Source organism: Malania oleifera, chromosome 4 (assembly GCF_029873635.1).
Source record: "Malania oleifera isolate guangnan ecotype guangnan chromosome 4, ASM2987363v1, whole genome shotgun sequence".
Classification (NCBI taxonomy): Eukaryota; Viridiplantae; Streptophyta; class Magnoliopsida; order Santalales; family Ximeniaceae; genus Malania; species Malania oleifera.
In genome coordinates this window covers 54,014,466-54,086,554 of record NC_080420.1, presented here as the reverse complement: position 1 = coordinate 54,086,554, position 72,089 = coordinate 54,014,466, and the positions used below count along the sequence as shown (strand labels likewise).

Below are 72,089 nucleotides of genomic sequence, written 5' to 3'. Positions count from 1 at the left end.
AAGGAACTTCGGAAGACTAACCCCGAAGGTTTAGTCGTCTGAACACTATTAACGATCAAATTTTTTAAATATTTTAAATATTTTAAAATGGTTTCTTGTGCTCCAAATTTTCCTAAAACTTGGGAAACACTCCAAGTAATCTTGGGTAGCATGAAACTAACATTTTTGGCCTATAAATACAAGGTTTCACAAATTGAATCAAACCAAGAATTGAAAAATCTGCTCTAAGCTCTCTTGCATTCAAAGTCACTACTTGCTAAACCACTTGCAATATGAAAGTGTTGACATTCTGAAAGTGTTGATCATCAATTCCTAAGTTCTCCATACTAATTTCTCATCTGGAGAAAAGGGGACTTGGTGAATTCTGATCTTGAGCTTTGAATTGTATTTCATCTTTGATATTTATATTCTAAAGTATATAGATTTGAATTGTACTAATCAGCTCTATGTGTGAGCACTCTTTGTACACATCTACTTGGTGTTTCTTTTGTAGTTATTGGATGATCCTAGGCTTGTTGGATCATTGACCAAATGAGGGAAAATTATTTGGAGAGGATGTCTCTAGCCTACTTGAAGGAGTGGTTGTAAAGGTGTTGTTTTTCCCGGTAAAGGAACTAAGCTAGTGGAATCCTTTGGTGGTTTACCAAAAGTGAGGTCGTAGGGTGTGGATAAGCCAAACCTCTTAAAATCTCAGTGTTCTTCTATCTTCCTTATTCTTTACTTTCTACACCATATATTTTTGTGTACGCTAAGTGCAGGTTGCCGGGCTTAAAATCCAAACTCAAAGAAGACTCTTGATTTTATAATTAACCATTTGCGAAAACCCACAAGGGAGTACGTTGGTTAATTTGTAGAAATCTTAATTAAAAGAAGTGCAATAAAATTCCATTCAAAGCAAGTTTGCAAACAACTATAGGGCTGCTACCAAAAAGCAAGAAATTCTTGAATGATTGATTGATTTTTATACTTTGGTTGGTTGGATTGTGTTTTTAATTTTTTAGTGTTTTGTGGTTTGATTTGGTTGTGATCATAAGCTATTTGATTTACTTTCTTGTTGTTGCATTAAAACAAGTAAGAAGTTGAAAAGTGGTTAAATTTGTAAATAATCCAATTCACCCCCCTCTTTGGAAAGCTCTTCTAATTTTAGGTTTAAAATGAAGGTTGGGCCTCAAGTTCAAAAAGTGAGTTGGGTATGGTTCAATTGGTCCCAGGCTCAGTGGTCCGAACCCGAGTTCAAGTTTGGGTTAGGGGCCGTGGTTCGGGTTGAGGCTTGAGTCTGGCACAGTAATTCGAACCTGAGTTTAGGTTTGGGATAGAAATCCAGGTTCTACTTTTGACTCAGGCTCGGGGGTTGTTTCTGGTTCAAACCTTAGTGTGGGTTTGAGTTGAGGTCTGGTGAGAGCTCACTTGGGTTCAGGTTAGACCCGGAAGATTGAATGTCCATACCTGCACTTACATACACACACAACACAATTTATAATTTGGAAAGATGGTAGACATTTATATATATATATATATATTTTACCTCAGACCTTCCTCTCCTCCAGTTCTCTTCTTCTTCCTTTCATATTTGTCTAGTTATATCAGCTTCTATGTTCTAAACGTGTTCTGTATTCTGAATGCTGCTCTGCTTATGCTCCTGTTCCTCAATTGCCTCGAGGGTGGACACTGCTCTCTTTTGCTAATGGTTACTCTGATTGCTTTCTATTTGAATGTTAATTTCACTACGCTACTCTTTTAATGCTCTCTCCCCTTCTCTCAATTTTTGTAGAGTTTTCTCTCTAGCTCTCTAGTTTTTCTCTTTAATGCTCTCAATTCTTGCAGAGCCTTCTTCCCTCTCTGATTGCTTGTCTTGTGCACTGAGTGAGACTCTTATTTATAGGGAGTCTGGGTGAAGCTTTGGCACCAAATTGGTTTCCCTTCTAACAAAATTCCCCTCTAACAAAATTGCCTAGCAGGGAATATCACTTTACAGCTGTCATTCTCTCCCTGCACACATGATTTTGCATTTTATTTTATTTTATATTTCAAATTTCAGTTAACGAACTGATTTTGCTGTTTTTTTTTTTTTGTGCGTAGGTGACTTTGGGAGTTGCTCTCAGCTATTCCAGCTAGTAGATTAGTGCTGCTTTGAATTTCCTTGTATTTATTATTATTTTTTGTAATTTTTTTGTGTGTATTTTCCTGTAATGGATGTTCCCCCATCTTTCTTTTCACGACAACCATTCCTTGTACGCTTGTAATATTTTGTACTTCCCTGTATTTGTGTTGCGGCATTTCCCTGTGTGAATTATGGTGTCATCCCAAGAGGGGGGTGAATTGGGTATTTTAAAAAAATAGGTCCTTTAGTTTCTAATTTTGAAAACTATTAATTTCAAACTTGCAAGCTTCTCACAGCCACCTCAATGTTTCACAATTAATTAATTTTATGTGTGTTTTTATCAAGCATACAATGTTACCCAATTACTCACACGCGTACTAAAAGTTCAACACATACATAATGAGATTACGCGGAAATTAAAGAGAGGTAAGGGTAATAAAGATCCAAACTCAATTTTTACGAGGTTCGGCGTACCCCAGCCTACGTCCTCGCCTTGAACAACCCACTCAAGGATTTCACTAAAAAATCGGCTCCTTTAACTAGGACGAAGCTTCCCTTACAACCTGCTGCTTACAAAAGGAGTAGTTTCCTCCTCAATCCCTGGTTCACAGCTCGAACCATGTATACAAAATAAAGGTTACAATTTCTACAACAACTCAAAATGCTTCTAACCAAGCTAGTGAGTACAAGATAAATTCTAGCACATAATCATATGATAAATACTTGAAAATCAGTATGTATGTAATAATATTGTTGGTCTTATAAGGCTTAATATCCTATTTTGATGCAAACAAACAAGTGGATCTTAACATGCTATGTTAAGTGATGTATTTTCAGGACTAAATAAAGAATGCAAGGTTAAAGAGTTCATGAGAGCTTGTACCTCAGATAAGGATGATTATATCAAGCTTGAAGCATGGATTAAAGATTAAAACTTGAAGATCATGAGAGCATTGATATTAAAGAAAAAGCTTCAAGAATGAAAGCCAAAGTGATCAACATGGAAAGCTCAAAGAAAGATGAAGCAAGTATAAAGGCCTCAAGGAATTCAAGAATTGAAAGAGTCTAGGAAATTTCATATAAGTACTTCAAAGAATTTCAATATGGATGCATGAAACTCTTAGGTTAATGTCTTGGACCTAGATACATTTGAACATACATGGAAAATATTTTTATAAGGTCAAAAATTGTTTTAAAAAGGTTAGAATCAGTTTTAGAATGAAAAACACTAAAAAGAGGATTTCTCAAATGCTGTCAATTTTTCTACATCTGCATTGATGTATATTTTTCTCCATCAAAAAATCCTTATTTTAAAATTTGTTAAACATAAAAGTTGTATGATTTTCTCTTAACTTTCATTTTACACCAAGATTGTAAAATTTGGAGTTATATAGAAAAAGTTATGACCAAACGACTGAAGGGCACTTGAAGCTGACAACTTGACAAACGATTGTCAAGAACTGGACAATCGACAGCCAGTGCAAAATGAAGCGTCTGCTCATGTTTGGATAGACGACTGCCACCTTTCTACCCCTTTGTTTTAACTGGATAGGCGACTGCCCAAATTGGATAGTCATCTATCACGCGGCTATTTTGAATTTTTCATAACGGTCAAATTTTTTAAATGGGGTTGTTTGGGGCTCAAAACTTATGGAAACTTAGGGAATACTTCAAGCCTCTTGAGGATCAAGTTATAAACTTTTTAAAGTCTATAAATAAGCCTCAAAGATCACTGAATCAACACAACCAAGAATTCAAATTCTGAAAAAATTTAAAGTCTCTCTCAAATTGCTCTCAAATTCTCAAGGCTCTCTCTCACATATTGTGCACAAATTCAACTGAGTTTTAGTTTATCTTCTCCCACCGGAATTGTGCTACAAATTCTAAATCTTTCAATCATTGAAAGAATTAATTGGTGATATACTTCCTTGAGTTTCAAGTTAATTTCCATATTGTGATTTACTTTGAAGTATATTAGTTGTGCTGTAATTGGTGTACTAACCAGCTCTTTGAGGAGCAAGTTCTTTGTACGCATCTATTTGATCTTTATCTTGTAGATTGACGATTCCAAGGGTTGTTTGGATCATTGGCTAAGCAAGGGGATATTGCTTAGAGAGGTGGGCTTTAGCCTAATTAAAGAGTGACCGAACGAGGGGATATCGTTTGGAGAAGGCGGGCTCTAGCCTTAACCGAGAAGTGTTGTAAAGGTTTGTTCCGCCCGTTAAAGGAACATGTTTAGTGAATCCTTTGGTGGTTTACCAAAGGCAAGGACGTAGGCTGGGTATAAGCTGAACCTCGTAAAAATCTCCGTCTTACTCTTTCTTTCCCTACTCTTTATTTTTAGTATATATTTAAATTGCGTGGATGGTTTAAACTGAAAATCAAATATACTATGCATATTTGGAAATCAAGTAAACTTAAAGTTTAAATTTGATTTGGGTTGCAGAAACCGAAAGGTAGTATGTTGGTTAAACCATATCTTGCGAAAACCTTACAGGAGTACGTTACTTGGTTAAACATCCCAAAGAAGAATTAACTAAGAGTTTATCTGAATTCTAAATAGTTGGAAAGAGTGATTGGATTTTATATTACACATCATATTGAAAAAGCAAATTTATTTATACAAGGCTTGGTTTAAATTTGGCTAATATAAACAAATAACCATCTTGAGTTTTTATATTAAATTTTGTGTATTGGCAAAATTTGGTTGTTTTCTTTCTAATTATAGTTGATTGGTTTGGTTGAATGATTGGATGTTTGTATGGTTAAAGATTCAATAAAGAAACTAAGTTCTTGAATGCTTAACAAATTAAACAAACAAGTCACGAATTGTTTTCTAATAAACGTTTTATAATAAGCAAATTTGGTTGTTTTCTTTCTAATTATAGTTGATTGGTTTGGTTGAATGATTGGATGTTTGTATGGTTAAAGATTCAATAAAGAAATTAAGTTCTTGAGTGCTTAACAAATTAAACAAACAAGTCACAAATTGGTTAAAAGAAATAAAATAAGTTTAAGAATTCTAAAAAGGAATTAAAAGAAATTTTTTTTAAAAGCCAATTCACCCCCCCCCCTCTCTCTCTCTCTCAGGAAGCTATTTCTAATTTCAATTGGTATCAGAGAGGGGTTATAGCAACTCTTAACTAGAAGCTATAAAAAGATCTAAATGGCTAACTTAGGCTTAGCTCCCTTTGGAGAGGGACAATCTTCAATTAGGTCACCAATCTTTTGTGGACACAATTATACATTTTGGAAAAAGAGAATGCAAATATACCTTCAAACCATGGATTGGAAAGCTTGGGAGGTTGTCACGGATGGTGATCTAATTCCTACCACATTAGTAGATGGAAAACAAATACCTAAGGAAAAGAAAGACATGACTGAAAGAGATTATAAAATGTTGCAAATAAACTCTAGTGCTATGAATGTTCTATATTGTGCTTTAGATGTCAATGAATTTAATAGAGTAATGACTTGCAAATCAGTTAAGGAGATATGGGACAAGCTAGAAGTAACATATGAAGGCACTATAGATGCTAGGGATAATAGGATCGATATGCTCATAAGTGACCAAGAGGTTGCTTATACGTGCTTTATGGCTTGGGACGATGAGGAAAGTTCTTTAGCCAAATCCTTAGATAATTCTTGTAGTAATTCTTCAAATGAATCTAATGATGAGGGTATGCCATCTTATGAAGAACTACAAAATGATCTATTCAAAGTACATAAGATGCTGATCAAAGTAAATAAACAAAATGCTTCATTGAAGAATAAGAATGAAGGTATAATGAAAGAATTAGAATCCCTAAAGAATGCTGAAAGAGATAAAGACTCAAAACTCAAGCAATTAGAACATAAGTATGAATCAGCAATGAAAGAAATAGAATCCAAAAATCTTGCTGAAAAAGAAAACAACTTGAAAATTAAGAAACTAGAAAGCAAGAATGAACAAATGATAGAAGATCTTCGATCCTTATCCTCTACGGTATATGAGAAAGATATGTATATTTCTGAATTAGAGGATAGAATCAGAAAATTATCTTTAGAATTAGAGAAATCATTAAAGAAGGTTGATAACAAGAAAGACATAGAGTTAAAAGATCTCAAGAATCAAATCAAAGATAAGGATAAAATTATTTACAACTTTACAAAAGGGAAAGAAAACCTTGATAAGATGATTGGCTCACAAAGAATGTCATTGAACAAAGAAGGCATTGGGTTCAATGGAGTTAAAAATAAAAGGAAAAAGAATTTGTATATGGGATATTTCTCAAAAGAATCCAAAGATAATGCAACCACATCCTCTAATGCCTACACTAATACAATATGCTATCAATGTAAGAAAAAGGGGCATATCAAGTTTGAATATCTATTCAAGAGAAAGGATGTAAAAACTAAACAAGTATGGAAAGTAAAAGAAACATTCTTTAATAAACCAACCGGACCCGAGAAAGTATGGGTACCAAGATGAAAGACTAGATTATAAATGAAAAACTCCATGGATTAAGTCATTCCCCTTTAAAAATTGAGAAAGTAACTTAATTCATAACCAACAAACGAACTAGTAGAAAAACTAAAAAATGAGTTTAGAAGCTTATTATAACAAATTCAAAATGACATAGTTGGCAAAATCATAGGATGATTTTTACAAGGCTTAACTTAAGAAAATATTAAGAAAATATCAAACTGAGCTTATTACATAAGTATTTCAAGTTGATTCAAGTATGATTTTTCATTTTGAAGCTCACTAGGCAAAGAGACTTAGAGACCTTAGTATAAAAATTGGAACAAGTTTTTCAAAGTTAAACAAGTTCATATTCTAAAATTAATTGAGCAAAGAAGAGAGAACTCAAAAATATGTTGAAATGAGGAAAATCTGCTGACAGACGACTATGTGTTCAGAGACAGACGACTGGCATGTTTTGAAGTGTTTTAATACAGGTCAGAAGACTGACAGACAATTGTCAAGTAATGGACAGACGACTGCTAGTGACTAGTTAGCCATATGTGAGTGTTCTGCCAGACGACTGTCAACCTGCTGTGTATATTGAAAAATTTATGAGTTCATGGACAGATGACTGTCACCGTATGGACAGACGACTGTCACCCTTCTGTTCATTTTTAAAAACCTGGTTATTTAGTGACAGACGACTGGCCCCCTGTTGACAAGCGACTGCATAAATTTTTTTAAAGATATTTGAGAATGAAATGCTATATGCTACATGCTTACATGCCTATATAATATGCTATATGCTACATGCTTGCATACCTTTGTTACATTATATACTTGACTTATATTGAAACTTTATGGCTCACTATGTTGAAAATCTGAGCATAAGATTATTGAGTATAAGCATGAATTTTGATATGAATTCTGATTAATTCTTGACCATGCATGCTATTGATGAATCACATGGATAAACTTACTACTTTTTATATTGATATCCATGAGCTATGAGAGATATAATGGTTATATTGGTATCCATGAGTTGTGTATAATGTGATAATGACTTTGGTATCTATAAAGTTTTTGGTATCCATGAATACTTTTGGTATCACATTTTAAAAATTTTAATTGGTACCACAATTTTACAAAGCTCACTTGGTATCACAATCTAAAAGTTAAATTTGTCTTTTAAGCATGACAAGTATGATTATATCTATGAGCATAGTATGACATTAATGATTTTGGTATAATATTGATATTTGATACATGATGTGAATCAATGTTTTGAAACATGGGATGATGAAAGCAAAATTGATAACAAAACTGAATGTGTTAAATTTAGGGGGAGTGTTATGTCATATTACTTATATTATGATTGTTTCCCTATTAATCAATTTAGAAAATTTTCAATTGGTATCATGAATTTTAAATAGATATCATGAATTCAATTTTAAAGTTGTAAGTAAAGATATGACTATTAAAACACACTACACATGCTATATTGAAAAACTATAAATTGAGTGTGTTCATATGTTTGATACGCATATTTGATGATATGTTCAAAATGTGATTTTACTTGAACTTAATTTTTTTTTTTCTCTTTTTGATTGATGTCAAAAGGAGGAGGAGTGTTTAAGGAAAAATTGAGCATAGTGCAAATTTCAAAAACTGAGCATGAACATAATATATATCAAAAGGAGAAGTATTTGATAATGATGAGCGTGATTGTAAAATAAAGTGATGAGCATGGTTGTAAAAGAGTTTTTGAAATTGATATTGATCTTGCAAATATTGTTAAGATGATGCTTATTGAAAGGAGGAGTTTTTTTAAGACTCACTCAAATTTTTGCTTCTTGTTTGTCATCATAAAAAAGAGGGAGATTGTTGGTCGTACAAGGCTTAATATCCTATTTTGATGCAAACAAACAAGTGGATCTTAACATGCTATGTTAAGTGATGTATTTTCAGGACTAAATAAAGAATGCAACGTTAAAGAGTTCATGAGAGCTTGTACCTCAGATAAGAATGATTATATCAAGCTCGAAGCATGGATTAAAGATTAAAACTTGAAGATCATGAGAGCATTGATATTAAAGAAAAAGCTTCAAGAATGAAAGCCAAATTGATCAACATGGAAAGCTCAAAGAAAGATGAAGCAAGTATAAAGGCCTCAAGGAATTCAAGAATTAAAAAAGTCTAGGAAATTTCATGTAAGTACTTCAAAGAATTTCAATATGGATGCATGAAGCTCTTAGGTTAATGTCTTGGACCTAGATACATTTGAACATACATGGAAAATATTTTTACAAGGTCAAAAATTATTTTAAAAAGGTTAGAATCAGTTTTGGAATGAAAAGCACCAAAAAGAGGATTTCTCAAATGCTGTCAATTTTTCTATATTTGCATTGATGTACATTTTTCTCCATCAAAACATCCTTATTTTAAAATTTGTTAGACATAAAAGTTGTATGATTTTCTCTTAACTTTCATTTTACACCAAGAACATAAAATTTGGAGTAATACAGAAAAAGTTATGACCAAACGACCAAAGGGTACTCGAAGTTGACAACTTGACAGATGACTGTCAAGAACTGGACAGTCGACAGCCAGTGCAAAATGAGGTGTTTGCTCGTGTTTGGATAGACGACTACCACCTTTCTACCCCTTTGTTTTAACTGGATAGGCTACTTCCCAAAATGGACAGTCATCTGTCACGCGACTGTTTTGAATTTTTCATAACAGTTAAATTTTTTAAATGGGGTTGTTTGGGGCTCAAAACTTATGGAAACTTAGGGAATACTTCAAGCCTCTTGAGGATCAAGTTATAAACTTTTTAAAGTCTATAAATAAGTCTCAAAGATCATTGAATGAACACAACCAAGAATTCAAATTCTGAAAAAATTCAAAGTTTCTCTCAAATTGCTCTCAAATTCTCAAGGCTCTCTCTCACATATTGTGCACAAATTCAACTGAGTTTTAGTTTATCTTCTCCCACTGGAATTGTGCTACAAATTCTAAATCTTTCAATCATTGAAAGAATTAATCGGTGATATACTTCCTTGAGTTTCAAGTTAATTTCCATATTGTGATTTACTTTGAAGTATATTAGTTGTGCTGTAATTGGTGTACTAACCAGCTCTTTGAGGAGCAAGTTCTTTGTACGCATCTATTTGATCTTTATCTTGTAGATTGACGATTGCAAGGGTTGTTTGGATCGTTGGCTAAGCAAGGGGATATTGCCTAGAGAAGCGAGCTCTAGCTTAGTGAAGGAGTGACCGGACGAGGGGATATAGTTTGGAGAAGGCGGGCTTTAGCCTTAACCAATGAGTGTTGTAAAGGTTTGTTCCACCCGTTAAAGGAACAAGTTTAGTGAATCCTTTGGTGGTTTACCAAAGGCGAGGACGTAGGCTGGGTATAAGTCGAACCTCGTAAAAATCTTCGTCTCACTCTTTCTTTCCCTACTCTTTATTTTCAATACATATTTAAATTGCGTGAATGGTTTAAACTGAAAATCAAATATACTACACATATTTGGAAATCAAGTAAATTTAAAGTTTAAATTTGATTTGGGTTGCGGAAATCGAAAGGGAGTACGTTGGTTAAACCATATCTTGCGGAAACCATAAGGGAGTGTGTTACTTGTTTAAACGTCCCAAAGAAGAATTAACTAAGAGTTTATCTGAATTCTAAATATTTGGAAAGAGTGATTGAATTTTATATTGCACATCATATTTAAGAAGAAAATTCATTTATACAAGGCTTGGTTCAAATTTGGCTAATATAATCAAATAACCATCTTGAGTTTTTATATTACATAAGTGCTGTGTATTGGCTTGGTTGTTTTCTTTCTAATTATAGTTGATTGGTTTGGTTGAATGATTAGATGTTTGTATGATTAAAGATTCAATAAAGAAACTAAGTTCTTGAGTGCTTAACAAATTAAACAAACAAGTCACGAATTGGTTAAAAGAAATAAAATAAGTTTAAGAATTCTAAAAAAGAATTAAAATAAATTTTTTAAAGGCCAATTCAACCCCCCTCTTGGGAAGCTATTCCTAATTTCAAATATGACTTTCATAAAAAGAATGATATTTAAACAATATTTTTCAAATACTTTTTGCACCAATAAGATAGATCTCTTTGGATAAAAATATAACTTTGAATATCACAAGGATTCAAACTTTAGAGTACTATTCCCAAAAGATTTTTCAAAGAAATAACTATGGGAAAATAAGTTTCTTGCTCCCAAAATTTTTTTTCAATAAATGAATAATGGAGAAGATGACTGATTAATAAAAAATTTGAAAGCTTAATAAAATATTTTTCCAAACCTCAAGATCAAACCAGATTTAGCAGAAGATGTGCGTGTATTTGTTCAAATCTTGAATATGCGAATGTCGAGATAAATGTTACTTCTTTGTAGTGCAGGCAACGATTCTTAGCAATATGTTCAAAACTTCTCAAACGTATGCCAAAGATTAATGCAATAAGCTCAAGGCTCTCAAGAGATAGGCAAAAAGTAGTGCTCTAGGGTTTAGAAACTATTTTTATAAGTGTTCTCGGCCTTAGATTAAATCTTGGCTGTTGGATCATTTAAAAATAAGAGTTTTAGTCCGTGTCTGCGCTGAAATGTGAATCAACGTCTCAACCTTCGTCGACAAATGGGTAAGTTCATCGACGAGTGTATAACACTCGTTCGTCGACGAGGCCATGAGTTTGTCGACGAGAGCACTGTCTGAACTTTTTGGGCTCTCGATATTTGTTCGTCGAAGAGACAACACTATTCATCGTTTAGTGGCCTTCATACATTCGTCGATGAGGCCATTAGGTTTGTCGACGAGACCTCTAAAATTTGCCTCGAAAAATTTCTTTCAACTTAGAACTAATGTAAATGTATTTTTCATGAAATGCATGAGTCCTAAGGCCTGTCTAGGGTATATTTGAGCTTCGAGTTATATATACGACATATGTAAATACATTCAATTCTAAATACCCATTCCATTGAAGATCTTGAACTTGAAGCTTGCTTCATCATCCTTCCATTCCTCTAGTTCCATGGATTGCACCAAGTGATATGTACTTTAGGTTTCTCGTGGCTTCTATACAAGTTGACCGTTCATACATTCTAAATCATGATCCTATTCAACTCAATTGCATAGGTCAAATATCAAGTGATTTGTCATTATCAAAATAGGATTGGACTCATAGAGTCAACACCCTGTATTAGCATTTTTTGTACTTTTCACTTAGACACGTGTCCCCCTCTCTTAATGAAATTTGTGACCTCATGTGTGCACTTCTATCTTGACTGAAACCCAAATCAGCTTTGACCAATTATGCCCAATAATAAAATGTGACTTTGGGACTAACAAACTCGACTTTAAAATAACAAGACATAATCTTAAAATTGTCAGACTTAGTTCAAAAATTGAAAGGCTCAATTTAAAATCTAAAAACTCAATTCAAAAGTTTGAATAACTCAATTTAAAAATTCCTAAACTCAGATTAAAGAAATGGAAAACTCAATTTTTAATTTAACAAAATAAAAGGACTAAATTTTGAAACTTAAAGAACTCAACTAAAAGTTCGAAGAACTCCATTTTGAAATCAAAATTACGAGGACTCAAATTTTTTTTGAAAACCTAATAAAAGAAACTAATTTTGAAATTAACTAAAGTTAGAGAACCTTAGTTTAAAAGGACTCAATTTTTCAAAAATACAGGACTCAATTAAAAGTAAACGGTATTAGGACTCAAATTTAAGACTTAGGACTCAAATGGCTTAATTCGGGACTGAGAGACTTAATTTTGAAAAAAGGGTTTCATTCAAGACTCAAAGTCACTTTTTATTTCACCGGGTCTTCTCAGGGAGGCCTGGTTAAAATTGAGGTGTCTACACACATAAAACTAATAGATTCAAGCAAGCAATTCATAATAATCTACATCGTGCAGATATCATTCAGTTCAAGCATGCGAGAACCTATATTCACTATCAACATGCAATTCACAATATACTACATCAGTTATGCAGTTGGTGTTTGTTCCGATTCAAGCATGCATTCCACTAGATTCATCAACAATTCATGTAGAATAGAAACTATCTATCAGAAGATATAATCATTAGGCAAGTAATGGATAGTGGCATTCAATTCAAATAAATTATCCATCAAATATAGTTGAACTTTAAGCGGGAGATGGATATAAACGTTTAGTTCAAAACAAATCACACAATCCATCCATAATATAACCATTTAGCAAAGATGGATATATGCATTTATCACTCATGTCATCCAATAAACATAATAGGAGAAGCATAACATAATTTATTGCTCATTGGATGAATTTTAAAATTGTTGCTCCCCCTCAATTATGCAGCTTATGCATTTTATATTCGATTAACAATATTTGACATAACTAATATTTTCTAATATGGGGATGAGCTTATGAATTTGATCAAGTGTTAAGGCTCCATAATGAGTTTTAGGTAACATGATATATGCAGTATTATGATAAATTTCCTAAAACTCAAGTTGTATGATGGACAAAGTATGCTATATTTAAAATATTTGTACTTACCCATATATATAGCATTATTTCAAAAATTGTCCATTTGAAGGGGATTTTCAAACTTAATCATGCTATAACCAAATTATTATATAATAGCCAATCATAATGATATTTATATATATTAAGCATAGATTGGACATAACACATTAATTTTCATATTGGCTTGCTTTTCCTAAAGCTCTTAGAATAACAATAGTGTACACTAAGGTTTGGAATTTTAAGCACAAAACACTATTTAGGCATTTAAAGCATTATGACCCCTTATATATTTTATTCTAACATCTTATGAGTATCAATAAAATTCCTTTTTAATCACCTCATAAGATAGCATGCTATTATCAACACAATTTTTCAGGATTCATACAAAAAATTTAACACAAGATATATCATACAAATCATGTAATAAAGTAAAAGGAGGAAGATATATACCTTTCCATTTTACTCCTTCTTAAATGTTTAAGCTCGGAGTGGTGATCTCCTCTCTCTAGATTTATCCATAATTCTTATGGTTCCCAAAACTCCTTAACACTACTAGTATAAGATACAATCTTTTTAAAAGCATTAGTAGCTTGAGGCACAATATGAAAAACAATGCATGACATTCACAATTATATGCATTAAATTCATGTCATGCGCACTTAAATCATTTTCATGTATGGAAAACTTTGCATTTCAAATTCATTTTCAGTGGGATATAAATTTTCTTTAACAATCACTTTCAAATCTTCCAAATGATTGATTTTACAAAAATTATTTTCAATAATTAAAACAGTAAAATTTACACAGTAAAAGCAGTAGAGGATTTGCAAAGAATTGACCCTCAAAACATGGATACACCGAAAATGAGCCGTTGCAATCTTTATGCAAATAGTGGTTAAGTTTATTACAACCAGACTATAATACCAATTGATGTAATTAGTGTGATCCCAAGAGGGGGTAAATTGGATTTTAAAAATATTTGGCTAATTTAAACTTTGCACTGATTCACCACAAATCATATCTCATTCAAAATACATAACGTGTATGTAAAATAATTAAACTATAAGTGCAGGCATACACAGGAGGAGCAAATCTCAGTTAACTTAAATGTGTGAATGCAAAATAATTAAAATCATAAGTGAACAAGCATACACATACATAATTAAAGTGCAGAAAGTAAATGAGATAAAGAGAGAGACACACACGATATTTGTTATCGAGATTTGACCAAACTAGCTTATGTCCCTGCCTTGGACATACCCCCCTAAGGATTCTACTAAGAGCTCACTTAAATCGGGTGGAGCGACGCCACTTACACTCTCCTCATGGGGCGGAGACTCCCCAGCTCAAATCACGGGAATGAGCCACAACCAGTACACCTTACGAGGCGGTGTCACGTTAACTCAATTACTAGGCTGAGCCCAACTGGTCTCCCTTACGGGGCAGAGACTCCCCAATTCAATTTACTGGGCTAAACCAAAGCGGTCTCTCTTACGGGGCAGAGACTCCCCAGCTTAATTCAAGGGATGAGTCGAACCGGTACATAAAAATATTTTTGTACACGTAAAAATGCTTCTAAATACAAGCAGAGATGTACAACTTTAAAGCTTAATGCACTCTCAAATATGATGTGAAATATGCTTAGTAGAGTAAGGGTGTTTTTCAAAATAATTTTTGCAATCTTTGAATATGATATGTATAATAAGCACTTCAAAGATTTAAACTTAAAGGAAACTTTCTCCAAAAGGTGTTTTTCAAATAAAATGTAGGAGAACCTAGGGTTTGCTCTTAAAGAGATTTTTGCACAAATGAATATGTATGATTTGAAAAGATTGTGCAAAAATATTCACAAGCTAAAATGAGTTTCTCCAAATATATTTATCAAGAAAAATGTAGGGAGAAACCATCAAGTTTACTTTCAAATAAGATTTTCAAAATAAAGTATGAGAAAGAGTAAATGCTTTCAAATATAATGAATGCCCACAAAATAAATGCTCTCTTTAAAAATGTTTTTCAAAAGAATGAGAAAGAGAGTTGAAGAGAGTGAAAAAAAATTTTGCCCCAAAAGAAAATTTTGTAATAAAATTTTGTGTAGGGGAACTTTGATTAACAAATAGCCCAAAAGATTTGAGAGAAATTTTTGGCTAATCAAAGTTGCTAATTATGCTAATAAAAGGGGTATAAATAGAATTTCTGAAAATATGACCGTTTGAGGACACGCTTGGTATTTTTCAAATTATTTAATTAAAAATTAAACGTGATTAGCGATGGAAAATAACCAGAACCTAATAGGTTTGGTCGACTAACCTTACACAACAAATTTGAATTTCTTAATGAGTTTGTTCGGTCGAGGAAAGGGCTGGTTGGTTGACCTAGGGCGATTTTCTTTTCTTCGTAAGTTCGATCAGTTGGCCAAATGACTGGTCGGTCGAGCCTTGAAGGCGGGTCGGCTGAGGAAGCCAGAAAGGCCAAGTTTAGAGGTCAGTCGACTGTGGACACTAAGTTTAAAATGTGGCGGTCGACTAAGCCTAGTCAAACATTTGACTTTTGGCCTATAGTGTTGTCGGTCAACTGAGGTAATTACAACTTGAACTGGTCGGTCGACTGGGGTCAGTTAAAAACATAAGGTTTTGCCCTATTTTGATCCAAAATTCTTTTAAACCCTTTTGTATGATTTTAGTTGCTAAGAAACATGTTTTTCTTTTATCGTGTTAGGTGTCCTAAGGTCAGTCTATGGTTCGTCCTGAGCATTAAGTCATATCAGGCAGAGATATGCATTATTATAGACCAAATATAGAAACTAAATGCAATACAAATTAAAATAGATATCCTTTTCTTTTTCTTTGCTCTTTAGTTCGTCAGATCGTATAGGCTTTAAGTCCTTCAGGCTTCCATTTCTGTTCCTTTATGTGTGTGTTAAATTAATGGACCTGTTCACATGCTAAATACACACATAAGAAAATTGTGCTTTGTCAACATCAAAACAAAGATCAGACTAAAAAAGTCAACAGAATTTATAGTGACAATCTTAAGCTTTTAGTGACAGTTTTAAAATTCGTCACTACTATTTTAGTGATGAATTTGAAACCGTTAGTGACTGTAGTAGCCCAAATTTTATATAGCGGAAGACCTCAAATTCATTTATACCAGAGTACTACAAACCTCATTATAACAACATAATATCTCCAATATATTAAATTAACATCCCTAAAAATTCTAAAACATTAAAAATATAACTAATTTAATAACTATTTAAAATAACTCTTCTATCCCACCCACGCTTCCTCTATGCTACTTTGATTTTGGTTAAGCTCCTTAAGGTATCTGAAATGTATGAAAATAATTGGGTGAGACACCTCTCAGTAAGTATGGACTAAACTATTATCAGTGTGCGACTAAAATGAGTTTCAATGTAAAAATAATTTAATTACAGTTTTATTTTAATAAAAATATCATTGGAAATCAGTCAATCACATATATAATCAAATACTCTTACTTTCTTTCAAAACACAATTTGTGCCTATCAAGGTCATCATCACATAAATACCCAATATGTACACAAGACTCCTTTCGGCCGATGCGTGTCATGTTTAACCCCCATGACTGGGTTGTGCAGTCTGAAGACTGTACTTAGCTTTGATTGGCCGATCAAAGCTAAATCAAAGGTAGCCCATCTGTAAGTGCGATTTGCTTCACATCTTGATCCAGAAACAGGTACGTACTACCCTTCTCAAGCCAAATCCACTTTTCACCACCAACACTTTCACAACAGTGTGACTGCACTAATACTCATCTGTAACTACGCTATCGAGCATCCACCGTGCATCCGACTCATTAGGACTCTTAAAACATATAATTGCAATTTATGCAACAACACAATATAGTGTCTCATCATTTTCTCAACATGTAATTTGAAACAATATCTCATCAATATATCCAATGAGCCATGTGATCACTATCATACCATATAATAATAATCTCATCATTTTATATCGTACAATTTGTCCTAAATCTCATCAATATTCCAAATCAAACACATCTCAAATATAACACCGTAAAATTCCAATTTGCTCAATTAGACAGCAAAATAAAATAAACTCATATCATACAATTTATTCAATAATTATAATTTCACAAATTGCCTACAGAATTTTCAAAATACATACTTAGTAAATTTAATTAAAACATGGGTATGATCAACTCTCCATTTTTAAATTAAACCCCCAATATATTTAAATACCCAAACATGATCAAATCCCCGCAGTTTAATTTAATTTCAAAATACACCCAAAAACCCAGACATCTATTTAAATAACATGATTATAATTAAATTCACGTACTCAAATTTAATTAGAAATATTTTAAAATAAAACCTGACATAATTTAATTCACTTACCCTAATCCTGAAGTGGTGCCTATGGCATGCAGATGATGAAATCTCTCCAGTTAAATCTTTGGAGAGCGGAACTGGACCCGAGAATGATGTTCATTTTTCAATTCAATTGAGAAATGACAGAGAAATTGAAAGAGGGAGAGAGTACAGAGAGGGAGAGAAAGTGGAGAGAGATTGGTTGAGTGAGGGAGACTAGGTTACTTAGAATTAGATTAGTAGAGCACATGAGGAAGGTTGACTAGGAAATTTTTGATAAACTTACAATTTATTAGACCATGAAGAGAGGGGATATGGAGACTATGCATGTAAGCTTCCACAGGGGGAAATTGTTTCATGATGGATAAGGAAACATCCTCAATCCATCCTAATATCATGTATATATATATATGTATGTATGTATATATATTATATAATAGAATATAATATAATATAATATAATAATATTATTAGTTAATTAATAATTAATAATTTATTATTTTTTTACATGTACATTATTTTTAGGGTCATTACAGTGGCGGTTTCAAATCGTCACAAATAACCTTATTTTTTATAGTGAACCTATTTGATTAATCTTTATAAGACTAAAATAAATTAAACTTGAATTAAAAATTTGTATTTTTAAAATTCATGTATATTTATATTTCAATTATATTTCAACTCATATGATCATTTTATTTTAGTTTAATTTAAAAGTATATAAAAAATGATTTAACTTAAAAAAACTATATTTTAATAACAGGTTGTCAAAACAAATTGAAAATCATAAAACATGGTTTTAAATATTTTTACAAATATTAGAAAATTGACAAGATAAACATAAAACTTATAACATAAATAAATACATTTTTTTAATTTGTTTATTCACTATATAGAAACAGATAATAAAAAATAGTAACAGATGCAAACAAACCTATTAATGTTTGAACTTAAAAAGAAACTTTTGACTAAAAAAATAAGTTAAGACAAAATATAATAAAAGTACGAATAGTGTAAATCATGTTATAAACAAAAAAAAAAATGTTATTATCTTTTAAAAATAAGATAAATTATTTCTAAAAAAAATATAAATTCTAGAATAATTAAGTTTACATTTAAAATTTTTTATTCTAAATAGGTTGAGATTTGTAGCTAAAAGTTTATTTAAATAAAAAAAATAAATATAATGTTATTATAAATGCTAAATAAAATAAGCAAATTCTACTAACACTTCTGAAAAAATATGGTTTAGATAAATACTTACATATTTTTTGAAAAGTCAGTTGTAAAAATAAAATTATACACCGAAAGTATCCTCATATAATTTATTTGAATTTTTTTTTTTAGAAAAAAATTGATTAGTTGCTCACTAAATAAATAAAAAAATATCATTACAAATATTTTTTTGGCATCAAGAACAATTCATAAATTGTAATAAATTTATCAACATTTTTTTTGAAAAAGCCATACATTAAAAATGCTTGCGGCTTAGATTGCGACAGTTTGGTTATTGACATGTAATTAGGAAAATGATTAAAATATTTAAAATAACTAGAAAAGAGGCATGCCATTTTAGAATATGTGAATAATTTTATTATAACATTCAAACTAAATTAAGAATAATTTATTTACGAACATGATTTAAAAAGTCTCACCCTCCAACTGTACTTTTCAAAAGTTAAAAAAAACTATTAGGGAATGTGTTGAACTTGACTTTTATTATATTATTTAAAATACATAAAAAGACAAAAAAGTCATCCTAATAAATCACACTTTAAAAAATAAAAAATTAACGACAAACTTCACTTTTATCAACGAAAAATAAGACGTCGCGGCCGGAGATCGCGAGAAGCCAGGGATCGCGGGGACAGGCTTTGATCGGTCTATCAACACCACTCTTCCTTCAGTCCGCTTTGTATTTGATCAGTGCTGTATTTTTTTAAAAAATAATTAAACCACGGTTTTGCCTTCTACGGCCTACGCTGAGCCCAACGACGCCCTCGACTCCATTGCGCAAAAAAGTACGAAAAGCAAAAGATGTTTTTAAAAGTTTTGGAAATGGAAATTCGAAGAACGCGAACCCATCGACCGCCTTTCCTCTGATTCAAGCAATCTCAGTTCGGGAGAGGGAAGCAGGGGGATGAGAGGGGACTGAAATGGAGGGAGCGGAGGAAGAGCTGGAGAGGAGGAGCAAGTTCTTGAGCAGCTTGATACAGAAGAAGAAGGCAAATGAGCAGCAGGAACAGCATGAACACTTAAATGTTCGAGTTAGGGCTTCTGACATGTCCGTTGCGTTGCAGAACCGTGCCTTTAGGTGTGCCAGGGACAACCTCGACGCCATGGCCGGCAAGCTTGACAGTAAACGCCTCGCTCTTGCCCTTAAAAAGGTTTGAGCATTCTGGATATTTCTGTATTCTGATTGGTAAAATTTCCCTGCGGCTGTTCTTATTTATTGACCGGGTATTAGTTAGTGGCTTCGACTGAGAATATTTGTTTTTTGTTTTTGTTTTCTCTTTTGGCCTGAGTTGGAGTGGGTTGTTAATCTGGAATATTGTTTAGCTGTAGGATATTAAGTGAATTTGTGTATAAGCTATGCAAGATTATGGCAATAGTATTCATTGCTTTTGTCTTTTGTGGTTTGAATTTTTATTACTAGTCAGGAGATTAACGGGCTAATTTGGATTCTGAATATTTGGTTTTTTAACGTAAAAGATACTGAGAATAAATGGTCTACATGTGTAGTAGTGCAAAAAAGGATTGAAATCTCTCTCTCTCGTTATCTTGATCGTTTTTATCTGAGATTGATACAATTAAATGGAATTCTGCAAATTTGTGACAGTTTGTGCAGTATTCTGGCAGTGGCAAAGTGAGCTGACAGTATATCTTTTCCTTTATTTATTTGTTCATTTTTGGGTGACATAGGGTGATCAGATGGAAAAAGAATTGTCCCACATCATCTGAAGACATAAAAATGAAGTGATTTATAAGCAATCACCTTATTCAAGCTCTTTATCTTGATTATTATCACTTCTCTAGAGTGCATTTGGCCTATTATAGGAACCAGATCACCACAAGCCCTATCAGCCCTCTTCTCATTGAGCATTTGGTGATAGGTTAAACCCCAGATGTATAACCCTGCCTGCAATAGTTGTCAAAGTTGTCCCTCCATTAATCCGAGGTTCTCATGCAGGCAACTTGAACCACAGCATCCCACGCTTGCATTGACCATGGGCATGGTCAAGTCCTTTTATCCTATTCTATTTGTTGGTTTTCACCCCTAGCCTCTTCTGTTAGATTTACTTTGATTGCTAATTTTGAATGTTCAAACTGGGGAATTTGGAGAGAATCTATTGAAAAATACTCCAATTGTTTGGCAATGCAAGATGGAGCTGGAATTGTTCTCTTTTGCAATATCTGTCACAACTTATATTTTTGGCTTAGATTGAATTCGTTTAGCTAGATTCTAACTTGAAATTTTAGTGAGTAGTATTAAGCTATTTTATGTTCCTTCAAATACTAGATATTGTCCGACCATGTCTTTTTACGTTGTGATCTTTGGTTCGATCCTAATGTTAAATGACTTGCATGGATCACTTATTATTGAGGTTTATACAATTGGTATAACTGAGTTTTTGTCTTAGCTTGAGCCTTGGGATGTGTCGTGCTATAACTTCATTTCATGGATGAACTCCTCTCCTGCTGCCAGAATCACGAGAAATTGATTCCCAGCCATGATAAATTGGTGTTTTCTCATGGTATTTTTACTTGCAGCATGATATTTTTGGTTCCTAACTTGAAATTGTGCAAGTAACACGATAATTTGCTATAAGAAGCTAGAAAATGCCGCTGCCAGCTTAAAAAAATCAGGTTTTATTGCTGCAATTTGTGAGTTTTTTTAGTGAATTTGGTTCATTTCTGCGTGATACTCAAGATTAAAGGTGACTTGAAGATTGTTCTTAAATAATTGAAAGTGAAGTTTGTGATTTGTCTCATATAATTGCATCATGGTGACCAATGTTGAATCGTCTGCAAAGGTGGAGTTTTTATCGGGTAGGGTAAAAAATATGAAAAATGCTTTGGAGACTATTACTGGTTCTTTGAACTGGCTAACAATCGCAGTTGCAGCCGTAGGTAAAAGGCCCATGGAATTTCCTACCAAACAAGATTGTGGAATAGCTGCTGTCCCTCATGCTTTTGAGTTGTGTGACGGCTGCAATAATCATTTGAGGAAAGGAATTAAATTAGAAGTCTCAGATTTTAATGGTGATGGTTCTCCTGATGAATTTGATGATTGGGTGTATTATTTGGAGTGCTATTTCTGATGGTATGACATGAATGAGGCTAGAAAGTTGTACTTTCATGAATCAAAATTGAAGGGAGCTGCTCGAATTTTGTGGATTAAACAAAGGGAGATCTTTAGAAGAAGGATATTTGGTGGGATTACAATGTGGGATGAGATGAAGTGAGCCATGCAGCAGCAATTTGTGCCTCCCAATTATTAGCAGCGTGTTCATCTTCAGATCTTTGATTTAAATGAAGAAGAAAAGACAGTGATGGAGTACACTAGTAGATTCTATCATTTGTCTACTCGTGCCGATATAGAATGGAAAGAGGACGTTATGATAGCATTGTGCAGAAAAGGGTCAAAGCTAGATATTGTCTCCAAAATTGCTGCATGTCATCTCATTACAGTTGGGGATGCAGCACTGGTTGCCACTCAGATTGAGGACATGCAATACAATCCTCCTAGAGCTACATTAGCCCTTCAGTTTGAGAAGAGTGCTAGTGGAGTTGTATGCGAGAAGACAGTTGAGCAATTGGGTAAAGGTGTGTCGATGCCCATTTTGACCTAGGGGTTTCATTACTTGTGCTAATGAGTTAAAAGAGAGTCTAAAGGACTTTATTTTACATTTGGAGGCTCTTTAAGGGACTTGTGCAGCTTCTTTGGGTTTAATTGGAGGTCATAGGGCCTCTTTGGGGCCTTGAAAGGGCCTCTTTAAAATTTAAAAAGGCTCCTTGTAGTCTTAAGGAGCCCAATTGGGCCGCAAGGGGCCCAAGAGCTTCCTATATGAGCCCAAGGGGCAGTGTTGCAATTAATCTTGGCCCCCAAAGGCACTCCTGCCCATAATTTTTTAAGAAACCCTGGCTTCTTCTCCTTGCCTATAAATAGGAAGAGGGAGAGCTAGGGAAAAGGGGAGCTCACTTGGGGGAGAGAAAAAGAGGGTGAGCTAGAGAGAGTGCTTTAGAGAGAGAAAAAGAGAATATAATTTTTTTTTAAAGCATAGAAATAAAGAAAAGAGAGAGAGAGTAGGGAGGCTAGGGCCAAGCAATAAAAGAGAGAGAAATGAAAAAAAGAAAGGAGGGAGAGTGAAGGGGCATGGCCAAACAAAAAGGTGGGGGGGGGGGGAGAAGAGAGATTGGAGGGACGGTCATAAGGGAGAGAAACAAAAAGAGAGTGAGAGGAAGTCTGGCTATACAAAGAAAAGAGAGGGAGCAGAGAAGAAAAAGAGAAGGAGAGAAAGCTATGGTTGCAAAGGAGAAGAAAATGCACGAAAGAAAGAGATTACCTCTTTAAAGGTAGAATTCTTTTTTTATTTTTATCTTTGAAACAAGTATTTTTGTTGTTTAGATTTTAACTCTTGACTATAGAAATCTTTTTTTTTTCTTTGAAAGTAGTATTTTTGTTGTTTAGATGTTCATGGTTTGGTTTTAGTTCTTTGTGTGCTCGGGTGTGGTATTGGAACCTTGAAATGGCACGGCAGTGGCAGCCTTGAAAGGTAAGGGTTGATGGCTGTAGGGTTTCATCCTTTTTTCTTTCCTTTTTAGGTTAGGGTTTGAGAAGGTTTTTAAGGCTGAGGCAGCAAGCATGAGCTGCTGCAAGGGGTTGTGTTGGGTCTAGTAGTGGCTAGGATCATTTTTTTTTTTTTGTTTTACAGCAGGAGGCTAGGGATTTCTAGGGACTCGGGAGTCTTTGCTGTTGTGGCTGCAAATACAGCTGCTGTAAATCACAGCAGAAGCTGCTCTGGGGGTGGCAGCAGCAGCTAGGGGACTAGGGTTTTCAGCTGTAGACAGCAGCATGAGGGGGCTTCTTGCTTGTGTTTTTTTTGGTCTCGTTGGTCTGTGAGCAGCAGCAGGGAGGAGCTGTTTGCTTGGGTGTTGTAATGGCTTCCTTGGGGCTGTGAGCAGCAGCAAAAAGAAGATGCTGTTTTGGGGTTTTAGGATTTGCAGATTAGGGCTTTCATTTAGGGGGCCGCCTTAGGGTTGAAAGTAGCAGCCGAAGGAGGGGGGTGGGGGGAGGGGCGCTGCCAGGGTTGTTTCTTGGCAGTTTTAGAAGGCTACAAGGGTGCTGCGAACAGCAGCAGCAGCCTTCTTTTCTTGGTTGTGAAAAAATATGCATTGATGTAATATGCTTGTCTCCCATTGGTTGAATTAATTTGCTTCCTTGGTGTTGAATAATTGCATGGCTGCTTTGGGCGGCTGCCTTGGTGGCTGTGAGGTGGTTAAGTTTAGTTTTTTTATTTTGGTCTTCTCTTTTACAAACCATGCATCCACTCCTTCGTTTGATTAAATCAGATTGCCTTCTTGGTTTGCATGGTTGCACAGTTGCTTTGGGGCTGCCTTGGTGGCTGCAAGGTGATTAGGGTTAGGTTTATTATTTCTTCTCCTCACTTGATTTAAATCATGCATGGTCGTTATATCCTTGATCTTTAGTTGATTAAATCAAATTGCCTTTCTTGGTTTGAATGAATGCATGAAAGGAATATAATTTTTAGCTTGATGATAATCGTTCGTTGCTCAAGTGGTTTTAATATGCTTTGTGTGCAAGTTATTTTTCCATGATTCTTTGAATGGGTGAATGGTATGAGTGGTTGTAGTTTGTGTCTAATATGAGGGTTTATATAAATGCAATGAATATCCATTGTTTCATGAAAAGGGTGTCCCTGGGCCATAAGGCTCCATGCTTTGCGACGGTAAGGTGAGGGCTGTCACAGTGTATGCAGCCTTACCCCTACTTTTATGCAGAGAGGCTGTTTCCTTGGACTCGAACCCATGACCAACTGGTTATAGAGGAGCAACCTTACCTTGATAAGTACCTTCAAGGAGATTCTTATAGGATGAATGTAATTGGTCTTGTTGATATGAACTTATTGAAGGTGTGTTAAAATAATGAGTTACTCCTTAGGTTGTTTGTGCTTGAGGATCATTTTAAGAGTATTTGTTGTCAAGTCCATTTTAGTGCTAGCATGCTTTTGTTGATTTCCAAACTTGTTCTAAGACTTTGACCTAGCTGATGATGGGATGGTCAGGGGAGTCTCACCGTATGGTACTCTCCCCTTTCTCAACCCTAGGCACGGGGCATGTGCTCTCCATTAAACCCTTATGGGCGAACATAGTTGACATTTGCACTATAGGATTGAAGCTTGAAACGAATTTGGAATATCTTTTTCCCAAAGAAATAATGTGTTTTTTAAAACCCTTTTCAATTTAACAACTTTCCAAACTTTTTTTCCTGTCCAAATTCACACTTTCTATGTTCAAAATTTCAATTCCTTCCTTTAAAGGCCAACGATGAATTTAGTAATTCTTTTGAAACCTTCCTTTTTATCAAAATGGAAACTTTCCCTTTTCAAAATTTCAAATCCTTACCATTAATGGTCAATAATAAATTTAGCAGTCTTTCAAAAACTTCCCTTTTGTCAAATTGAAAATCTTCCCTTTTCAAAATTTTAAATCCTTTTCATAAATGATGATTGCCTTAATTAAGGATATTCAATCCAATTAGAATAATTGAGACATCTAAGATCCCCAAGCTTTTAATTAAAGAGTTGACTAAATCTCTACATTAAAACCCTGATCTCCAATAAGGGATTTTCAAATCTCCAATTAAAGGTTGACTTGATTTTTGCATTAAAGCCCTGATCTTCAATTAGAAATTTTCAAGTCATCCATCAAGCGTTGATTCTATCTCGACATTAAAACCCTCATCCCCAATCAAGGATTTTCAAATCTCCAATCAAGGTTTGACTTCATTTTTGCATTAAAACCTTGATAACCAGTCAAGGATTTTCAGAATCCTCCTTCATGAGTTGACCTTATCTTATCATTAAACCTTGATTATCAATTTGAGATTTTCAACTCTTCATTAATGTTGGATTATTTAGATTCTTCATTAAAGCTTGTTGTCAATCAAGGAGTCCTCTACTCCATCAACACTAATTTTTTAATTTCAATCACTTATTCAAAAATCTAACCAGAAACATCATTCACATCATCCAATCCATTATTGATATTAAAACTTTGATGTTGAATTCTTCTAAATCGTACTTCCAAAGGAATGAGTCATCTTCAAATCTTAGGCAATCAATCAAAACTCTTTCATCATCCTCTTTTTTCAAAATTTAGGGTATTATGAGGCCAATTCCCCCTTTTCATGCAAGAGTATGTCAAGGCTTTTAGCCCTATTGTTCGGACTCTTGGAAAATGATTCTTCATTAGATGATCTAAAAGGGGACTTTCCTTCCTTTCTTTCTATTTCTTTTTATTTCTTAATTAGGACACATACATAGCGATAACCATTCTTTAAACGGGTGTTGTATGTTGTAGGTTGCTGGATGGCTAGTCCCCCTTAGAATGGTTGGTCTACCACCTTACCTACACACAAATGTACTACCGAACCTTTTTTCTTTGGATTGTAGACCTTTATTGTGTTTTTTCTTTGTTTTCCTTGTAAAAAAATAATAGAGGTGGCTACTCGGCAGTTTTTATCTTTTGTATTTTTTCGAGTTTGTTCCACCCCCATTTAACTAGCTTGTCTGGGGATTGCCATGATAACTAATTTCTCATCCGTCGGCGCACCTGGGACCGGAATCTGGTGTCGACAAGGTGTTTAGACTAATACCTTTTGGAAGACTCCTGAGCATTTCGGAACAACTTCTAAGAGCCAACCATCTCTTAAATGCTTTAAATGTCAAGGTTTTGGACATTGAGCTGCACAATTCCCTAGCCAATTCATGCTGTTGCTGAAAAAGAAGAAGAAGATGATGATACTCAAGTAGTTGAAGCTGAAACAGAAATTCCAAGTGACTTAGATGATGATGGCAATTTGAAAACTTGTTTAGTTTAGTGCTTTGACATATGTTCTCTTCCCACAAGGTTAAAGAGAGAAAGGATTGGAGGTGGACCAATATGTTTCAAACTCAAGTGATACGCAAAAAACAACTTTATTCTTTGGTTATTGATCCTGGTAGTTGCACAAATGTAGTTTCTGAAGAAGCTGTAAAAAAGTTAAATTTGGAAGTTGAGCTTCATCTAGAACCATACAAAATTGCTCGGATGAATAATACCAGCTTTAAGGTCCATGATTGCTGGTTACTTACCTTCAAGATTGGTTCCGTTATGGAGTCGGTGCAATGTGTTATCCTTCCTCTCAAAATTTGTCACATCCTTTTGGGACGATCATGGTTATTTGATAGGAAGGCGAAACATGATGGATATAAGAATTCTTATTCCCTCTTTATTGACAATAAGAAGTATAAGCTGATGCCATAATGAATTCTTCCACTCACCAAGTTGAAGCGTACTGCTGGTTCCTTTCTTATGAAACGAGATGACTCTATTCACGGTGATGGACTCCTTGGTACTTTCCCTTTTCGGAAGGAGGGAATTGATGTAGGACGTGAAGCAGCTGTTTGGATGGATCATTTTGACCCAAATAGGAGGCCTATGTCAAAGAATAGGGTGAATGGTTTATTGGGTTCGAAACCCAAATGTTCTTAGTTATTTAGTGGTTTAAGTATGTATGTAGTTTGCTTGTGTTAGGATTATTTATGTTGGGGGCTTGTTTGTAGTAATTGTGTATTCTAGGGTTATGTTTGTAATGTAATGTAGTTTTAGGGGTATGTGTGTAATTTCATGTGTTTAGAGGCTTTCTTATCAATAGTGTGTGAAAGCCATGATGTAAGTAGTTATTGATGAATTTGGATTGGAATTGAACGTGCGTTCCCCTCTTTTATCTCCTCTTTCCTCCCTTCCTCTCTTTTATTTCTTCTAATCTCTACCATGGCTGCAGAACCTTGATGCTGCCCCTGCATCCATTGTACCACAAAAATCTTTGGACAATTCATGATTTTAGGATCCTTCCAAGGCATCAATACGTTCCAGAAGTTGGGTGACCTCTATGGACACATGGTTGATGGTCTTTTCCTATGCCTCTAGTGTGTTGAATCTCTCCTTATTAATCTACAGCATGGTTCACCCACAAATGCTTCACACAATGTTTGAATTTGATGGAGACTGAATCATGAAGCAATTAACCAAAGCTCTTATACCAACTGTCATGTTCTGAACACATCATGTAAAGGACCGTGTGGCACTAGTTGTAGAACACAAACTTAACGAATCAACCAAAAATAAACTGCAGATTCACCCCATGAACAAATTTTTAAGCATTGAATTGTACAGAAGCAGTGAGCAATGGTCAAAGTAAACACGAGTCGAGCAATAAATCGTAAAGTAATGTAATTCATCTATTACACTTTGCAATGTGTGTTTAGCGAGGGAAGCAAGTAGGCTAAACACATGTGCGATATGTAATGAGTTTTACAAGGTTGATGAACACTTACCCTCTCCTAAAGAGCTTTCTATGCTATTCTTATTGTGACACTAGGAAATATCAAACATCAATATGACAGAGTGTCATACTCCCTCTTTTCACTAAGGCATGACTTTACACAAAGACTAAATTCTATACTAGTATTTACATGACTCATCCACCCATCGTGCACAAGACAACCGGTCATAGGCAAGTATGACCCTAAACAAGCTTGACTTATGACATGGAGTCTTGAAGGAAGGAATTAGGTCTTACAACCAATAGAGTGTGCATGTGCTTCTTATTCTTATTGTTGTTTCTTTTGTGTGTGTGCGCTTAAATGTGTGCTATTTTACATCTATTAAGCTCCACATGCCTACACATAATCATATGCACGCCTTTTAATATGTAAGTACGCATTTTATCTAGATGCCTTTTGGATGCTATAACTTCTAATTTGCTGCTCTTGCCCTTTCACTCTACCAGTTGGTGTTTTAAGCTCTAAAGTTTTGGGATGGAGCTCCAAAACTATATATGCACTATGTATAGACCCTAAACCATGAGTAGATATGGAGTTCCATAGTTTTAGTGCAGACAGGACATTTAACTTGGATATTTTGGGAAGTACGATCTTATTTTTGCATTTAAGCAAAACCACAAGGAAAAAAAATTCTTGGTACCACAGTGGCGATTGTGGGTTTTATTTAGGGTTAATGTTTTGGGAGGGGTGAGTCAGTGACATTTGTAAATATACAAATTATTTTATTATATTAATTATTTTGATTTTTTAGCTTTTTGGTTCGGTTTTTGCTTAGAAACCAAAGCTAAAACCGAAAATTTATATTTTCAAGAACTAAAACCAAAACCGAAATCGAAGGCTGGAAAACCGAACCAAAACTGATTTTGGTCCGGTTCGATTCGATTTTTGGTAATTTTTGTACACCCATATATGTGAGGAATCGCAACGATCATTAAATTTTTTACCCTTTGGAGATTCTTGGTGAATAGTAATGGCAGATTCTCTCCCTGAGAAATTTTTTAATAATTTCATTTCAAAACATCCGGTTGTCAGCAGGCTTTTCGAGGTTTGGTTGACGAATTTTCCATCAGTATTTGCACTTTCTCATGCAAGGGAAAGTCATTTGGAAGCAAAATGGTTAGATTCAAAAGTGAAGAGATGTGACTTGTTGCCGGTTGTCAATACATACATACAATGTCGATATTCTCAAGTGGATAGGACGACACAAGGCAGAGGTGTGTGGAGGGAAAGGGAAAAAGATTAGTCAGCATTCATTCAGCTTCCAAATATGATAACCTTGCAAATTACCGGAAATTATGGAGGTTTCCCCATGGTCAATTGCCATCATGGATTAGAGCAAAGGTGCAACAAAAGAAAGGGAAAAACAAACTGGCATATCATGATTTTTTAGCCCAAATCCAAGATGAAGGAAACATTTTTGGTTCATATTTTGTAATGCCCCAACAAGAGATGGGGCTAGTGTAAATGGGCCTACATGTGGATGTTGGAGTAGTGGGTGAATGGAAATGAGTTGATTGTAGAAAGGAGCTTGAAGTCGCGAGACCAAATAACATGGCTATGTTAACATCATTTGGGCCAAATAGATTTAGTCTAGCATTTTTTTGGTGCTTATCGATAAGAATGTTGGTTGGGTTTCGAAGGCTAATTGATTGGAGCTTGTATCTTTTCATAGATCTCTTTTTCCTCATGAATCATCTAGTATGATGGAAATGGAAAAAGGCCACATGTTGTACAACATATATAGTGTGAATTCTACTTGAAAATTAATTTGACTAGTTGTTGCTCTCTTCTTCCTCGAATTGCAACTAGTACAATGGCTATAGCACGAGGTCAATGGTTGCACGAAAATGCAGGAACTATTCATGTGCACCATAAAATGAAGGATGCAAGCAAGGGTACTTGTTTACGTGGTTCTATTGGTGGAGCGAAGGAATATTAAAAAGTATGACCCAAACAAGGAAGTTTGATTCCTTATCTCTCACTTGGTCGAAGGGCATGTAGATGCTACTTTATCAAACCTGAAACAGTGTATAGTTAACCTAAAGAAAAGGGACTTTGAAATGGGTTCAATGGTGCAACATGGGGCAGTCGTGAAAACCACTATTGCAGGTTTGGCACAAGTACTAGGATTAACTCTAGATTCAAGAAAGAAATCTGTTTCAACAGCTGTAAGGGATTCTAGTAAGGATCTCTCCCATTTGGAAGATGAGATTATGGGGTTGGAGCTTGATTATGATCCTGACAGTGATGATAATCTTTTATTGGATTGATTGAGGGATCTTATTGATGTCCTATTGTCGCCAATGACTTCTACAGCAGACTCAATGTTCTTTGTGAGGGAAAGCTATCAAATGGATTAGGTGTTGGCTATCAAAAATACTTTTTTGGGAACATCATTACATGTGAGAGATGAGGCTTTTGGGATAGGCTGCTTGTTGGAAGTGAGATCCTGGAGAGAAGGTGGCAAATAAGATTTTAGATACAAGTACCTTTGTTGAGAGGCTCGATTACTCTTTTGTTTTTAAATTGTTCTCTTTTTGTGCTAATCCTCTATTTGAAAATGAATGAGCTTGTTTCTAAGATGGTTATGAACTCTAATGGGCTAGTAATCTTCCTACTTTGAAGGAGGACTTTGTGTATTGATTCTCTACATGGTGGTGGTATGTATTCTAGAGACCATTCTTAGATGAGTTAGGTTCATATTGGTTATTCAGCTGGCCAAAGGTGAGAAAGGTGAAAAAAAAAAGTGGAAAGGGAATTTGAAAAAGCTAGTTAGGTCTGTTAACTATGGGGATAGTAGGGGAATTAAAGATGGGATTTGTAAGATCTTTAGATGGAGATATTTTAGTTGGACTGTTAGGCATCTGGGTGATCTAGGAAGAGACTTAAGACTAGGTTCGTGCTATTCAATTGTGCCTTGATGTGCTTATGCTTCATAAAAAAATTAAGTCAAGGATGCGGATGAGTTCTTAGTTCTAAATGTTTGGGAGTCTAGATTTAAAAATTGGTTTGGTTTGCTTGCTAGTGGTTCTTTATAAGGTATTCTTATTATGTGGGGTGCTGAAGTTGTTCTTGTTGGTAAGTTTGTTGGGTCCTTTTCTTTATTGGTTCAATTAGAGGTTAAATGTATGTTTATTTATGGTCCTATTTCTCCTGATCTTTTTTGGTGTTTTACGTCTATTTATGGTCCTAATTCTCCTTTCAGGAGTTTTTTATGTGGGGAATTGTTAGATGTTTTTGATTTTTGTGCTATTAAATTTTCACACAAGAATTTTTTATATTTTTTGGGGGGGGGGGGGGAGGACTGTCTAAGGTAGCAATTGGTATGAAGGGTTTAATGAGTTTATTAGGAGGGAGTGTGACTTGAGAGATTTGTGGTAGGGCAATGCTCAAAATACTTGGCTGGTCTTCAATTTGCGGATGATACTATTTCTTCTAGATTATCATAGCCCTTCATTTAGATGTATTTTGGGTATCCTCCATGTCTTTGAGAAGGTGTTAGGGCTTCAAATCAATTTAGGGAAAAGTGGATTACCAAATATCAATGTCTCTTTTGAGCAAGCTAGGGAGCCGGCTTATGGGGTGGTGTGTGATCCTTTAGATTGGCCTTTGACTTACTTAGGGGTCTTTTTGACGGTCAATCCTAGATCTATGGAGTTTTGGGATCCGATAGTAGAAAGAGTGGTCACGAGGCTGGATGGTTGGAAGGGGGTATTCTTTTCCCATGGGGGTAGAATCACTCTTATTCATGGTATTCCCTTATGTTATTTGTTTTATTAGAAGAATTCCAATGGATATTGCAAACTAGATTGAGAAAATAATGAGAGATTTCTTATGGTCTGGAGTTGGGGATTTCAGTGATCTCTTAGCAAGGTGGGATGAGGTCTCTAGGTTTAAAATGGAGGGAGAGTTGGGTCTTGGAAATTTGGTGTGTAAAAACATCACTCTCCTAGCTAAATGGTTATGACATTTTCCCTTAGAATATCATTCCCTTTGGCATAATGTGATTAGAAGTAAGCATGGGAAGGGTGTGAATGGGTGGGATACCAATGTTTGTTTGCGATGTTTATCGTAGAGTCCATGGAGATCTATTTCTTAGATTTACCCCTTATCTTTCTGTGGTTGGAGCATGATGTTCTATCCACATCTTATCCTCATCTCTTTCGATTGTGCTCAGGGCAAGATAGTATGATTTCTTTCCTTGTGGTTGATTCAGTTAGCCCTTTGGTTTCTTGGAACTTTCATTTCAGAAGATCTCTAAACCACAAAGAGGTGATGGAGCTTTCCGTCTTCTTGTTGTATTGAACAATTGTCATCTTTCTTTAGCTAGGGATACACAATCTAGGGCTTTGGATCATTTGAGGGTATATTCTTGTAAATCTTTTTTTTGAATTTTTTACCTGTTCCAACTCTTGTTTTCCTTTATACTTATGTATTTGGAAAGCCAAAGCTCCCCAAAGATTAAGGCTTCTTAATAGAATCAATACTTGTTGGCCTTACAAGGCTTAAAATCCTGCTTTGATGCTAAAAAACAAGTGGGAACTTAACATATCTGGTTAAGTGATGGCATTTTAGGACTCACTTAGAGAAAGTAAGGTCAAGTGTTCACAAGGATCCATTGAAAGGTTATACTTTAAAGAAGGATGATCATATGAAGCTTAAAGCATGGATTCAAAGATGATTTAAAGAAAGCTTGAAGAATATGAGAGCATGATGTTAAAGAGAAAGCTCAAAGAATATTAAAGCTTGAAGACCAAGAAAGAGCCAAAACAAGCATGAAGATTTAAGTGTTTAAAATGTCAAATGTCTTAGAAGTCTTTATGTAAGTGCTTTAATGTTTAAATATTGTTTGAAATTTTATTTGAAGCTCTTTAGGGGTAATTCATGGACTTAGAGACCTATTTTAAAAACCTCGGAAAATGGTTTATAAAAGAGCAAAGAAAGAGAGCAAAACAGATTTTTTGAAATGGAAATAAAAAAATCCAGAAAGTATACTGTTCAGAAGACTAAAGTTGCTGCTCAGAAGTCTGAAGATATGACTTTAGAAGATTGAGGTTTAAGCTCAGTCGTCTGAAAAATTACTTTAGAAGTCTGAAGATTAAGTTCGGTCGTCTGAAGATTTATTGGTGAAACACAAAAATAGGCACTAGCACATCAGAAGACTGAACTTTGACTTCAATCGTCTGAACCAGAAACTTCAGAAGTCTGAACCCTAACTTCAGACGTCTGACCCTGTGTCTAGTTCAATATTTTCAAAACTTTAAGGAACTTCAGAAGACTGACACCGAATGTTCAGTCATCTGAACGCTGTTAACGGGCAAATTTTTTAAATATTTTAAATTCGAAATAAAGGTTGCTTGTGCCCCAAATTTTCTAAAAACTTGGAAGATACTCCAAGTACTCTTGGGCAACACGAAAATATTTTTGAAAGCCTATAAATACATGGTTTTGCAAATCAAAATGCACCAAGAATTGAAAAATCTGATTGATAAGCTGAAAGCACTCTTGTTCTTACAAAGTTCTCTTGTTCACTCATTGCAAAACTCTTTTGCTAAGATATTCTGAAGTGCTGATCCTTGCTATGAGTTTCTACTGCCAATCTTCATCCAAGAAAGAATTTGGTGAATTCTACACTTGAACTTCAATTCTATTTCATATTGATATTTTTACATTGAAGTATATAGTGCTGAAATTGTACTAACTTGCTCTTTGTGAGAGTATACTTGTACATAGATTGTATCTTGTGTTTCTTGTAGTTCTTTGATGTTCTAAGGTGTTTGGATCATTGGCTAAGCGTGGGGTTATCGCTTAGAGAGGTAGACTCTAGCTTAATTGAAGGAGTGATCGAGTGAGGGGATATCACTTGGAGAGGCGGGCTTTAGCCTACTAAAGGAGTGTGGAAATGGTGTTGTTCCGCCTGACAAATGAACTAGTTTTAGTGAATCCTTTGGTGGTTTGCCAAAGGCGAGGACGTAGGCTGGGGATAAGCCGAACCTCGTAAAAACTCAGTCTCTTTCTATTTCCCTTACTCTCTATACATTCAACATATATAAACTGTGTGGATGATTTAATTTTCTTAATTATACAAACTATGTAATTTGGAAGTTAAATAAACTTAAAGTTTAATTTTGATTTGGGATTGCGGAAACCGAAAGGGAATACGTTGGTTGATCAAACTTTTGCAGAAATCTCAAAAGGAAGTACGTTGGTTGGTTAACACCCAAAGAAAAATTAACTAAAGAGTTTATTTAAATTCTGAGTTGTTTGGGAATTGAGTTGTGGTTTGCATTGAAGGAATGATTTCATATATAGAGGGCTTGGTTCAAATTCACATTCACTATAGGGCTTGAATATAAATCATATACACAGGGCTACATACAACAAAGCTGAATCTATCAAAGTTTTGCATCTTGATTGAATATATTTTGTTTGATTGTTTACTTGAATTGGTTGGTTGTGGATTGAAATCTTTGAAAGAATTAAAAGGCTTAAAAATTCATTGAAAGATTTGAAAGAAATTTTAATAACCCAATTCACCGCCCCTCTTGGGACTACATCTTTGTTTTCAATATTGATTATCCCTTGCACATCAAGAGACTTTTGAAGGTCTTATCTCCAGATGTTTGTGTGCTTTGTTATTTGAATCGGCATCTCATTTGTTCTTACATTGTGAGTTTGCTTTGAACATCTAGAATAAATTATGGTGTGTTGGGAGAATCTTGGGTTTGTCCAACGTTGGTGGAAGGGATGTTGGCAATTTCTTTTGGGGGTTTTGGAAGAAGGGAGGATAGGACTCTGCTTTTTTGAATGCAGTATATTTGCAGTGCTGTGGAGATTATGGTTGGAGCGTAAAACACGGTTTTCTTCAAGGAAAAAATTGAATTGGCAACTGGTTTGGGAGCATATTCAATACTTGGCCTCTATATGGTGCATTTGGCTTTGGATTCTTAAGGAGCTAGTTCTTCAAATTTTAACAAGAATGGAGGAATCTTTTGCTTTGATATTTCATAGTATTTATTTGTTTTTTTCTTTAATTTTTTTTCTATATTTTTCCATATTTTTATGGGAGATATCGTATTCTCTTTGTAAATTCTTTTCTTATTAATGAAATCTCTTCTTTTTCTATCAAAACAAAAAGCATTACTTTGTTGGTCGTCGTGATTGGTTGATTGCTATTTGTATTTATAAGTTTTTGGTAACAGATGAATCGGAGGGCTCGTTTCCTAACTTATCTCATGAAACTTTGCCTAGGTTTGGGTCGTCTAATGTTTGGCTTGTTATAAAAGATCGTGGAAAGTAATACGATGCTTTCCTATCGACATTCTTGTCCTTGCCCTTCGAGCCCTCAAGCATGGCGTCTCATCTCTCGTTTAATCTCATAGCCCCTTTCTAACCATCCTCTCTACTGAAAGTCTTCTCCTCCTTTCTCGAAGTTGTCCCCTCACTCTAATCATCAATTCTTGTCTCTATTGCAAGCCCTCCCTGACACTCCTTCCTCCTCAACTTTCCTTCTCTATTTTCGAGAGAAGCTTGAAACCTACACATGAGTGCTGAGGCCCTCACTATGATCGAAATCCCAACTGGAGAACTACCATAGCTTTGCGACACCTTTGTTATATTAGTTCCCAAAGTGAGCTCTTATCTTCAATAGTCAAAGAGGTTGCCTACTATTCGCTGTCTGCCACCTTTTCTAAATGCCTTTTCCCCCTCAACTTCTTAGCTAGCCACAATCCCCTCCTAGGTGCTCGTTACATGGTTGGGAGAATTTGCTACTCTCAAAATTGAAAGTGCATTCTGTAGTACAGGTGGATTTTGTGACATATGACATTATGGAATATGCTAGTAAAAAGCATGTATTATGCATCGTGTTGGAGAAGGAGGAACTCGTTTGAGTCCTTAAGATGTTGGGAATGATTTGCGAGGCCAATGTAGGAATTGTAGAGAATCACCATGGAGCCAGATTTAGTAAGGCTAAGAAAAGTGTGGGTCTAAAGATTCTTGAAAATGGCAAAGTAGTTATTTATGCTTGGAGAAATACTATAGAAAGTTTCTTCCTGCTATACGCATCCTAGATGGTGATTAGAAAAAGGAGTGGGGGGCCATTCTCGCTGCCTGGTTGGATTTCTTGTCGCCCATAGTTGAGACTCCTAGTTCTAACAATGTCAGTTGGATGTGCATGGATTATGGATCATTGAACATCAGACTAGATGAAAAGAGAGGGAAGAGAAGTGTCTTCCATAAACTTTTGCTGAGTATATCCTATGTCATGCTATCAAAGGAGGTTCAATTTCGAGGACAAATTTTGGATTGTCAAAAATTCACAACCATAGGGGATAGGGTTTATTTTTATTTTTATTTTTTATTTTTCCTTGTCAAGCATCCCATCTCAATGCTAGAAATTCAAAGGCCCGAGCCACCCAAGTAAAAAAAGTCAAAAGTTGTATCGGTCATTGAAAATTAGAGCCCTAATGCTAAGAGCTCAAACTCAGAGCTGTAGCAAACAAGACCTGCATTTGAGATGGAGAAGGGCTAACTTAACAAAGGAAATTAGAAGACTTAGAAGGGCATAGATTAGAGGACAATCTGTTACTAGGAGAAGCTATGGCAGAGCACTCTGTTAAATAGGAATTCATGATCAGCAAAAATCTTGACGTGAGCTGATCCTTCAGCAGTAGCTTATATAAAGACGACAAACATGACTTCTGAAGGGGTTACAGAAGACGATCCACTATGATTCAGATGAAGAGATGGTAGATGTGCGAGTTTAAGGAGCTTTTGGTTGATCAAATAAGAGCTGAATTTGATGAAGAACGATTGAATCAATTGTTTGAAGCTTCCAACGAAGATCTTGAAGAGGATAGTGTAGATAATGAGGAAATTTCGAAATCAAGTTCGCCACAAATGGAGAGTGTAAGCCTTCACTTGAATTTAGATCTTTCACAAGTAGGTATAAATTCTTCTAAGCATAATTTTGACCAGGTGAGAGCTTTAATTAATGTGGAAACTTTGCTTGGCCAGGGATCAGTCCCTACCTTGTATCTAAATCGGTTCTTTCAGGGGACCCTAGCATATCTAAAAGTGGTGAAGGCATTCTTCCATCCCTATCCAACCTATGCCTTCTCCAGTAACTCTTTGCCATAAGTATGGCTTTTCTAGGGGTAGGGTTGTGATCCTAGCATTTAGGGAGGTGAGAGAGACTGCCTAGACCCTCTAAAACTCCTTGAAGACATAGGTTTGGAAATGGTACACCTTGTTGGCAGCCTGGTTAGGTTGGGTTTGAGCCCTAGGACATATAAGGGAAGGAAGAAGAAAGTTTAGGAGCTAAAAGATCTGGTGTCTTCAATTAACAATGGGGGATGTAAGGTTTCGAGAAGGGTGGTGAATGCATTAGATTATGAAATAGTCAGTTGGTATGTGAGAGGTTTAGGTAGTTTGAGGAAGAGGGGTTTGATCAGGGATGTTTTGGATAAGCATTCCCCTAATATCGTCCTTATCTAGGAAACTTAATCAGAATTGATAGATTGCGGCGTAGTGAAGATTATCTCTGATGGGTGTTGTAGGGATTGGGAATTTTTGCCTTTATATGGTGCTTCAGGGGTCTTCTTGTCTTATGCGATTGACGCTTTATTTCAAAAGTTGATTCTTTAGCGGGGTTTTTTATTTGTTCAATTTTATTTGAAGTGATAGTGAGGGGGCAGTGGTGCGTCTCTTTTGTTTATAGACCTTCTAGACCTACTTTGAGGAACTCTTTTTTGGGAAGAGCTTTGCTCTATCTTTGGATTTTGTTCACCTAGGTGAATGGTAGGAGGTGATTTTAATGCGGTTAGATTTCCTAAAGAGAAGAAAAAAAAGGGTGGGGGGGGGGGGGCCTAGACTTATTGCAAGTATGCTCAAGTTTGATTCATTTATTAGGGATTGCAGGTTAAGAGATCTCCCTTTGGGGAATGCTTTGTTCACTTGGTTTGTAGGGCGAGTAAGAGCGGTGGTTAGTAGATTGGATAGATTTTTGTTTTGTATTGAGTAGGAGGATGAGGTTCTAAACCTCTCTCATACCACTCTTCCTAGGGCTACATCCGATCACTTCTTTATTTTGTTGGAGTCTAGTAAGATGTCATGGGAGGTGATTTTAATGCGGTTATATTTCCTAAAGAGAAGAAAAAAAGGGGGGGAGGGGTAGACCTATTGCGAGTATGCTCAAGTTTGATTCATTTATTAGGGATTGCAGGTTAAGAGATCTCCCTTTGGGGAATGCTTCGTTCACTTGGTTTGTAGGGCGAGTAAGAGCGGTGGTTAGTAAATTGGATAGATTTTTGTTTTGTATTGAGTGAGAGGATGAGTTTCCAAACCTCTCTTATACCACTCTTCCTAAGGCTACTTTTGATCACTTCTCTATTTTATTGGAGTCTAGTAAGATGTCATAGGGTCCTACCCTTTTAAGGTTTGAGAACATGGGATTGAACCATGTGATATTTAAGCCTTTAGTTAGGGATTCTTGGGAGAGTTAGTGGAGAGAGTTTGGGAAGGTTTTAGATTCATGAGGAAATTAAAACGACTAAAGGAGATATTGAAAACTTTGAATAATTTGGGGGGGGGGGTTTGAAAATGTTAGAATTAGAAAATCAAGTCTTTTAGGTGAGTTGGCAAGTTTGGATAGAAAGGAGGTTTGGATAGAAAGGAGGAGGTTATTTTGTCGAAAAGTGAGGAGGCTAGAAGAATCTCTTAAAAATGAGTTGGAAGAGGTGATTTTTTCAGGAAATGAGGAATTGGGGGCAAAAGGTCAAATTAAAGTGGGTGAAAGATGGTGAATGTAATTCCTCTTTTTTCCACAGGTTAGTTAATGGTAACAAGAGGGAAAATTTTGAATAGGGAGCTAGATTTGGGGGATGGGAGGTTTACGAATGATCAGTGTTTGATTGCATTTGTTATTACTGATTTCTTTTGTAAGTTATATTTGGAGGAAATCTATAACAAACTGATGATTGAGGGTTTAGTTTAGGGTCCTATATGAAAACCAAGGTGTAGTCCCAAGAGGGGGGGGGGGTGAATTGGGTTTTAAAAAATTTCTTTTAAATCTTTTACGAATTCTTAACCTCTTTTAATTCTTTTACAACAAATACTTTTTAAGTCTTTATTCAATTCTGAAAAACAATATTCAATCCACAACCATTCACCAACAAAGTAACCAATTGATCAACCAAACTTTAAACCATTCAATATATTCAATCAATCAAATATTCAATCAAGAAAGTTTTATAGCATTTCTTAGCTTTTGTTAATAGTCTTGTGTATATAAATTTGATTTAAGCCCTGTAGTAATGAAATTTGTTTCTTCAATGCAAACCACAACTCAAATTCCCAACAACTCAGAATTTAAATAAACTCTTAGTTAATTTGTATTTGGGTGTTAACCAATCAACGTACTCCCTTTGAGGTTTCCGCAAAGTATTGATCAACCAACGTACTTCCTTTCGGTTATCGCAATCCCAAAACCAAATTAAACTTAAGTTTATTCAATTTCCAAATTACGTAGTATATATGATTAAGAAATTAAATCATCCACGCAGTTTATATATTTGCTGGAATTTAAAGAGAGTAAGGGAAAGAGAGTGACACCGGGTTTTTACGAGGTTCGGCTTATCCCCAGCCCATGTCCTCGCCTTAGGCAAACCGCCTAAGGATTCACTAAACTAGTTCCTTTCTAGGCGAAACAAAACCGTTACACACTCCTTCAATAGGCTAGAGCTGCACCTCTCCAAGCGATACCCTATGCTTGGTCAACGATCCAAGCACCTTGAATCGTCCAAGAAATACGAAATAAATGTTGCGTACAAGAATACTATCAAACAGAGCAGATTAGTACAAATTAAGCACTTTGTACTTCAAGAATTTAAATATCAAGATGAAATAGAATTGAAGTTCAAGTATAGAATTCACCAATTCCTTCTCTAGATAAAGATCAGCAGTAAAGACGAGGGTAGGATGGGTTAAGCACTTCAGATTAACTTAGCAAATTAGTTTTGCAATGAGTTGAGCAAGAGAAGATTGAATTTGGAAAGCTTGAATGCTGATATTATGCTTGGGTGATTTGATTCCTTGGGTTAAAGGAGTATTTATAGACTTTTTAGAGTGAGTTTCCTTGTTTCCCAAGTTACTTGGAGTGTCCACCAAGTTTTTATAACGTTCATGTTTGAAAAACTAATTTTTAGAATTTTTCCATTGGAGTTCAAAATTTGAATTCTTGTAGGATCAGTCGGCTGGTCAGGCGACTGGGTAAGCATTTTATACAAGGTCAGTCGGCTGGACAGGCGGCTGAGACCTTTCTGTCTCTATAAATTAATTCCATTAATTTGTCAGTTGGCTGACTGAACATAGTTCAAAAGGTGTCAGTCGGCTAGGCTTGTTAGTCGGCTGACTGATCATAGGTCAAAATGGTCAGTCGGCTGGGCAGTTATTCAACTTGGAAATTTTTGTCAGTCGGCTGAGATAATTCAGAACAATCTTGGTCAGTCGGCTGACTGGTCAATTTTTTCAAAACTTCTAATTTTTTAATCTTTTAAACCTTTTGTTATTTGAAAGACTTAAATGTGACTTTTCAAAAACATTTTCTAGGGTTTTAAAAAAACTGGTCTCTAAGTCTTTGTTGCATCCTAATGAGCTTCATCATATTTCAAAAGATATTTAAAATATGTAGCACTTACATAAAGACTTCTAGGAATTTGGACATTCTTGGCGCTTGAATCTTCATGCTTGTTTTTCTTTGAGCTCTCTTGCTTTGCTTTTCTTTATCTCTCTTGCTTTTCTTCAAGCTTTGGTATACTTTAAGCTCTTTAACATCCATGTTCTCATTTTCTTCAGGCTTTAATAAGTCATCCTTGAATCCATGCTTTAAGCTTCATATGATCATCCTTCTTTGAAGTATAAGCTTTCATGAATCCTTTTGAACACTTGACCTTGCTTTCTCATAGTTAAGTCCTGAAATGTCATCACTTAACCAAATATGTTAAGTTCCACTTGTTTGTTAGCATCAAAACAGGATGTTAAGCCTTGTAAGGCCAACACTATCTTCAATGATTAGCTGCACTAGCTAGAGAGACCATTTGATGAAGAGGAAGTTGGGGGGAGGGGTGGTCTTTGGGATGGATGGAGATAAGGCTCTAGGCATAGACGGTTTTGACATGGATTTCTTTCCAGATTGTTGGGAGATTGTTAAGGGTGATTTGTTGAAAGTTTTTGCTAATTTCTATAAGAATGAGATTTTGAGCAATAGTATTGATTCCTCTTTTATGGCCTTGGTGCCTAGGAAAGCTAGATCTTCCAAGGTTGAGGGGTTTGACTTATTAGTCTTCTCTTTAGTGTGCATAATTATCACTAAAGTTCTAGCTGATAGGTTGAGTGCAATGCTTAATGATACTGTTTCAAGTGCCTAGAGTGCTTTTGTTTTTTTTGGGGGCGGGGGACAAATAGTGGATGCTATAGGTGGTGGAGGAAATCCGTAGGAATAAGACGAGGGAGTCTGTATAGAGTGACCTGGAGTTTCTTGGATAAGGTCTTTGTGAAAAAGGGTTGGGGAGTGTTGGCGCAAGTGTACTAGGGGTTGCTTGTCTAATGTGTGGTTCTCGATTATTGCAAATGGTGAACTTAAATCTTGGTTTACTACTTTGAGAGGCATTAGACAAGGAGACTTGTTATCTCCCTTTTTGTTCGTCCTTGCAGCTGATGTCTTAAGTAGGATGGTGGATAGGATAGTTGAAAGAGGGTGTTGATAGTGACTTTTTGATCAAACTAACTTTGACCCAAATGAAGACACCAAACTCTAGGAATAGTAAAAAAGAGAAGCATGATTTTCACTGGGTGATTGACCGGCCTCTTAAGGTGGTTAAACGACCCTCTCTAAAACTAGCTATTGCGTCCCATTCTACAGGTGGGCGACTGGCTCCTTAAGGCAGTCGATTGGCTTGCAACAAATTTGAATTTTTTGACTTCTCTCGTGATTGGCTGGAGATTTTGAACCGACCATGTGTCCCATTAATGTCACATGTCAACCTTTGACATAGATAGTTAATGGTTGACAACTATTGGCAGTTATTGGTAGTTATTTTTGAATTTGAATTTTGAAATTCAAATTCAAAAATAATTTTTGCTCCCTCCGTTGAAGGTCTATAAAAGGACATTCTCTAGGGGATTTTAAAGCACGTCAAAGTGGGAGCAAAGTAAGGGTTTCAAGATCAATTCGTGAGTTTCAAGAGGGTTTTCATTTGAAGGATAGAAAGAAGAGAAATCACACTTCTCTTCTTTTGAAGGAGACTTTGGAGGTGTAATTCGAAGTGAGGTGTCTTCCACTTGATCTATAGAGGGTTCTTCAGAAAGCTCAGTGTCAAACCCTTTACGTCATTCATTTCCATGTATATGATTGATTTTGGAATGTTGAAGCATATGTGTGATTTTTTGAATATTATGATTTGTGCTTCATGATTTCTATACTTTCCTATGTAAAAATTGTATGTTAGAGATCACAGGACATGTTTCTTTCATGATTTCATAGGAGAAAGTATGTTAGAATGTCAAAATCATGCATGTGTATTGAACTTTTTCTTTAGGCGGTCGATCGACCACACTAGGCGGTTGACCGGCCTCTCTTCTTTTTGTAAATGTAGCCGTTGGCTATAGGCGGTCGACGATCTCTGCATGTCGTCAGCCGCCAAATCTTGAGAGTGCTCATTTTGCACTCTCTCTTGATTTCCTTTGGGATTCCAAGTATATTAATGCAATGGATATTGATTGATCTTTTCTTTAGAGTTTTCATGGTTTCTCTACAAAAAATCAACTTTTTCATCAAAGAATTGGAATTTGCACTTTTCTAAAAAAATTAATGGTTTTTGCAATGTTTTCAAATTTCTTGGGGTCATACATCCATGAAGCGGCGTTCGGGTGTGCTTCAATCTTTTCAAAAAATGGTCAAGGCTGATTTGTGGTTCTCCTCCCAAAAATCTACACTTTTCAAATGGTTTTTTATGGTATTTTTTTTTTCCTTCAAAATAAACCAAACTTGTCGTTTAGAAAATTTACCTTTTTAATGAATCATTCATGATGCGACTATTGAATGGATTAAAAAGCAATATTCTAGAAGATAAACCAGAGGAAGTTGAGTTTTATAGTTATCCTCCCAAAGGAACCAAAATCATACAAATTCATGTTTGATATGTTTTTCAAAACAAAATTGTTTTTTCAAACTACAGATGACTTAATTCCTCTTCCAAGGATATGTAGGCAATCTACTTCGTAGATTCAGCCATACCAAACAAAAAAACTTAAATCCCTCCTCCTACTCTTCATTTCCCTTCATTGTTTGGATGCATATATATGTGTGTGTGTGTGTGTGTGTATGTTTGTGATTCCTTATGTTCTTTGTATGCTTAGTATTTTGGTTAGGCATACTTTGAAAGCCATTCAAAGAGTTTGTTCTTTCAAAAATCATTTATAGGATGCGCGCGCGCACACACACACACACACACACACACGCAAGGTTAGCAAGGTAACCATTCATGTGAATGGGTGTTTTAGGATCCTAACCCTTTGAATTCTCAATAATAGGAATTCAAAGTGTTACCTTCCCTATTCACAATTGTACTCCCAAACTTGATCTCTTTAAAAAAGGTTTTCCTTTATTTCGCCTTTTCAAAAAATAAAATGAAGTGGTAACTCCGTTTAAAAAGATAAAGGTCTTTGTTTTCAAAAATTGTTTGATTCCAAAGTGGTCACCAAATGTTGGCAACCCAAAGCGGGTCCTTAAAACCTGATGTCGATAGGTTGGTTAAGGGTTAGGTGTGGGGAATGAGGGGGTGGTGGTTTCTCATCTTCAAGTTGCTGATGGTACCATTTTCTTCCTTGATGATCATAACCCTTCGTTTAGAAGAAATTTGGGCATTCTTCAAGTTTTTGGGAGGGTTTTTGGCTTAAAGTTAACGTGGGAAGAGTGGTTTAACAGCCTTTGACTGTACCCATTGAGAGAACTAGTGATTGGGCTGCAGATGTGGAGTGTGGTTTATTGGATTGGCCCTTAACTTATTTAGGGGTTCCATTGGGAGGGAATCCTAGAGGGGCATATTTTTGGAATCTAGTAGTGGAAAGGGTAACGAAGAGATTAGATGGTTGGAAGGATGCGCTTTTTTTCTCTTCCACTGTATTTTTTATTTGTTCTTAAAATTCCAATAGGGATCGCTAATAAGCTTGAGAGAATCATGAGAAATCTTTTGTGGTCCGGTGTGGGGAGTCATAGAGACCATTTAGTGAGTCGGGTGGAGGATTGTAGGTCTAAAAAGGAGAGGGGGGGGGGGGTGTGTTGTGTCTTGGTAACTTGGTTAGGGGTGTTCAACAATCTGCTTAACCCACCCAATCCAAATCGAACCGGCCCAAAAAATTGATTTCAAATGGTTTATGGGTTGGTTTGCAATTTTTCATTTTGTGTAATCCGACTATATCAGATGGTTTGCTGGTTTAGTGTCTAACCCGCTTGACCCGCCTCCAATGCATATAATAATACCTACAACTACTTGGGATGAAAGAATACATAAGGTGGATAGTGGGATTGGCACATTTTGGAATGTTTTAATTTTATATTTTTGGTTTTACTTCTATTGTAGTAATGTTTTTGGATATAATGTTTTGATCCTTTTGAAAGACGATGGATATATTTTACTTTTTATTATTTAATGTTGTTGATAGTATGTGTGTTAGACAATAGAAATAATATTTCTTTTATTACTTTGAGAACCTTTTTATATTATGTTATCAATGCAAAATATTTTACATTTTATGAATTAATTTGGTTGACACAGTGCATGTTGGACAATAGACATAATATTTCTTCTATTACTTTGAGAAACTTCTTTCTTTTGTGTTATCAATGCAAAATTGAAAATTTTGAAGTACTTACTATCTTACATCGTAATGTTACATTAATACTATTTTTTTTTTTCTTTTCTTTCTTCTTTTTTCCCCCATATATATGTGACTTGAATGACACCAGTAAAAGTAGTGTTTTCAAAGTAACATATGTTATAATGTTTGGCAAAAATATCACTCAAATTCCTTTATGTGTGGGTGTGTATTTTTTTTTTCCTTTTATACTTCACCTTCAAACAAGCTAAACCACCAACCCCAACCTATCCAATAATCAAACCAACCTAAACTGATCCAAATTGCAGCCTCAATGGTTCGGCTTAGGATTGATTTTTTGCCAAATCTACAAGACTGGATCAGTTGGAATTTTGGGCCCAACCCAACCCATGAATACCCCGAAACTTGGTGTCTAAAAATACCGCTTGTTTAGCTAAATGGTTGTGGCGCTTCCCTTTAGAAGATAATTCCTTGTGGCGTAGAGTTATATGTAGTAAGTTTGGGTTGAATGGGAATGGATGGGATACCAATGCTTGTTTGAAATGTTCTTTAGGGAGTCCATGGAAGTCTATTTATTGGATTTACTCTATTTTCACCCCCTCACTTTAAATTTGAAGTGGGGGGTTCCCGGATTTGTTTTTTGGAAGGACCCATGGCTTGGGAATGTTTCTTTTTCCACTTATTTTTCTTGTCTTTCTAGATTGTGCTATGAGCCAAACTGAGTTATTTATTTTTTTCCGAACAATGTGAGCTGCTCTCCAGTCTCTTGGAATTGTGATGGGGAGATGGTGGAGTTGTCTTGCTTGTCCGTGTTTAACAATTGCAACTTATGTTTGGGAATGGATGTTCGTTCTTGGTGTGTAAATCAATCTGAGGTGTTTTCTTGTAAATCATTCTATGAGTTTTTGAATTCAAACTCTCCTTTTGCTCCTTATATTATTTGGAAGGTTAAAGTTCCCCCAAAAATAAAAGCATTTACTTGGTTGGTTCTGCTTAATAAAATCAACACCAATATCTTGCTGCAGATTTGGAGGCCTTTGAAGGCTCTCTCCATGGATGTTTGCATGCTCTATTATAGGAATTCCGAAACAGCCTCCCATCTCTTTTTGCATTGGGACTTTGCATGGAGGGTATGGAACAAATTGTTTTATGGAAGAGTGTTGGGTTTGCCCCTATTTAGTGGAAGATTTGTTAGTTTGCTCTTTCTCTAGCTTTGGAAAAGGGTGGATAGGTCAGCCCTGTGAAGTGTAGCAAGTATGCTGTTTTTATGGGGTTTATGGTTGGAACGTACTGCACGGGTTTTTTTGGGAAGAAGTTGAACTCACCAATGGTGCGGAAAGAGATTGAATTTTTGACTTCTTTATGGTGTGTTAGGTTTGGAGTTTTCAGGGAAGCTAGTTTTTAGGCTATAAATAGGGATTGGAGGAATTGGTTGGCATGACTTTTGTTGTTCTAGTTTTTTTTTTTGTTCTGGTCTGAACCAGATTTCTTGAGAGATTTCTTATTCTCCCTCCTAGTAAATTCTTCCCTACTAATGAAATTTGTTTGCTATTAATAAAAAAAAAAAATTGGCCCATGGTTCTTTATTTGAGTTGTGCTAATTGGGGCCTGGTATGTTTAGATTTGAGAATATGAGGCTAGGGCATTGAGGTTTCATTAATTTGATTAGAGGTTGGTGGGGAGAATGAGTTGTGGAGGGTTTTTGTTTTATGAAAAAATTGAAATGTGCTAAAAATAAATTAAAATTTAAAGTGTAGAATAAAGAGGTTTTGGGCCTATTGGTAATAGAAAGAATGAAGGGGAGTCGCGCAGCGGTAGATTTGTTGCTGTGTGATCCGGAGGTCATGAATTTGAGGCATGGAAACAACCTCTTGCAAAGATGCAAGTTAAGATTGCGTACTGTAAATCCATCATGATCCGCCCCTTCTCTAGACCTTGCATATGCGGGAGCTTTGTGCACTGGACTAGAAAGAACAATAGTTTTAAGAAGATTAAAGATATTGATAGGTTTGAGGAGGTTAATTTGATTGAGTAGCAGGCTAAGACGGTGGAGCTGTTAGAATTAGTTGGATGTTATTCTTTGGAAAGAGGAAATTTGTCTGAGGCAAAAGTCAAAGTTTGAAGTGAAAGAAAGTAATTGAAATTTGAAATTCTTCTATTACAAATGGAAGAAAACACGCAAGTTTCATTAAGGAGTTTGTTTGGTGTAATTTATACATGAAATGGATTACTTAGGAAGTGATTTGGATGATTTTATATTACCAAAATTATGACTCAAATTTATTTTTGGTTCATTAGTGATTATTAAGTGGTGCAAACTTTAAACATTAAGAATAAAAATAAATAAAACATTAATGCGTTTGACAGTAATAATGATAATAATAGTGATGCTTCTAATGATGGGCGTGATGAATTCAATGGTGATGGTCTTAGTGATACTAATGAGACAAACACTAGCTTGGATGCTTACGACCTAGATAGTTTAGCTTTTGACTTCTAAGACTTTAAAAAGAAAATTGTACATTGTGTTATATAGTTGTTGAGTAATTTGTCTTAGAAAAATTATATTTCTTGTTTTTTTGTTAGTGTTTATTTCATTTTCATTATAATCCATTTTGATTGAGTTAGGAATGCAACAATTTGAACAGTTCATTTTTTATTTTTTATTTTTTGGTCATATAAGGGCTCTACCATAGGGTTACTTGTCAGTTTTTGAGTGTTCAACACTTACTAGCCAATTTTGCAAGCTTATATTTTGGAAATTTATGAAAAAATAACATCCAAAATGCTTTTTCTGTATTTATATATATAGTTAGTAGAATCTTCCGATCCTTGACCAGTTCTTAGCAATCTATGTAGGTTTCTGATTTTAATAACCTTGTTAGAAGCCGGTTTTGATTCTGGGAGATTACTCCTTTTAGAAGGAGTTGTATTTGGAGAAGGCTATTTGTGGAGCCATACTAGAAGGACTTGTTTGGTCCTTATGTAAGGGGAGAAGGGGGATTGACTAGAGAGACCCTTTGAGGAGGAGGAGGTCAGGAAAGTGGTATTTGAGATGGATAAGGAGAAGGCCCCAGGCTAGATGGCTTTACTATGGGTTTCTTTTAGAGTTGGGACATTTAAGGAAGATCTTCTTGAGGTTTTTGGGACAGTTTTTTGATAATGGAGTTTTGGGAAGGTGTGTTAGTTCAAACTTATTATTTTGGTGCCCAAGCAAGAAAAAGCCATTAAGCTGAGGGGATTTTATGATTATGTATGAGGCGTTGGCAAATAGACTAAGTGAGGTTTTGGGTTATTAGAGTAACTTTATTGGTCACGAAATTGGATGCAACTTTGGTAGCTAATGAAGTTGTCAAAGGTGTGAAATGCAGTCATAGGAGGGGGTCGTCTTTAAGTTGGATTTTGAAAAGCAAGAGTGAGTTGGATACCTTTGGTATTGGGTATTTGGGGCAAAGGATTTGGTTCTCAATGGAGAAAATGAATTACAGTTATCTTTACCTTTGTCCTCCATTTTGTTTTTCAATGGCAGTTAATGCTGAGTTTAAATCATCGTTTTGCGCTTTTAGGTTATTCGTCATGGTGATCCATTATCTCCTTTTTTGTTCACTACTGTTGTAGATGTTCTTAGTAGGATAATTATCCATAGTGTTGGGAATGGTGTGATCAAGGTTCTTAGGATGGACTCTTAGGAGGTAATTGTTTCCCATTATAATTTGCTAGTGGTAATGGTTTCTCATTTTTAATTCCTTTATGACGATTTAAGTTCTTTTCTTAGTTTGCTTACTTATTTTTGCAAGTATTTGAAAAGGGTTTTAGGGTTAAGATTAATCTTTCTAAGTGTGGGTAAACGGATACTGCTTTCGATCAAGGCTTTGAACCATAGTTTGCAGAGTTGGCTGGTGTGTTGTCCATGGTTGGCCCATTTCTTATTTAGGTGTTCCTTTAGGCAGTAATCCTCGTGTCTTGCCCTTTTGGAATCTATTGATGGTAAGGGTAGCTAGGAGCCTGGATGCTTGGAGAGGGGTGTTTTCTACTTTGGGAAGGCAAACTACTTTTTGTTTCCTTTCAAGATTTCATTGGTGTTGCTCAGAAGTTAGAAAGTTGACGAGACTTTTTGTGCTCAGGTGTGGGTGAGGTTAAAAGGAACCATTTAGTTAGTTTGGATAGTGTTTGGAAGCTATAGTGTGAGGGTGGTTTAAGGTTGGTAACCTACTTTCCAAGAACATTGCTTTTGTCACGGTCCGCCTTTTTCACACCGTTGTGAAGGGCCGTGCGGCGCTAGTTAAAGCACTCTTGCTTAACGAGCCAGCCTTTTGTTTACCAACATTCATCCACGAAGCACTTTCATTAACATTCAATCAGATAGCAGCGGAAATAATAATCAATTCATGAAAGCCGTGGCAACCAAGCAGTAAATATTGAAGCAAACGTAATTCATTAACAAATCCTCCGTTGACATGTTGTACTTAGCGAGGGAGGCAAGTAGGCTAAGCACGTTGACAATTGCTAGTGAGTTTTACAATGATTGATGAACACTCACCCTCCCCTAAAGAGCTTTCTGGGCCATTCTCACTCTGGCACTAGGAAACATCAAAGTGACCGAGGAGTCATACTGCCTTATTTGGCTTACAATGAAATAAATATTGGAAAATAACCCTACACTAGTATTTACATGATGGAAACCCATCCCAAACACACGAGATAAGCGGTCACAGGCAAGCATAATGCCCTGAACAAGCTTAGCTCGTGACATTCTCCCCCACTTATGCGGTCGACGTCCCCATAGACTTTGACGCTAGGTACACTTCAACTTCGTCTACGAACGGTTGCATGTCTTCCGCCGAAACCCAGCTAATTTCTTCGTCACCAAGGCCTTTCCACTTTACTAAGAATTCCTGCCGCTTCTTCCTTGAGGATTTGAACTCTCTGTCTGCAAGGATTTCTTCAACTTCACGTCTGTCAGGTTGCCCTGTACTCACTTCTGCTCTGGCTGACTGATTTCTGCTTAGATCGTCGGTGTCGGCGTTGTACGGCTTGAGGCAGCTGACGTGAAACACAGGATGCACTTTCATCCAAGTCGGAGGGTCGATTTTGTAGGAGACCTTCCCGACTTTGGCCAAGATGGGGACTGGTCCTTCATATTTGCGAAGTAGTCTCCTATCTCGTCCTCGTAGTGACCTGACTTGTTCAGGATTGAGCTTAACAAGCACCAAGTCACCTACGTTGAAGTGCTGCGGTCTTCTCCCCTGATCTGCCCACTTCTTCATCCGCTTAGTAGCTTTCTCGAGGTAGGCTCGGGCAATCTCAGCATTTCATTTCCATTCTTTAGTAAAGACGTACGCGCTGGGACTCTTTCCTCTGTACGGCTCATCCACTGTGTGAGGTAACAGCGGCTGCTGGCCTGTAACAAGTTCAAAAGGACTCTTGTTGGTTATGGAGCACTTTTGGGCATTGAAACAGAACTGAGCCACATCGAGTAGCTGCACCCAATTCTTCTGGTTGGCGTTGACAAAGTGGCGCAAGTACTCTTCAAGTAGCCCATTGAATCTCTCCGTCTGTCCATCTGTCTGTGGGTGATAACTCGAAGAGATTTCTAGTTGTGAACCGAGGATTCTGAAAAGTTCTGTCTAGAAGTTGCCAGTGAATCTTGAGTCTCGGTCACTAACAATGTCGTGGGGAACACCCCAATATTTCACAATGTTCTTAAAAAATAACTGTGCTGTCTCCTCTGCCGAACAGTACTTCGGTGCGGCTATGAATGTACCATACTTCGAAAACCTGTCTATAATAACAAGTATAGACCCTGCGTCTCCCACTCTGGGCAGGTTGGTGATGAAGTCCAATGAGACACTTTCCCACGGTTTGGACGGTACTGGTAAGGGCTCCAACAGCCCAGCCGTTTTACTCCGCTCAACCTTGTCTTGTTGGCAAGTGACACAAGTTCGGATATAATCAACCACATCATCAAGCATGTGCGGCCAATAGTACCCCCGCTTTAGTAAGGCCAAAGTGCGCTGCCATCCTGGATGTCCGGCCCACATGGTATCATGACATTCCTTCAGCAATGTCTTTCTCAGATCACCTGCTCGTGGCACAAAGAGCCGGTTACCATGGGTTATCAGCAATCCATCTTCCATCCAAAACTGTCGTGCCTTCCCTTCTTCGGTAAGTTTCATTAAGTTCTGCGCAACTGGATCTTTGGCTAAGTTCTCTTTGATGCGCTCCCGCATCGTTGTGGTAACAGTGCTTGAAGTCATATGTGTTACCATTTGTAAGGCCGCTAGTTCGGCCTTTCTACTCAGTGCATCCGCGACTTGGTTTAATCGCCCCGCCTTGTGCTCAAATGAGAAATCAAATTCTGCCAAGAATTCTTGCCATCGGCCTTGCTTGGGTGTCAACTTTGGCTGTGTGAAGAAATGGCTAACACCTGAATTATCTGTTTTCACCACAAACCTTGCCCCAAGTAAGTAATGCCTCCACACACGGAGACAATGTATCACCGCTAACATCTCCTTCTCTTGAGCTGTGTACTTCCGCTCCGCTTCACTAAGCTTTCGGCTTTCGTACGCAACAGGGTGTCCCTCCTGTACCAAGACTCCTCCAAGGGCGAAGTCTGATGCATCTGTCTGTACCTCGAAGGGTTTCATGACATCCGGAAGAGCCAGAACCGGATCTCTCATCATGGCATCCTTCAAGTCATCAAAGGCTCCTTGGCACTCCTCTGTCCAGTTCCACCCATGACCCTTCTTTAGTAGTTCTGTCATAGGGGCCGTTCTCCGTGAATACCCCTCTACAAACTTCCTGTAGTAGTTGGCAAGGCCAAGAAAGGAACGCAACTCTTTCACTGTTGTTGGGATCTTCCATTCTTGAATTGCCCTTACCTTCTCCATATCCATTCTGATATGACCTTGGTCAATCACATAACCAAGGAATTTTATGCTTTTCTGAGCGAAAGAGCACTTCTCCTTCTTCACATATAGACTGTTTCCCTTCAGCCTATCGAACACCTTCCGCAGATGCTCTTTATGTTCCTCCAGAGTGGAACTGTAGACAACGATATCATCCAAGTACACCACGACAAACTTGTCAAGGTATTCACGGAAAACCTGGTTCATCAAGGTGCAGAATGTTGCAGGTGCATTCGTTAACCTGAACGGCATCACCAAGAATTCATATGCCCCACACCGTGTCACACAAGTAGTCTTCGGCTCATCCCCATTAGCAATTCTCACCTGATAGTAACCTGACCTCAAGTCAAGTTTAGTGAAGTACTTGGCATGACTCAACTGATCCAATAAATCAGCAATCAACGGAATCGGATACTTGTTGCGCACTGTCACCTTGTTGAGCGCGCGGTAGTCTACACACATCCGCAGGCTCCCATCGTGTTTCTTCTGAAATAGCACCGGTGCTCCAAATGGTGTTTTGGAAGGGCGAACATATCCCGCTTCCAATAATTCATCAAGTTGCTTCCTCAATTCTGCCAACTCTGGAGGCGCCATCCGATATGGCCCTTTTGCAGGTGGTTTCACCCCTGGAAACAACTCAATCTCATGCTCCACACCCCGTAGTGGAGGTAATTCGTGAGGTAACTTATCTGGCATCAACTCCTGGTACTCATCCAACACCGCTTGGATAGTTGTAGGCACCAGCTCTTTGCCTACTTCTCTATCTACCACCACCGTGGCTAGATATGTCTGCTCTCCCTTCCTCAGACCTTTCTTGAGTTGCATGGCTGAAAGGAACTTCCCATCGTCTCCTTTCGTTGCAATAGCTTGCACCATGCACGGGTGATCTCCCATCAGGCATAGGGAACCAGCCGAAGGCATCATCACTGCCTTCGTTCCCCTTAGGAACTCCATTCCCAGAATGACTGGAAAGTCATCCAATGGCACTGCTGTAAAATTCACATGACCTTCCCACTGCCCAAGCTTCACTGTAACTTGCTTGGCTACTCCCAGAGTAGGTTGGGCTACAGAATTAACTGCTTTCATGCGTCCTGTATCCTTCTCTAAGGATAAGTTGAGTCTCCAAGCTTCTGGTTGCGAAACAAAGTTATAGGCAGCCCTGGTATCCACCATAGCGCGGGTGCTCTTCCCATTGATTCTCAAGTTCACAAACATTAGCCCTCTGGCTCGTGTAACCTTTGGTACTTTCGCCTGCTTTTCCAATGCGCTCACCTGCCGCATTGCACCCATCCTCGGGGTCTCATCTTCTTCCCCATCGTCTTCCCCTGCCTGTTCGGCAATGGAAGCCTGTAAAGCATTAAGTGATGCCTTGTGAGGGCACTCAAAGACTCTATGAGGACCTCGACACAAGAAACACTCAAGTTTACCCTTTCCCTTGGGTGTGTTGAACCCTCGAGACGACGAAGCTTCCTTTGAGGTTGATGCTTTATAGTCGGCTCCCCCATTCTTGGGTTTGCCTTTCTTGAAAGACTTTCCATTATTTCCCTCTCCGCCAGATCCTTTGGACGAAGTGGTTTTCTCCCCAGCATAGTCAGTCAAGCGTTCTGCAGCAGCTTGTGCGGTAGGCAAGTCTTGAACTCTTTGTCTATGAAGTTCAGTCCTTGCCCACGGTTTCATCCCCTCAAGAAAATAGAACAACTTGTCCTTCTCCGACATATCCCAAATATCCAACATTAAAGCAGAGAATTGTTTCACATATTCGTTGATCGACTCCGTATGCTTGAGATCTCTCAGTTTTTTCCTTGCATTATACTCAACATTTTCAGGAAAAAATTGGGCCTTGAGCTCTCTCTTCAAGTCTGCCCAACTATCGATTACACAGTTTCCATTCTCAATGTCATAGTACTTAGCACGCCACCATAGTTTGGCGTCACCCACCAAGCACATGGTTGCAGTATCCACTTTCACCTATTCCGAGGGCATCCTCACAGCGCGGAAATACTGTTCCATATCAAACAAGAAGTTCTCTAACTCCTTAGCATCACGGGCACCCCCATACGTCCTGAGTTCTGGCACCTTGGTCTTGCTGACTCCTGGAGTGTTGGAGTTCCCCATAGCAAGAACCATCAGATTCACCTTTGCATCCAGATCAGCCATCCGGGCCTGCAAAGTTTCCACAGTGTGGTGAAAGTCCTCTGACATTTCACTTGTCAAACTTGCTTGATGTTGCTGTGATCCCATCACCTCATCAATCAGTCCCCTCAGTTGGGCCATCTCATTGGCCATATTGTTGGTTGTCTCTTCAACCTGTGCTTCCAGTGCACCAAGTCTCTCAGCAGTGTTTGGTGCCATGGTTAATTACCAAAGCTTCCAAAATCCCACAACGAAGGTAACTGAATTCTCGTAGTAACTGAGCCTTGGCTCTGATACCAAATGTCACGGTCCGCCTTTTTCACACCGTTGTGAAGGGCCGTGTGGCGCTAGCTAAAGCACTCTTGCTTAACTAGCCAGCCTTTTGTTTACCAACATTCATCCACGAAGCACTTTCATTAACATTCAATCAGATAGCAGCGGAAATAATAATCAATTCATGAAAGCCGTGGCAATCAAGCAGTAAATATTGAAGCAAACGTAATTCATTAACAAATCCTCCGTTGACATGTTGTACTTAGCGAGGGAGGCAAGTAGGCTAAGCACGTTGACAATTGCTAGTGAGTTTTACAATGATTGATGAACACTCACCCTCCCCTAAAGAGCTTTCTGGGCCATTCTCACTCTGGCACTAGGAAACATCAAAGTGACCGAGGAGTCATACTGCCTTATTTGGCTTACAATGAAATAAATACTGGAAAATAACCCTACACTAGTATTTACATGATGGAAACCCATCCCAAACACACGAGATAAGCGGTCACAGGCAAGCATAATGCCCTGAACAAGCTTAGCTCGTGACACTTTGGTAGGTAAGTGGTTATAGTGATTTCCTTTGGAACCTGGATCCCTATTACATAAGGTGATTCGCTGCAAATTTGGATTCCAACAGAATGGTGGGATGCCAAAATTAGATTTAATGCTACTCATGAGAGTCCCTTGAAGTTTACCTCTCAGATTTTGCATTTCCCCCCCTTTGGTTAGATTCGATGTAGATAATGATGAGAGTTTGTTCTTGGGACTTGTCATGAGACACAACTTTTTGTAAGTATGCGTGTCTTTACTGTCTTTTAAATCGTCACAATGCCCAAATATCTAGTTTTTTTTTTGGGTCCTTGAAGAGGCTATTGTATTTTGGATTTTTTTTTCTTCATTGAGAATTTGAGTTAGGAGAAACAAAGCCCAAATCTTGGAGGTGATTGATTCATTTATTACTGTTATGACTAGAATTTGGCTTTCGATAGGTCAGGGGAGCTTTCTTGCATATCCTTTTTTTTTTTTAATCATCTTAATTATGGTTCTAATGGTTCTCGTTTTCCCTTACATTCCTGAGCTGGACATTGAAATGAATGCTCATTTATTTTTATATTGCCCCTTTTCTTGGGGCATTTGGTGCCGCTTTTTATGGTGAATTTAGATTTACGGAGAATTGGGCGTGCCCATCCTCTTTGGAAGGGTTTTCATTTTGTGTAGGCTGAAATTCCTGAAAGATGAACTCGGAACTTGGAATGCATAGGTTTTTGATATGTGCATTCTAGGAAAAAATTATTTTACAGGATCTTTGTGCTATAGATTGGTTAGTAGAGGAGGAGCCTCTCTTAAAGTTTTAGTTAGTAGAAGGTTCAATTTTCTAATGAGCTCGAGCAGGTTCTCTTGAGGGTTGAAATCAGTCAGTGGCAAAAATCCATAATGAATTGAGTAGAGGAGATTGAAATACGACTCTTTTGTTGATTGACTAGTGGCAGGAGGAACTTCATGAAAGAATTGGAGGATGATGGGTGTGTTTGTACTAGAGACCTGAGTGCATTGCAGATATGATCAATACTTCTTATGGAACCTGTTCTCTGAGGAGGATGAAGGGTTTGTGGGGGTCTGAATTGGCCTACTACTCATTTTGTTGGTAACCCTACTATTGAGTCTTTTTGGGACCCTGTAGAGTTGCTAGGAGGTTGGATGGGTGGATAGGGGCTTTCTTCACTCTTGGGGGTCATATTACTCTTATTCATGCTTTTCTTTTCTTGTATCCCGCTCTATCATTTATTCCTTTGTAAAATTTTTGTGAGTGTTGATCGGAGATTATGGAAATTAATAAGGGATTTCTTGTGGTTGGGAGTAGGTAAGTAGGGTAGAGACCATCTTGTGGGTTGGGCAGCTGAGTAGGCCTAAAGTTTGGGGGAGGCGGGGTTTGGGCCTTAGGTAATTTGGTGTCCAAAGACATTTCTTGGTGGGGAAATGGTTATGGAACTTCACTTGATATTCGAACTCTCTTTGGCATAAGGCAATCTGTAGTAAATTTGATCTTCTATATAATGGTCAGATGCTAAAGTCGGGTTCATATTTCCTATTTGAGTTCTTGGAAATTCGTGTTTCTGATCTCTCTCTCTCTCTTTTTTTCCTAATGTATGTTACAGTATTGGTAGTGGGGAAAGAATCTGTTTTGGGGAGGATCATTGGACTGGGGAGGCTCCTTTGCCCCTTATGTATCGTTGTTTTTTTCACGATCTTCTTTTCATTACTCTCCTATTTCTGCCTTCCTCCTCTCACAAGAGGCTGGTTACTCTTTTGTTTTCCATTTCATGAGGAATCTTAATAAGAGAGAGAGACTAATGAGCTTGCCCCTTTAATTAATGTGCTTCATCCTTTTTGGCGCTTGGGGAATGACAAAAGAGTGGGTTTTGGACTTTTGGGGAATTTTCTTGAAATTGCTTCTTTCATTTGGCCCATGATCCTAGCACTACACCTTTTGCCCTCACTCCTTTCTTTGGAAAGCTAAAGTTCCTTTTAAAGTTAGGCATTTATGAGGACAGTGATCTTGGAAAAATTTAACATCAATGGCTTTGTTTAAGAAAAGAAGACCTTGTCAGTCCATATTGCCTAATGCGTGTCTTTTGCTTTGAGTCCTTTGCTTTGAGAGTGGGGAGACTTGCTCACACTTGTTCCTGTCATTTCTCTTGGTCACTTTGGAGTAAGTTGTTTGATATTCTCGGAGAGAATTGGTTCTCTCCTTCCTCTTCGGAGGTGTTTTTGGTTATGAGGGTTAGGGGTTTGAACGAGAGAGGTTTTGTGGCGATGCTCAATTATGGCTATTTCTAGTGTCTTTGTTTGGAGTGAAATGCCAGAATTTTTTTATGGAGGCTACTTCTCTCCATTTACGTCGGAGTAGAATGGTGTTTCTTACTTCATTCCTTGTTCCAGCTAATCTTCCCACCTGAATCTGACCCACCACTTTTCATTTTCCATAACCAACAAAAGAACAAACTCAGAATCAGAAAATGTTGTCATATCATCAGCTTTCGCAGGTATTTGGGAGTAAGCTTCTAAGGGGCATTGTAAACCCCCAGTTCAGCAATTGTAAGGAAGGCTGGACATTAGCACAAATTGAAAAGTTTAGTTGCTGCCATGGAGTTTTTAAAAGTTTAATGACACCAACAACATTTAGTTGTAAATTCGGCGACCAGCAATCAAAATTTACCTAGATATCCCATGTTGAGACCATTAATTACTAGTTTTTCCTTGTTTCACTTATGATTTATTATGACTTAAATTGTTCCTTGTTGATTATTTGTACACAGGGATGATTTCCAATTTCATGTAAATTCCATCTTGTATATGGATTTTAATTTACAGCTATCCAAGAGAAATGTAGTTCTCATTGATAATATTTGTGGGTTTTGACTACGCAAAAAAACTCAGAACATTCATGGTTTATGCCATTCTGTCAGATACTGATTTAGAGTTACTAAAATCCCTTCCAAATGACATAAGTTGAAGCAAATGAAAGAGTTGATGTGGTATGTTTAAGGGAAACAGCATGCAATATTAGGAAGTGGAATAGTTTTTCTAGCAAGCTCCTGTATACTGAGGAACCTGTTGTTGGAACTGCAATCCATACAGAAATTTGAGCATGGCCATAAGTTTTAGGTATGTTGATATTCAAATGCTGGTCCATTGGTAGCATGTGTATAAAATATTTTACAAGATTAATATTTGCAGAAGGGCTGATGGTATGTTTTGAGCTGTAATTCTCATTTCAGTTGCTGATGTTGTGTATGCTGTTGAGTATAATGTTGATTGAAGGAGCGAGGAGAGCATTGCTATGGGTGTATGTGTGAAGGCAGAGCCTCATCATAGTGCCCTTACATTAGATTTTTGTGCATTCAATTGAATGTGGTTGGTGACTGCTGGTGCACTTGTTGCATATATGAAATTTACCACCGGCATATAATTGCTAATTCTTTTTTTTTTTCCAAAACTTTTTTTTTGTTTTAATACATGAAGACTTCATAATGGGTTATTTATCTACTTGCAGGAATTCGACTCATCTTATGGTCCAGCTTGGCACTGCATTGTGGGAACAAGCTTTGGTTCATATGTTACGCATTCTCTAGGAGGTTTCTTGTATTTTTCAATTGATAAGGTTTACGTTCTTCTTTTCAAGACTGCGGTTGAGCCCATGGATCATTGATACTTGTTACGAATTTGAATTTCTACACATTTTTTTTCCTGCAGTTTCTGTGATTCTACTTTTGGAGTTTCTATTTATATGTAAAACTATGGACCACAAAGGTGCAAAACTATCATTTATGTTCTGTTTTAGTTCTTTATGCTGTACTGGTGATGTCCCTTTACTTTGAATGTAAATGAGGACAAAGTGATTGTTGAGAAATTGCACGATATTCTTATATTGAACGCAATGTGCAGTAAAATTTAGGTAAGCTGAGGCATGGCTCTTTTTTAATGGCATGACTTGCTATATTAACTTGGGATTTTTCGTCCATGACCTGAACCCTTCTGTGGGTGAATGGACCCTGTGATTGCAGACAAATTGCTCACCAAACTAAAATAGGAGCACAAGCAAGATCAAAGATGATCCAGAAAACATTGTTCTAAAGTACGTGTTTTAGAAAACGATGAAATGCAGAGAGTAAAATCTGCATTGGCTGGACATCTAGTGTGCAGGATTTTTGTTCTGTTTGGTTCATTTGGAGGACGAAGGCCTGGGTTGCCCATCTGCCATTTCATGTCTCTGGAACTCAAGGTTTGAACCTACATTCGGCACTTAAGTCTCATGCTCAAATATCTCTTAAAATAAATTGAGCAAAATATATTGATTAAGATTTGCCAAAAGAAATAAATCTTACCCAATATTTAAGTATAGTGATGCATACATCCTGTCTTTTATTGAGCCGCCTATGATAGTGTGATATATATTTGTCTCAACAAATTTGACTCCCAAAGCTTAGCTGGAAAAAAAAGCTCACATAACATTTCAAGATAGGATTCAAGGACATTGATGTTGGGCCATGCAGAATTAATCTTGCAAATCGGTCAAGTCAAGTTGGGTTTTACCATGCTTAAGCTTGTTTATCAACTTTTTAAACAAGCTTGGACCCGAGCTGAGCTCTAGCTAAACTTGAAAAATTTGTTCAAGCCTGTTCATTTATACAAGTGAACAAGATGAATGAACCCTTATTGAGCTGAGTTATCAAATTGCTCACAAATAATTTTACTAATTTTGGAATCCCTCAAGATGAGTGGTGAAGAGATTTGCAGGCAAAAGGTGGAAAAGGCTTTTATTAATGCTTACAATTTCTTTGCCTCACAACAGCGGCATATTAGCCTTGGACCATGACTTCACCAAAGAATTCAAAGTATAGGATTTGGGCTAAATATGTCCACACAGATAACCCTATTTTTAGGCTAAAAAAGTCCAATATAGTTTATAGAACCTAGTGCAAACCTATTAAGGAGCCCTACTAATTTGAGCCTATTAAACAAGCCCAACCAAGCCCATAACAACCAAGTCTAAACTAAATTGCTTGGAGGTAATCAAGAGAGACATCTTTAATGGTAAGTACGTGTTCAATCTTTGGTTTTAAAAAGGGGAGGAAACTTGGAATCTCTCATAATCAAGGTAAAACATTTTGAACTTTTTCATATTCCTATGTGCTTTCCACGAGTAGTAAAGTAATGATACGGACTCTTCTTGAAGATCAATGGATGTTAGAAAAGTTGTAACCGTTCCTCCATGTACACATTAAAAGTCTAATTTTTATTACATGGCCATCTTAAGATTGTGACTTCGATTCTATGTTTGTATGGATATTGCATTCTTTGTTGCCTAAGGTGTAATTTCATGCTCGATTTTTAATGAAATTTAAGTTCTTTCACAATCAATTAAAAAATAATGTGGTGTTTGTGGTGATGCTGCCCTTGAGAGCCAATAAAGGGAAAGAAGAGAGATAAAAGAGAGGGAGGAGTATTGGACAACAACAAGGTAGTATGTTTTTCGGGAACCCAACTATTGAAAGTTAGGGTAGGTCGTAAAAAGACCACAAAGAAGAAGAAGAAGAAACTTGAGAAAGAAGAGAAGGTATATTTTTAGGCAACCTAGTTATTGAAAGTTGGGGTTGGTTGCAAAGAGAGAGAGAGAGAGAGAGAGAGAGAGAGAGAGAGAGAGAGAGAGAGAGAGAGAGAGAGAGAGAGAGAGAGAGAGAGACCCATTCTCTTAATTAGAATGTATATAACCCTAAAAAAGAATCTATTAAATACGAAAGACGTAACAATTTGGGCACTGTATTGGAGAGAGGTTTGGTGAAATAGACATGTCTATGAAGATGTGGATTCCTTACACTTGGATAAAAAGACCCTATGAAACTTTAGCTCATGGGGGTGCATCCATCTTTGGCGAAGTGGGCTACAACATTGCCCGGGTTGATATGTATAGCGCCTAGTATCCATCGTTTACTTCTTCTTCTTCTTCTTCTTTATTTGTTCCCTTAATTGAATTGCAATTAAACTCAACCGAATATTTTACTAAAATAGTATAAAGGATTAAGTAGAATACAAACTCATAATGAGAATGTATATAACCCTAAAAAGAATCGATTCAATACGAAAGATGTAACAATCTGAGCATTGTCTTGGAGAGAGGCTCTGTGAAATAGAAATGTCTATGAAGATACAGATTCCTTGCACTTGGATAGAAATACTCTGCGAAGCTTTAGCTCATGGTGGTGTATCTTTTTTTGGCGGAGTGGGCTACAGTACTGCTTGAGTCAAAACGCATAGCGCCTAGTATCCATCGTTCATTTCTTCTTCTTCTTCTTCTTTCTTCATTCCCTCAATTGAATTGCAATTAAACTCGATCCAATCTTTTACTAAAATAGTATAAAGGCTTGAGCCGAATAAAATAAAAAGTTCTTCTTTCTTTTTTTATTACCTTCCTCGCGTATATATAAGATCGAATCCATTTGATTTCTAGAAAGGATTACTAATCCTTAACTTTTCGAGGAATCCTTCATTAGTGAATGACTGATTTTTTCAATCTTTTCGACCTTGGTTTCCATCGATTGTCTAGGGTTGAGCCCTAGGATTTGACTACGGACTTAAAAAGCCACCTACATATGCTTTACGCTCAATCATTCTGAATAACGTTTGCATCCTCTATTTTACCACAACTATTGGCGTAGAGTTAGTCGATGCTTATTCCCCATATACCACCATTGTTTCTTCTCTAGGAAAGAAGTTTACGACCTTTGGACCTTCTTCGTCAAGCTTCAGCCCATTGCGAAAAATTCCCCACTGATGCCCCCCATAGGAGTCTGGGTTGTGTCTTGGTCGCAATGTGGCTGATCATACTCTCGGACCAACTGTTGATCATCGCCTTGGTAAGCCATTGCCTCACCAACAAGCTAATCAGATGTGAGCCCCTTGGGTGGATTCCTCCTTTTGCTCCTTAGCCTACAGGGGGTATTAGCAGTCATTTCTAGCTATTGTTCCCCTCCCAAGGGTAGGTTCTTATGCGTTACTCACTCGTCTGCCACTGGAAATACCACATCCTGCTCGACTTGCATGTGTTAAGCATACCGCCAGCATCCATCCTGAGCCAGGATTGAACTCTCTATGAGATTCATAGTTGCATTACTTATAGCTTCCATTCTTACTAAGAAAATGAAATAAACTTTAAAAATGGAAGAAAGGGGGGAAAGCAGAAATGGAAGCATATTAGTTTCGAGCGAATGGATACTTTGAGATAGAGGAAGAAAAAGTTCAATTTGACCAATTCAACTTATAAGACTTTGGAAAAATTAGAAAATTACAAAAAATAAAACTATCCATTTTGAACAACAAAGGGTGATTCATCAAGTTTAGCAATGGGTTTTCCAACAAGTCTCCAGGAAGGGAGAGCTTTCCCCTCTTTTACGCCCGACTCTTTCATTGGTGTTAAGAATGCTAGTTTTAAGAGTGATTGATTTCCCTTCTCCGTCATTGGAGTGATCTCACAGTTCCTACAAGGTGGAGATAATGGGGAATAAAAAGAAAATAGAAATTCTCTTTTGGAGGTTTGGAAAGATGTCCAAGTGGTTGATAGTTTGGTCTTAAAAAAGGGTATAGTTCTTTGTTCAAAACTATTGAGGGTTCAAATCTCTTAGAGATTTTGGCACTGGGCATTCCCAAAATGGATACTATTGGATAGAGTTAATTCAATAATAGACTCCTGTTGAATTCTGCCCTTACTGTACTTCAACTTTGTAGTTTCCACCGCCTGTCCAGGGTTGAGCCCTGATCGATTACTTATTAATCAATATTCGATTGATTGGTTTGGAGTTATTGAAAAAAAAGATAGAGTCCCATTCTACATGTCAAGAAACAAAAGAATGGGTTATCAAAAGTGATGAGTGCATAAAAGTGCACTTTGAACATTACTTTTTCTTGTTTATTTGCTAATTTATAAAGATAATTTGAATATGTTAGTGGTAAGTTTCTGACTTGATCATCATTATTTTTAAGTTTTTAATTTTAATTAATTTTCAATGATTTTTATCATAGGAATGAAGTTAAAAAGATTTGGAAGTCAACCCTTAGCATAAATGAAGAAGATTAGTCACCTAGATTGGAGGAAAGAATATTGGATATGATATAATCCCATTTCGAAAGAGTCTCCACGCACCGTTCAATATTTTCATCATAACTATTTCATCCAATATCGGTTTTGGTCGATTCAAATTGCGTTGAAAACCTTACATAATGGGCTACAATTTATTCTGAAATAGCCTTTCACTAACTTGGACTTTTACTAGGTCAAAAGTGGGCTGCAATCCAAGCTCGTCCAAGTTCGAAATTCGTTAGGAGACAACCTGGACATATTTCCGTAATTTAATCATAACTCTCTCTCTGATATTGGATTGGCATGATTCAAGTGGCATTGGAAATATTACGAAAAGAGCTACAATTCATTGTGATATAGTATTTTGCTAATATGGATGTTTACTGGGCCAAACGTGAGCCGCAATCCAAACCCGAAAACCATAGGATATTTTTCAGCGTATTTTATTTTATTTTATTTATTTATTTATTTTTTATGCTATTTCATTTTTTTAGGGTTTTGAGAGGGACATATATAACCAAAACTTTGTGTGAAGAAAGGGGGACGACTGGGGGCTGGGTTTTCTCAAGGTTTTTTTGAAAGTTTATTTTTCTTCCATCTTGTGATGAGGAACTAATTCCCTAGCCTTGACTAGGGATGAACTTGATCAAATAAAGGTATTTCAATTTATTTTTAATCCATATTGCTGTTCTCCAATGTTTTTATATTTTCTATTTATTGTTCATCAATTGTTATTTGTTTTATTTCACACTTGAATATTCATATATCTGAATCTCTTCGTGGATTCAATCATGCTTTTTCAATAGAATTATAAGGATCCATGAATATGTTCAAGACAAACTATTAATTTTGTTACATTACTCTTCTGTTGCGATATTGTCTCCGAATATATTGTTGTTGTTAGTATTTGTTAACAAAGTTAATAGCTTTTGAGTTTTTAAAGAGATGAATAATATTTAGATAATTTACTTTTGAATTTATCAAAGATTTGTAATTCTATATCTTCCGATTGGGGATTTGGGATGTGAAATCTCCAGTTGAGAAAACCAATGGATTAAAAATAGATTGATTATCTGATTTGTGAGAGGGATTCTTGATGCCTTGGTTCTTGCAAACTTGATTTTCCATCCACAAAAATAATCTTAGTTTTAAATCTTTCTAAAAAGAAGTCATTTGTTTTTCCTTAAAAATCATTTACTATTATTTTTATTTTTATTTGCCCATTTGTGTTCCTTTTTCCTTCTCCCTGTGGAATCAACACCCTAAAGCTGTGCTACAACTACCACATTATTCTTTGGGCGTAATCAAAAAGCATTTTAAAATGAATAATAAAAAGCCTTTCAAAATTTCCCTTAATTCTCGAAAAAATCAATATGTAGATTCCAACCCTCTTTTTTTTTTCACAGCAGGTTCTCTCTCGTCTCTAATAAAGTTTTCTTCTACTTTTCAAAATGTCAAAATCCTTTTTAGAATGAAAAACTAAGGGTCTTGAGGCTTTAGGAAGTTCAGTTGACCGTATCGCCACTGGATGAGCACAATTTGTGTTCTAGGAATTTCGGGCGGCCGAACCTTAGAGGTCGGGCGACCAAAGTTGCTACTAACTTTCACAATTTCCATCTCCAGGGAATTCAGGTGACCAAATCTGTGAGATTCAACCCGCAACGACTAGAAAACGACTAGTTTTGAATATAATAAAGTATTTTTAAAACCCAACGGCCATAAAACAACTAGTTCATCATCTTGCCTATAAATACAAGGTTTCTAACTTGTTTTAAATGTAACATACATCTATCATATATCTATGCTTTTGATCTTCAATTGAAAATATTTTTCAAGCACTTTGCATTTTCTAGTTCATCTTTCAACTGCACACTTGCTCTCTTGCTCATAAATCTTTCTTGAAATTCATTGATTGAGAGAGACCTTCTTGTTACTCCTTGAGCTTCACTCATAATCATTTGAGAGTGTATTAGTGTGGTTATTTTCATTGTACTTACCCGCTCAAGTGTGGAGCATTCACTGCACATCAATTTCTATTGATTCTGTTGGTTGCCCCAACCCGGGAGTATATAGTCTAGAGAAGAGGGGGGGGGGGGGAGGGTGAATAGACTCTTTTCGCGGAATATGCATTTTTCTACAAAATAAAAACTCTTTGTAAGATACAAGAAATTATATCTCAATATGAATATAAATCATGCACAAGATATAAAATAAAGAGTGTAAGGGAGAGAAAGAACAACACCAGTATTTTTACGTGATTCGGCACCAAGCCTATGTCCATGCCTTAGCACCAAGCTAAAGATTCCAAAATCCACTATAATCGCTCCTTCCGCAGCGGAGCAAGCCTTACAAATTTGGGAACAAATCCCTATTGCTCACAAAGAGCCTTTATCAATTCGGTTCACAAAGAACCTTACAACATGGTTCACAAAGAACCTTTCATATGAAGATGGAAGATTACAAAGAATGCTCCTTACAATGAGTAAATATGATTTAAAACTCAAACCTCACGCTATTCTCTCAAGAATTGATTCAAACACAATAAGTGAGTAAGAGAGAATGAGCACATGTAAGAAGAACTAATATGCAATGTGCTAGGTTTTGTATAAAATGATGTTTTTTATTAACAATGATCAAAGACCTTCAAAACCATGTTAATACAAGTCTAATAGCTTGTATTTATAGCCCAAGAGCCTTAAGAGCCATTAACTAGCCGTTGGGGGGAAGAAAAAATATTTTATTTGGCAAACTAGCCATTTTCCGCCCGTTAGTGTCATTCTGCCCGTTGAACTCGTCAACGAATCCCCTGTGTTCGTCGACGAGGTCCCTGAATCATAAAAAGTCATAAAAATGAAAGTTGTGGAATTTTGTCTTAGATTTCCAGGGACACCAAGATCATCCCATTTGGACCTTTCTATAAAAAATTATGCCCAAAATACCGAAGGGTATTCAGGACTCAAGGTTGCACTACAGCAGTGATGATTGCTTTGTTTTTCTTGTCAAAAAGCATTTTAATGACTTAAAACATTCTTAGACAAAAGTATATGAAATATATTGAGTCTAATGAAAATTAAAACTTGTCCAAGTGAGTTTCCCTATAAATATAAGATATCTTGTTTTATGAAAACATATTTGAAAACTCGTTTCGATATCTTATATGCTTGGTATGTCCTTTATTGAAAATATGCTTGACTTTTAGGAATTTAGGACGTAGAGCTAGTTTTGTAAAATCGGGACCAAGTTTTTAAAATGTTTATAACTTATATATTACTTAACACTTGTCCCATTTTGAAAACTTAATTGAGTATAAGATTATTTTGACAACCTCTTTGTTTTTACTTTGAAAACTATGAATTATGAGTTTGTTACTTTTGTGCAGATCATATATGCTCATGTGTCCTAGTATGCTTATGCAATGACCCAACTCTTACTCAGAAATCATGCAAGACACACACCGCAAGAGTTATAATATGCACTTACTCACACAACCCTTATTACAATTAATTTATACACAATAAAAACTCCGGGATGTGCTTTGGTGCTTTTGAGTCAGTGTCCTTCTGATCTTTTCTATTTGATGTCTACTAGGTCTGATCTTTGCTTCTGATTTGGCACCTCTGTGTACTTGACACTTTGTACCTATACTAGATAAGATCTACAAGGATGGAAAAAAACTAGAAACAACAAATAGGTTAATATCATCAAAACATATAAACCAAGATAGTGTAGCTGACAGGGCTAATAGATTCCACTTTGTAAGGGCATCTCCTCTTATTAAAGGAGAGAGTTATCTCTGCCTAGTGAAGGAAGGATTGTAAAGGCATCTCCGCCTAGTGAAGCAGAGAGACATCTTTGCCTATTGAAGGAGAGAGACATCTTCACCTAGTGAAGGAGGGATTGTAAAGGCATCTCCGGCTGTTGAAGGAGAGAGACATCTCTGCCTACTGAAGGAGAGAGGTTTCTTTGCCTTCTGAAAGAGTGTTTAGTGGAATCATCAAGTGGGTTACTTGAGGCAAGGACGTAGGCAAGGGTAGCCAAATCTTGTCAAAACACGGTTTTATTCTCTTTTCCCTTAACTCTTAAATTTGAGCACATTTACATTCATACATGCTTATTGTGAATATTGATAGCATTTTCATATTTAGATCACTTGATTAGATTGTGGTTAAAATTGTTTAAGAACTAGCATAAATTTTTATATATCCAATTCACCCCTCCCTCTTTTGGGATTACACCTAAACACACAATTGGTATCATAACTCGGTTACAGTAAACTTAACCGTATTTGTATAAAGATCACATGACACACATTGGTGTATCCCCTTTTGGTGAGGGTCAATCCTCTACAAGGCCTCCAATATTTTGTGGTGTAAATTACACCTCTTAGAAACAATGAATGAGTTTTTATCCAAACAATGTATTGTAGAGGTTGGAGATTAATTGTTCAAGGCAATTATGTGCCTATGACAATTATTGATAAGAAAGAAATTCCCAATCTAGAAAATGAAATGAATGAAAAATGACATTAAATTAATGCAAATCAACTTTAGTGCCATGAATGCATTATATTGTGCTTTAGATACTAATGAATTTAATAGGATCATGGCATGTCAAAGTGCTAAGGAAATATGGGAAGAATTAGAAATTACTTATAAAGGAACCGAAGAGAAGAAGGCTACCACTTGGGATGATTCAGACTCAAGTGATCAAGAAGTGGCAAATTGTTGCCTAATGGCATTAGACGATGAAGAGGTACACTTCTCTCGTTCTACCTCATTTAATGATTCTTGTGATGAATCATGTGATGAATTTTGTGCTGAAAGCATACCATCTTAGGAGGAACAACAAAAAGAATTAAGAATAAAAGTGTACTCCCAAGAAGGAGGGGGGGGGGGATGAATTGGGTTTTAAAATTTTCTTTACAAAACTTTAGTCTAGTATAACCATTTTTCAATCTAAGTTGATTACAATCACACTATTCAACCAACAACACAATTCTTATCAACCGCCTTATTTATATTAACCAACAATTAATATAATGTAAATTCAACTTTCAGTCCTTCAATGGATAAAAATTCCAAATCAAATTTTATTTTCAATATATATCAAAGACAATATTAGTTTCAGAAATTTATCTAAAGTACTCTGCAATTTTGCTTTAATAGAATGATTTATTTCACATGATTAAACTCAGTTATGATACTCAACAATTCAGTATTTAAATCCAATACTTGAATGCATAACCAAATTTGAGAATCAATTATTCTTCTCAACATTGAACAATAATAACTTTAATAGATAATTTCAATAAATCATTCTGAAGTGTCTTGCAATATAGATAATGCAATTACACACGATTTATATCAATTGTTCATTCAACAATTCAGATTTCAAAGCTTTCACTGAATATTCAATCCAATCAATCTCCTTGATTCAAATTAGCATTCAACAATATCCCAACTTCCAGCAAGTTCTCAGTAAATATTTAAACAATCACGTAGTTAATATGTTTGCAATAATTTAAAGAGATTAAGGAAAGAAGAGAAGAAAACCAGATTTTTTACAAGGTTCGGCCAGCGGCCTGCGTCCTTGCCTCAAGCAACCGCTGTGAGGATTTTCCTTTCTAACTTCTTTATAGGCCAAGTGACTACCTCTCTCCTTATTAGGTGGAGATCTCTCTCTAACAAAAATACCCCTTCTTGCCAGGCAACGATCCAATCAACCCTAAATCGTTAAGAAAACAAGAAACAAGAACAACTTTGGCTCGTACAAGAAAAACTCTCAGTTAGAGCAGATTTGTACAAGTGTAAAACAATATACTTCAATAAATAAACAATAAAGAAGATGAAGCTTAGTAGAATATCACCAAGGGTTTTGATTAGAAGTAGGAAATTCGTGAAAACAAATAAGAACTTCAATCAATATCAGCAATAGCACAACAAGACTTTCAGCACAATCTCAGCAAACTTTTAGCAGAGGGATTTTCAAAAAATATAAATTTGTATGATCTTTTGCTGTATATCTAATCATTGAAATTCTCAAGTATTTATAGAGTAATAAAGTATATTTTCGTATTCCCCAAGTTACTTGCATTGTTTCTCAAGTTTTCTCAAAGTTTGGGGGTCAAGCAATCAATTTTGGAAACTTTCTTTCGCTGTTTTAAATTTAAAAATACAAACATTAGTCACTTTTGACACCAGGTTCAGTCACCTGTGCCTTTTAAATTCAGCGTATTTTTCAAAAATAGAATGGGGTTAGCTGCTTGTGCCTAATAAGTCAGTCGCCTGTCTCGATTATGCCTGTTCAGTTTTTAAAAGCATAAAAATTGTCAGTCGCTTGATGATGTTTCATCAGACGCCTGTCTCACTTCTGTTTACTCAATTTTATCAGCATAATTATGTCAGTCACCGTGTCGCGACGTCCCGGGCGCGGGTGTGCCCCGGGCGGCGAACTAAAAAATCAATTTGAATTTTCAATTAAAAAGATGAAAGTGTCGGAGTCGCCACTAACCTTTAGTGCGGTTAGAACACATGATTACTACCCCGTTAGGGGTAGAATCGGTCTACATTACCAGAGTTAGGGTCGGGAGTTCGGTTACGCGAGGGGAAGGTACGAGCACCCCCTACGCGCCCGTTCTTACGAACAGTACCTAATTAATTTGAAATTATCCCTAAGTTAATCTAATAATTCTTTAAATTACTCCTTTTTATGAATTTATAAATAAACGTGAAAAATAAATAAATAAATAAAATAATAAATAAATAAAGATAATATATACATATATATTCCCTCAGAGCTTAGGGTACGTGATGCCCGAAGGCTCATACCCTCGCAATAAAATCATAGGGATTAAAAATCAAAAATATTTTATAAAATACGCTCCCAAATTTTAGAAATTTTATGGGTTTTCCTAAGTATGAAAATACTAGTTTGGGAGGTTTTGGATAATAGATATAATAATTTAAACATAATAAAAAAAAATAGTAATAAACTAGAATATTAGGATACCACAATACGTACTAATCAACATATATAATAGAAGCTAAAATATCCAACATACCAATAATAGTAGAATATAAACATATAATATAGACTAAGATAATGAGCATATCATAATATTAAAATACTACATGTACGTTATAAAAAAAAAACTCAAACATACCATAATACACATAATCACGATAATAATAATAAATATCCACAAATAATATAATACGTAATAAATTACTATAATACTATATATACTAAACATACCATATAATAGTATGATACCAAAACACCAAAAATATTATATTACCTAAAATATTAAACTTACCATAATAATTAACATACTAAAAGTATCATAATAATAATAAATATATAGTATTACTCAAGATGCTATACTAAAAGTTACCTAAAATACTAAATTATATGTATGATGTTACTTATAAATCATAAGTTATTAAATACCTAATATGACTAACATTCTAGAATGCACATACAACTATAGTTTTAAAATACCACATATACAACTAATCTACTAAAACTCCTAACATGATATATAACACGACCAAAATTCTAAAATACTAATAATATAATATAAAGTTAACCTACAATATAAACATGAGTAAAATAATAATAAAAAATATCTTATACATAAGAACCACAACAAGATAAAAACCCGAAACGTAAGAATACATATTCTACATTCAATTTGAATATTGCGTACTAAAAAAAAAACTAAAATAAAATAAAATATGACGACAGAAATTATTACATTTAAATATTACAAATGAAATCTTACCTTGGCAATAAAAGAAAAAAAAATCCTACAATAATGAGAATGAACCGATTAGTAATTAAAATAATTACCACAAAAAATCTAAACAAATATCACAACAATAAAATTAAACCGTGAACACAATGTTAAAATTTTAACGTACATACAATAAAAAGCCTAGATGCGAATATTAACTACATACTACGACAACTAATATATTAATATACATACTCATACCATGAAGTCTTAAGTTTTAAACATTAAAACAAATCAAAATAAGAAGAAAAACAGAAAAATAAATAAGTAAACAAATAAATAAATAAATGAGAAACAAAAAGAATGAAAAGTAAAATAAACTACAATACACGTGCACCTGTGTCTGTGTGTGCACGGTGTGTATGGCCGGAGGTGAAAACCTCACCCGGTGGTCGTGGTCGTGGGAAAAAGCAGGCGGCCGGAGCTGGGTCGTCACCGGAGTTGATGGTCGGAGAGTTGGGACTGGAGGTGGCCGGTTGTTGCAGGAGCTCGTGGAGGACTATTGTTGTGAGGCTGATGGAAGGGAGCTCGCCGGGGCTGGCGTCTGCTGGTGCACGGACTGTGTGGCGGAGTGGTTAGAATGGGGGTTGCTTGCCCGTAGTGGTGCCGGAGAGGATGAACTTCTTGGGAAGAAGATGCTGTGGTTTGGTGACGGAGGATCTTGGTGGCGGCTGGTTCTGTGGACCGGCAGAGCTAGGTGGCTTGGCTACTGGTGAAGATGGAGACTTCGGGTGGTGTAGCCGCCGTGCAGCAAGAGGTGTGGCCGAGGCTGTGGAGCAGAGGTGGCGGCCGGAGCTGGAACAGGATGGAGAGAAACGAGAATGAAGGAGGAAGAAGGAAGAGAGGTTCGCGAGCGTTGGAAGAGGAGCTGGAAGGATGCACCGGAAGAAAAAGAAGAAGAAAAGAAAATTTTTGCTGTCCTCCTGGCCTTCGCCCCCCTCCGCTTATATAAAAAATTTGGAAACCCTAAACCCTTCTTTGATTTTATTTCCTTTTTCTTTTTTTATTTTTTTTTAAATTCTTTTTATACTTATGGTAATAATAGATTTAGTAGTAATGACAATAATAATAATAATAATAATAAGAGTAATAAAAATAATAATATATCAAAAACAATAAAATAAATGAAAAATAAAAATAATTATAGTAAAATTAAAATAAAAGTACTAGTAATGATAATAATAATAATAATAATAATAATGATAATAAATATACTAATAATATAGGAAAATAATAATAATAATAATAATAATAATAATAATAATAATAATAATAATAATAATAATAATAATAATAATAAAATAAAGTATCAATTTTGAAGAAAATAATAATAATAATAATAATAATAATAATAAT

General features: G+C 36.2%; 1 protein-coding gene across 1 annotated transcript; it reads left to right on the top strand.

The window, feature by feature from the left end:
• Positions 1-19,231: 19,231 nt before the first annotated feature.
• Positions 19,232-58,714, top strand: LOC131153270 (dynein light chain 1, cytoplasmic). The gene is made up of 2 exons (XM_058105471.1): positions 19,232-19,849; positions 58,358-58,714. Exons 1-2 carry the CDS (start codon positions 19,619-19,621, stop codon positions 58,511-58,513), a joined length of 387 nt encoding a protein of 128 aa, XP_057961454.1. The 5' UTR covers positions 19,232-19,618; the 3' UTR covers positions 58,514-58,714.
• The last annotated feature ends 13,375 nt before the right edge of the window (positions 58,715-72,089 follow it).

Excerpts from the sequence above, each read along its gene's own strand:
- LOC131153270 (XM_058105471.1), top strand. The coding sequence starts at position 19,619 with ATGGAGGGAGCGGAGGAAGAGCTGGAGAGGAGGAGCAAGTTCTTGAGC. Across the intron at positions 19,850-58,357 it reads TCGCTCTTGCCCTTAAAAAG|GAATTCGACTCATCTTATGG; the intron begins GTTTGAGCATTC and ends ATCTACTTGCAG.